Below are 72,089 nucleotides of genomic sequence, written 5' to 3' on the forward strand. Positions count from 1 at the left end.
CCTGCTTTCATAGTTAATGTTTCAATGCCTTCTTAGATTAATTTGATTCAAGTAATTTAGATTAGATTAGATTAGTTCCACTTCAGTCCTGCATATATAGTGCATGTGTCTCGTAAGTCTATGGACCTCGGATTGACAAATTAAATAGTTGGGCAAGTACTACAACATAATTAAACGAACATAGTTTCACCCAACAACCATGGTGTGATGGGATTAATTCTTGGTTGATCTTTGAATTTTTGGAAGGTTTTTGAACTGGGTGAGGTGGTCTCAGAAAAATCCCAAGGGTTGGGGGTGGAGATGGTTTTCTCTGGGAAGCTCTCGACAAGTGGGTCGAGACAGGAAAATTCCTCAAGGTATGATGAAGGAATTCTGAGACATCCAAGCTTCGTCTGGTTTTGTGATCTCGGGACCAGTATAGGTGAGATCATGTTAGCTTGAGGGTGGAGGTGGTTTAACCTTTGGATTCTTTGTTTGATTGTGTATTGGTTTATCCTATGAGATCCCATATTCATTCTTGGAATATGGCATGGGGGTGATTGGCTAAAAGAAAGATTTGGTTTAGCTCAATCTATGGTCGAGTGGTACTTGGAAGTCCCTGACTTGATTTGCTTTTGCATATGTTAATACAAGTTATTTTCCTCATTATGATTATGAGCACATGTATTGCTTATTAAGTGATCTTATGGCTAATTTTTCATGGTTTCTATTATGGTTATATGTTGGTTAAATACCTGGTTATATGATGTTCTCTAGCTATGGATATCTTTCATGATTTGATAGTTTATTGAATGGTTGAAGAATTTATAGGACAACAAGTGTTGTTGCAATAACTTGAGAGGGAATTAGACCTTCTTGGTAATTCTCAAATTAAGTTTAGAAGTTTATGATCAGATATGCATTCATGACATGTAACTTATGTTTACCATATATTAGACGAAATGTTAGTTGTGTACAAGGAAGGTCTAGGTCAAGATCTTGTTCAAGTTTTGAATGGTTAGTAACGTAGGAATCTTATTTATGATTCTGGAAAGTTACAGGAAGTTATGGGAAGTGGTCTAGAGGCTAGCCTAGAAAGGTGGCTTAGATATTGGGATAGTTGGCATTGAAGTAAGGAAATTAGGTCATAATCACATGGAGGTGGGCCTATGCGTGCAGTTAGGACCTCATAACCACACGGATGTTGTGTTGTGCATGCAATTGGGGATTTTCCGCTATGAAAAGAGCTCAAACTTATGGATTTACCATATGTGGTGGTGTGAAAGATCCTTAGTGGTATGTAGTCCATGAGGGATTTCAGTAAGATGTTTTTGTGTCAACCCCACTTCCATAACTAGATATTAGATTTTAGGTCATATCATAGTGACACTCATCTCGTTTTTACCCTAGGGATCTTGTAAAAGTTAGTAAATGTGGGAGGAGGTGTTTACATAGATGATCATCCACACAGATAACTGATCTCTTCAGTTTATACAGACACAAGGGAATTTGCAAAATGATCGCCATCAGAAATGCTCCACATATTTGTAACAATTTCATTTGAAAATTAAATTCAAGAAGGGTGGCACCAATAACATTACATATTACTTTAATCAGCCCCCGGTCGTGGCACTGACCACTGTTCTCAACTCTTGTGGGAACGAGACTTCTAGATTGTCGTAGTTGTACAAAAATGATCCAAAATTTTCCACCAAGTACCAGATGTTGATGGAAGGAAATAAAGTACCATACTTCCACCTCCAGGATGCATTGTTATGCTACCTAAGGCACATTTGTGTTCTTTCAAGCGAGTGTGCCAAGATGATTTGGGAGGCACACTACAATTGAATCGAAAGACATTTTGGTCTGGAAAAAATAGTGGAAATACTGCAGAAGTATTTGTATTGGCCAAAAATCTAATAAGATGTTGGAAAATATATCATATCTTGCACTGTCTATGTCATCACCAAGCCAACCATTAAGAAGCAAGGCCTGTACACTCCTATACTTACTCATAGCCGGCCTTGGGAATACATATCCATGGATTATATGTTTGGAATTACTTCTACCAAGCATGGTAATGACTGTGTATTTATGTTCATTGATAGATTTTCTAAGATGGTTGTATTGACTACTTGTAAGAATAATATCACAACAGAGGACACTTCCAAACTTTTCTTTGAATGAGTGGGGGTGAATTTTGGGATCCCATAGGCCATCATATAAGATCAATATAGGAGGTTCCTCAACACATTTTGGTTGAGCCTTCGGTTTTTGTTGGACACCAAGCTCACCAAGTTAATGGAATTCGACCCACAAACTGATGGCCAAACATAGGTTGTCAACAAGATGTTAATGCACATACTATGCATATAAAGCTCCAAGCATCCATGGACAAGGAATGACAGTATTCCCTATATGAAACGCAGCTATAATAGAGCTCTCCATAGCTCTACTGGCCACAACCCATTTCAAGTGGGTTTTGGATTTCAACCATTGTGCGTGATTGATGTTGCCATGCATGTTGTGACTACACAAGTAGTATTTTCACATGTATAGTCTCAAGCTAATAAATCCACCAGGTTTATTGAACATATCCAGCACATCCACTAGTAGGTTCATGATATCTTGGATAAGTCCAATGCCAAGGATAAACAACAACATGATCAGCATTAGGTGCCACATAAGTTTCAAGTGGGCGACAAAGTGTGGTTGCATCTTCATAAGGAATGCCTTACTAGAGCCCATAGGAAGCTTTGACCACTTCGAGCCTTACACCATCACTAAGGTCATGGGTAATAATGTCTTTGAGCTAAGTATCCCTTCATGCCTTGGCCTACACACTATATTCAATGTGGACTGCCTTCAACCATACTTCCCACCAGTGTTGGACACATCAGACATTACTAAGCAACTAACACCAACAGAGCTCAATCCAGATTGCATCGAACATGCCACAATTGATCTAACCATGGACACACATGTTAAAAGAACTATCCAACAAAGTATCCATTTGTATTAGTTTTTCAAGTCTCGCCAACTCCTGCACCAAGGTAAGTGGCTCACTAGCGACCAAATTCAGTAGAAGTTTCCCCATCTCATGGAGGCACTCAATGAAATGGGGGACATTGCTTCCTAAGGGACGAGGATTGATCCATGTGTATATTTATGGAAAACTTCCTATTCCACTTGGACCCCCAACAGTGTTTCCTTTTAGTTTCATAATTTCCAACACAATTTCCTATTTCGACAGTTTTCTATTTTTGTTGTTTTTCGGGTCTTGAACCTTCGAAGCCTTGTTGAGGCCCTAAATGACGTTTTTTGGGGAAACGCGAAAATGTGTATGTCTCGAAAGATGTCTATAATAATAAAAAGTTTCCTTGGATATGCCTTTCTTTGTAGCTATCATGTGTGCCAAAAGGAGATTGTTTGCCAAAGTTACGACCCCGAGAAGTTGACGTTCCAGCTGACCCCAATGGAGCCCAGAAGATTTCGGCACTTCATCACCTAGGGTTAGTTTTTTGGATGTTTATGGTTTTCCATTGTTTATTGATGATAAAAAAGGCCTGAGAGACTCATTGTAACTTAGTTCAGAAGGCATGTAGTCATCACATCTCTTCTTAAAGATAAGGTACCATCACTCGAGCTAGTTTATTACCTTCTTGCATGTAAAAAATTCTAGAAGTTGAAATTTATTAATTGAAGTTCTATTTTATTATATCTTTGTGTTTTTGTTCAAAATTTCATTTAATTATATTCCTTAATAAATCTGGATCATTGGTATCGGAGCAGTCATCTCTTTATATTTTCTTTTGTGCATGTCCCCAACGAGGTCGAGGTATAAAGATTTAGGACTTGAACTGGTTGAACCCTTGCAATATCGGCCTCCCTGACCCCAATGGCCTCCCATGGGGGAAGAAAAGAAAGAAGATGGAGTAGGAGATCCTTTCAAACTATTGCTCAAAGAGGCCCTCGGGTGACAAAGGAACAAGATGATCGATAATTTTTCCTAGATACTTTAATGGGTATCAGCGAGAAAACCATATTCATCCAACAGTCACTTCAGAGGTGTCTCCCCCATTAAGGTAAAATTTAAATTTGACATTCCTATATTCGAACACCATATAGAATTAGATGCTCTAGATAAATGGTTAAATCTGCTGGAAGGATATTATACGGTCATTGATTTTTCAAATAGAGAAAATATTACTTTTACACTCCTCAAAGTTACCCCCCACGTCAAGGACTGGTCGAAAACTTACTATAAGTAGAGGGACGAGGAGGAACCCTCACTACTTTCAGTCGCACCCTCTTGGAAATATTTTTGAGATTTCATTAAGGAAAAATATTACCCTTTCAGGAGCTATGAATATAAGTACATAAAATGGACCATACTATAGTAGGAAATAGACCAAGACATGCCAGATTTCATGAATAATTTTCATACCCTATGGATGAAGTCCAGTATCAAGGATTTTGAGAAGGCATCTCATACTCAAGTACTGTGGTTTTTTGCACAAATACATCTAGGCATAAATTTAGTTCCTGAACATCTCCTCACTTGGTGCAACATATCGATATGTTGACAAGATCAAGCAGAAATTTAAGTAGAAGGAGCGAGATTTTGGATCTGTGAATCTGAAGTAGGGAAAAGGCACCTCTAAACTGTAGAAAAAAAGACATATCCAAGGTAGAGTGGCCCAAGACATCCCATCAAATCCACAAGAAAATAATAACACCATGAAGACAAAGAAAGACACAGGAAAGTGGTGTGAGTTCCGCGAGATCCCCACCCACAACACAAATGAGTGTCATGCCAAGCAGTCACTAGTGGTCAAGCTAAAATCTTGGGAGTCAAATGCATGTTCCAAATCTGGGCTAGAACCTGACAAGTTTAATGAAAAGGGGGATCACATTATTGATGTAGAACCTAGGGCTATCATTACCAACAAAAAGGTCCAGAAAATTGAGCCTGAAGATCTAGAGGAGTGGGAGCGTCTCTTCCACTCAAACATGTGTGAAGAGTTCTCTAGTATAGTTCATTTTCGACATTGGGAGCCAAAATCACCTCATCTCAGCAGAGATCATTAAGTGGTTGGGCCTACTGAAAAAACCATACATGCAGTCATACAACATTTAGTGGCTCCACCAAGGATGAGATCTACACATCATCCAACAGTGTCGATTTCCCTATAACATCAATCCCTTGACAAATGAGGTACTGTGTGATGTTTCTCCTCTTGAAATTTGTGATGTTTTATTATGCCAACCATACCTGTGGAAGTGTCATGTTGTGTATGAGTCCATATCTCACACTGTTATTATTTCTTTGGGTAGAAAACAATATAGGATACTACAGGTAGCCCAGCCTACCACCATTTCTTTGATATTTGTTAATCAATGCAATAAAGACCTAGAAAATTGTTTTCTTTTTTATTCACTCTCAAAGTAGGGCAAGGATCATGGCCACATCCATGGCCCCCCAAAATGGTTCCTCCATGCAGCAGAGATAAGTTGATAAGGTCATGGAAGAGTACAAGGACATCTTCTCCTCACCCATAGAGGTACCTTTGCACTGTCATGTTAAACATTCAATCGATCTAACTCTTGGAGCACCGCTACCCAATGGGAAAATATATCACTGCACTCTTTTAGAAAATAATGAAATCAAGTGGCAGATCCAAGATTTGCTACAAAATGGCACATACAACCAAGTTCCTCACCTTGTGGGAGCCCAATTGTACTAAACAAAATCATCATCAAGAAGAGGTATCTAACCCCACATATTGATGACCTTCTTGGCCAGTTCAAGTGGTCCAATTACTTTAGCAAGATTGATTTGAATTTTGGCTATCACCAATTACCAATAGAATCCATATATGTATGGAAGATTGCCTTTAAATCCAACGAGGGAATTTTTGAGTGGTTGGTCATGCCCTTCAAGTTGAAAAATGCCCCTGCAACTTTTATGAGGTTGATGGATGACATATTTCGGCCTTTCACCAACTTGTTCATGGTTGTATATATATAAGACATCCTTATCTTTAGCAAGAGTTGGGAAGAGAATTTGCAACATATTGGTAGGTCCTTCAAAAACTGCGACATCACAAACTATGTGCCAACTTGGAGAAATTCTCCTTTGGCATGAACCAGGTCCAATATCTACGCTACATAATTGATGATCAAGGTGTGCATGTGGATCCGGATAAGATCCAAGTGATTTAGGATTAACCAGCTCCAACAATTCTAACAGAGCTTCACAACTTTTTGGCACTTGCCAATATCTATCGAAGGTTCATGTTGGGATTCTCTCATATCACTTGGCCTTTGAGTCAAGTTACCAAGGGTGGAGTGAAATAATTTTTTTTGGGTGTGAGTCCCAATAGACTCTCATTCATTGAGATAAAACACTACCTTTACTCTATACTACTAATCGCATTATCTGACCTGCAACAACCATTTGAAATTGAGATAGATGCCTCTGACTATGCTATTGGTGTTGTTCTTACCCAACAATGGCATTCGATGGCCTATCACAGTGATACACACTCTGATATGATTCAAAAATACCCCACATATAATAATAATATGTATCCCATCATGCAAGCTTACTGATATTGGAAATATTACTTTATGGGGAAGGAGACAATCATCCACAAAGATCATCGGCCTCTTCAATTTATACAGAGACAAGGGAAGTTTTAGAACGATTGCCATAAAAAATTCTCCACATATCCACAACAATTTCATTTGAACATTAAATACTGGAACAAAAGCACTAACAACGTAACAATTTGCCTCAATCGGCCCCCGGTTTGGAACTGACCACTATTCTCAACTCTTGTGAGCATAAAACTTCTGGATGAGCACAATTGTACAAAAATGATCCAAAATTTTCCACCACATATCATATGTTTATGGATGTCAAGAAAGTACCAAACTTCCACCTACAAGATGCATTTTTATGCTACTTGGGGCACCTTTGTGTTCCTTCAGGTGAGCATGCCAAGCTAACTTGGGAGGAACACTACAGTCAGGTCATAGGACATTTTGGCCAGGAAACAATAGTGCAGTCCTACAGAAGTATTTTTATTAGCCAAAACATTGACAGGATGTTGGAAAATATATCAAATCCTACCTTTCATGTGCCATTGCGAAGCCAACTATCAAGAAGAAAGGCATGTACACTCCTCTACCTACTCCTAGCCAACCTTGGGAATCCATCTTCATGGATTATATGTCTAGCCTCCCTTCTACCAAGCATGGTAATGACTGTTTATTTTTGGTCGTTCATAGATTTTTGAAGATAGCTATATTGGTTTCTTGCAAGAAGAACTTCACAACAAAAGACACTGCCAAACTCTTCTTCAAACAAGTGTGGGTGCATTTTGGGATATCGTAGACCATTATATCAGATAGGTAAACATGTTCCTGAGTTCATTTTGGTTGAGCCTTTGTTCATTGTTGGACACCAAGCTCACCAAGTCGATGGAATTCCACCCCAGACTAATGGCTAGAGAGAGGTCTAAACAGGGTGATAGTGCACATACTATGCATGTACAATTCTGTTGACCCAACATACAGGGGGTCTCCCCGATGTGAAGTCCCAATTATACCTCACACAATCTGGAGTAGGAGCTCCATTCATAGGATCGGCCTGACCACCGTAATTGTAAGGTTCGTCTTGGTTTCAACAGATAACATAAGAGATTATATACATAAATCTTGAGTAAGCAAGTGAATTGACTTTGTGAAACACTGATTGCAATGTGTAAAAGTATACTTTCATGAGGGGGAGATAAAAATTAAGCCTTTAGAAGGAATTTATAGTACCAACCTAAGAGAGACACATGAGAGCATAAAAATATTTCACATAAGGATTATTAAGTGAATACAACACATTCAACAAGATGAGTACCAAATCCAATGAAATAGTTCAATTCTTCAGTACATGTGAACACAACATATATTGTAAACATCCCAAGAATAGTCCTAAAACATTTGCGATACATGCATGAAAATGTGTTGGCTCATAGAGCATCAATATTAGGTGAAATATCCAAGTACACAGTTATAATAGTGAGGCACTAGTTCCAATAGTGGCACATTAATTCACTTCTTGCTTCTCCAAAGAATAGTTTTCTCTCCCATGGCAAGTAGAGAAGCCAAGACTAGCTCTCCAAAGCTTAAGCCTCCAATATCCATTTCCTTGAGTTATGAGTGTTCTTTTATAACAAGGGGATGACATTTCATATCCTTATGACTCTTGAATTATCCTCATGACTCATGGACTTCTAATGACTTTTGGACTTCTTCATGTGACTCGTGTCCATATATGACTATGTGACTATTCATATTCCACATATGACTCTTGGACTTCCACACATTATATTTTGTCCTTTTCTTGAGAATACATCATTACATTCCATACGATGACATGTCATGACACATGAACACACATTGACTATTATTATGACATGTATATAAGTTACAACTTTACAATGATGGCATGGACTTCATGATGAGCTAGCAATGCCAAGTTGTCTTCCTTGTTGCTTCATCTTCCTTTCTTGATGATAAATATGATTTATGCTTCATATTCATGGGAGATCCACTTTTTTTCTCATCTTCACCCTTCAAAGGGTCTTTGATTAATATCATAATCATCTGAGTCATCATGTAATGTCTTCTTGTTGTCTTGGTCCATGATTTGCTTCATGTTTTCATGATAGCTCTCTTAGTGCTTCCTCTCTGCAGGTGTTCTTTGTTCATCTTCTTTACTATATTCCTTGAGCATCACCTTATAATGTTGAGATAGTACTCCTGCTAATGAATATCATTCACGGCAAGGAAAAATGAATCTTAAAAGATCTATTTTATCACTACCTAGCTCACGGAATTATCTGCTCATGATAGGCCTGTGAGGGGGTCAAAAGAAGAAGGATTGATCAAGAAGTTGCAATCAAACTCATCAATGGATTAGGAGGGCTCCATTGTTCATTTTTATTGTTCCAATAATTATGATTAAGATATCTCCTTGGTCCAACGTAGTAAGGGAAGCCGAATGGACAAGGTGGAAAGCTTCAGGCTTCACGGTTGTACCATGCACTCCAAAGAATAGAGAGGAAAGCTTCAAAGCGCAGTTTGACTAGTTAAGCATGAGGGGAGGCATTATTCAGCCTTCCCTACTACACCATGTGTTTAAAGGAAGGGTCAAAAGAATACTAGGGTGCATGAGCACATTTTCAAGGAGGGAAGGTGAAAGTTTCAACCTTCAGGACTGCACTATGCGCTCAAAGGGAAAGGAGCCTTAAAGGAGAGCGCAGTTTGATTGGTCAAAGGTAGAGAGGACGCTTCCTTTAGCCTTCCCTATTATTCCATGCACTCAAAGGAAGGGTAAAAGTATTATTAAGGTGCATGAGTGCATTGGGAAGGAAGGAAGGTGAAAGGTTCAACCTTCAGGACTACGTTATGCGCTCAAAGGAAAATGAGACTTCAAGGAGGGTGCAATTTGACTGGTAAAAGGTGGAGAGGAGGCTTCCTTCATCCTTCCCAACTATGCCATGCTCTCTAGAGGAAGATGTTAAGCAGAACTTGGGCACATCTCACATTGAGGAAGGGGAATGGATGAGGCTTTAGCCTTCGGGAGTGAGCCATGCGGTCAAAGGAAGAGGAGCCTAAAGAAAAACCACAGTTTTCTTCAACAAAGGGCCATTGTTGCCTTTTAATGAACTTTTCATCCTTGGCTAGCGGATTTTGACCCAACAGTGGTTTCTTTACCATTTGGATTGTGCTTTTCATTGAGGGATGACATAGGGGTGAAGCCACTTTTCCTAGGAGGTTTATCACTGCACTGGGAGGATAGGAGGATCATTGCATTACATGTTTTGCCTATACAAAAGGGTGAAAGAGGTATATGCTTCTATCTAGGAGTGTTATATGTGTCATATAAGGAAGAGGTGACCAAAACTCAATGAAGTGGGTCATTATGACAAGAAAGGTCAAGTGACTTCCCTTAGGAGGATCATAATGTTCAACAGATTTGTGGTAATCTTAAGAGGGACTTATTGCACCAATATTTGGAAGTAGGATTGCATCATTGAGACCTATGGGTAGGTTTAGATCTGCACTCAATAAGATTGATAAAGGCTTCACAACTTGCACTTTGCTAAAGGATGAAGAAAGGCTCTGAAATGGCTAAGTGTGGGACCAACAAACTAAGACAAAGAAATGCATCCTAAAATGACTCAAACATAGCTCACAGACATAAATTCCTTCAATACAAGACAATGGAATGAACATGACTCGCACACCTCAAAACAACATGAAAGTGACACCTATTGCTAAGTGCAATAGTTGAAACGACACATTACAACACTTAGTAACCAAGTTACGACAATTGTGGCCACTACAACAAAATGGTTTGCTAATTTGTAGGATTGTGTATGGAACATGTTCCAATTATATGTAAGACTATCTAATGCAGAAAAGTGTGCCAAAGCTAAATTTTGCTGATGTGCAAAGGGAAACATAAGACAACACTTGAAAAATGTGAACAGTTGTGAAAGTGACACATGCCAGAGAGAAGATAACATGAAAATTAAATTTATTAAAGTAAAATCAAGTCAAAAAAACAACCATGAATGTGAAAGCAACACTTGTGAAAGTGAAAATGCATAAAATATGACAGTTGAGAAAATTCACCAAAATAGAAGTATAAATATAAAAAAGTGAGGGGAACTGTCAATAAAAGTGTACACTTACTGTCGACGTGAGTTGAACATCACACAAACACTATCTTGATGGATGATGTTATGCATTTACAAGCTTGCATAAAGGAAGTGTGTTCATGAACCCATGAGAGAATGAGCATGTGCATGAAAGTGACTTGATAGTTTGAAATGAGGAAGAAGACTTAAAAACTTTTCCAAAACATCAAATTTCCATGGAGTAACCATAGAACAACAGATCTTAACATCCTCAATAGGCTCCACAATTCAAGTGTGAGAAATGTTTTGGTGTGTTGATCGCAGTGACAACAAACTCCAAGCATCCACAAACATGGGATGAGATTTTTCCTTATGTGCAACACAACTATAATAGAGCTCTCCATGTATCATCTAGCCACATCCTCTTTCAAGTGTGCCTGGGATTCCAACAATTGTGCTTAATTGATGTTTCCATGCCTCTTATGACTACACCAGCTGAATTTGCACATGTACAGTCTGAAGTTTATAAAGCCACTATATTTATTTAATGAATCTAGCAAATCCACTAGAAGGTTTATGATATCCTAGATAAAGCTAATTCAAAGTACAAAAAAATTCATGATTAGCATCAGGTGCCACATAAGTTTCAAGTGGGTGGCAAGATGTGGTTGCATCTACAAAAGAAATTCCTTACTAAAGCTGATAGGAAGTTTTCACCACTTTAATATGGGCCTTACACCATCAATACATTTGTGGGTAACAATGATTTCAATCTAAGTATCCCTCCATTCCTTGGCTTGCACCCCGTATTGAATGTGGACCCTCCTTCGTCCATACTTCCCACGATTGTTGGACACATCAGACATTATTGGGCAGTTAACACCAATAGAGCTCAATCTAAATTACATCGAACAATCCAATATTGATCGAATCATGGACACATGGGTTAAGAACACTAATCAAAGAAGGATCCATCTATATCAGGTTGTCAAAGTTGGCTAGATCCTACACCAAGGAAAGTGGCTCATTAGGGACCAAATTCACAAGAAGATTCCCCATCTTATGGAGGCACTCAATGCAATGGGGATCATTTCTTCCTAAGGGGGGAGGACTGATCCAGGTGGATATTGGTGGCCACCCACCCATTCAACTTGGACCCCCAACATTATCTCCTTTAATTTTCCTAATTTCCATCACAGTTTCCTATTTTTACACTTTTTTATTTTGGCATTTTTTTAGGTCTTGAACCTCTAGAGTTGTTTTGAGGCCATTAAAAGCATTTTTTAGAGAAATATGAAAATGTGTAGCTAATGGCAGATGTTTGTAATCAAAATTTGTTGTCCTTGAATATACCTTTCTAACGGGCTATCATCCGATAGTATTCCAAAGTTACAATCTCGAGAAGTTGACATTCCAACTAACCCCAACGAGGCCCATAAGTTTTTCGTGCTTCATCTCCTAGGGTTAGGTTTTTGGATGTTTAGGGTTTTCCATTGTTTCTTGATGATAAAAAAGACTCGATAGCCTCATTGTAACTCAATTCAGAAGGCATGTAGTTGTCACATCTCTTCTCAGAGATAATCTACCATCGCCTGAGCTAGTTTGTTTCCTTCCTGCATGTAAATAGCTTTCAGTCATTGTTATTTATTAATTGAAGTTTTGTTTTTTTGTACCTCTATTTTTTGTTTCAATTTTTATTTCATTTCATTCCTTCATAAATCCAGATCAGTGGTATCATAGCAGACTTCTCTTTCTCTATTTTTCTATGCATGTCCCCAACGAGGTCGAGTTATAAAGAGTTGGGACTTGAAATGGTTGAACCCTTGCAAGACTAGTCTTGTTTCCCCTTATGGCCTCCCAGGGCGAAAAAAAGGAAAGATGAGGGAGCAGGATATCCTTAAAAATTATTGCGGGAAGAGGCCCATGAGCAACAAATGAACGAGATGATGGATAATTTTTTTTCCAGATCCTTCATCAGTATCATCAAGCAAATCATATTCATCCAACAATCACTTTTTGGGCGCTACCCCCTTTAAGGTACAAGTTGACTTTGATATTCCTATATTTGAAAAGAAGATAGACGTAAATTCTCTAGATAAATGGTTAAATCTGTTAGAATGATATTTTTCAATCCATAATTTTTCCGATAGGGAAAAGATTACTTTTGCACTCCTCAAAGTCGCCCCCCATGTCAAGGATTGGTGGGAACTTACTATGAGAAAAGGGACAAGGAGGAACCCTCACTATTTTCAATCGTGCCCTCTTGGAATTATTTCTAATATGTCGTCAAGGAACAATATGACCCTATTGGGAGCTATGAAGATAAGTACATAAAATGGACCACACTACGGCAAGAAATATACCAAGACGTGTCAGAGTTCAGGAATATTTTTTCGTACCCTACGCATGAAGTTGGGAATCAAGGATTCAAAGCAACATGTGGTACTCAAGTACTATGGCTGCCTGCAGAAATGCATCTAAGAAAAAATGGAGCTTCTAGATATCTCCTCACTTGGCGCAACATATTGATATGTTGTCAAGATCGAGAAGAAATATAAACAAAATAAATGAGACTTTGGATCTGCAAATCTAAAGCAGGGAAAAGGCACCTCCAAACCATATAATAAAGGAACAATCCAAGGTGGAATGACCCAGGTATACCCATCAGAGCCACAAGCAAATAATAACACCATGAAGATGAAGCAGGACATAGGAAAGTGGTTTGACTTCCACAAGAGCCCCACCCACAACACAAATGAGTGTTGCGCCAAGTTGTCACGGCCGAGCTAAAAGCTTCAAAGTCAGATGAATTTTCTAACTCTCAATTAAAACCTAACAAGGGGAATGATAAGGGAAAGTAGATTATCAATGCATAACCCAGTGCCATAGTTTCCACCACAAAAGTCTAGAAGATTGAGCCCAAAGATCCAGATAAGGGGGGGCATCTCTTCCACTCACAAATGTGGGTGAAGGTTTCTCTGTTACAGTTCATTGTCGATAGTGGGATCCAAAAGAACCTCATCACAAAAAATGTCATTAAGTATTTGGGCCTACCGCCCACACCACACCTATAGCCATACACTATCAAGTGGCTCCACCAAGGACAAGATCTACGTGTCAGCCAGCAATGTCGTCATCCCTACAACATCAAGCCCTTGATGGACAAGGTACTATGTGATGTTTCTCCTCTTGAAATTTGTGATGCTTTATGAGGCCAACCATACTTGTGGAAGTGTCATGTTATGTATTATTCCAAACCTCGCATTGTTATTATTACTTTGAGTAGAAAATTATACAAGATATCGTAGGTAGCCCCACCTGCAACCATTTATTTTATCTATGCTAAGAATTGTTGTAAGATCATCTCCCAGACTGGGAAATTTGTTTTATTTTTTATTCGCTCACAAAGTAAGGGGAATATCATGGCCACATCCGTGTCCCTTAGATAGGGTTCCTCCGTGTAGCAATGGCAAGTTGATAAGGTCATGGAAGAGTATAGGGACATCTTCTCCTCACCCATAGGGGTACCTTAGCGCTGTCAGCCCAAACATTCAATCATTATGACTCCCATAGCACCTCTACCAAATGGGCTAATATATCGTTGTTGTATTCTATAAAATGAGGAAATCAAGCAGTTGATCTAGGAGTTGCTACAAAAAGGGCACGTTTGACCAAGTTCCTCACCTTGTGGGTGACCAATTGTACTCTATAGAAGAAGGATGGGACCTGGAGAGTCTGCATTGATTATTGGGCACTGAATAAAATCACCGTCAGGAATAGGTATCCAATCCCATGGATTAATGACCTTCTTGACTAGCTCAAGGATGCCAAGTACTTCAACAAGATTTATTTGAAGTTTAGTTATCACCAAGTTCCAATAGAACCCACAAATGTATGGAACACTACCTTCAAATACAAGGAGGAACTTTTTGAGTGGTTGGTCATGCCATTTGAGTTGAAAATTTCCCATGCAACTTTTATGAGGCTGATGGATGACATCTTGTGGCCTTTAACCAAATTTTTCTTCGTTGTATATATGGACTACAACCTCATCTTCAACAAGAGTTGGGACGAGCACTTGCAACATATTCGGTAAGTCCTTTAAACCTTGTGATAGCACAAACTATGTGCCAACTTGGATAAATGATCCTTTGGTATGAACTAGGCCCAATATTTGGGCTACATCAATGATGAGCAATGCATGGATGGGGATCCAGCTAATAACCAAGTCATTCGATATTGGCCATCACTGATAATTCTAATATAGCTTCACAACTTTTTGAGCCTTTCCAGTTTCTATCAAAGGTGCATGTTAGGATTCTCTCATATCACTTGGCCTTTGTGTCAAGTTTCCAAGGGTGAAGTGAAAGCAAAGTTCTTTTGGTCTAAGTCCCAACAGAAGGAATTTCTTGAGCTGAAACACCGCCATTTCTCTACACTAGTACTCATATTGATAGACCTTCAACAACCATTTGAACTCTTGAATGGGGGTCGAGTTGACAAGTTTGGAGCCAAAAATTCAAAATTCAAAATTTTCTCTTTTGAAATCGGCATGACAAACATGTCTTATATTAATCTTTATGTACAGTTCAAGGGCTAAAATATTAATTATGATGACTAACCATAGTTACAAAATTCAATAGTACAGATATCTAGATGTTAATAACATTTAGATTCCGTGTTTCATCACTTGAGAGATCCCAAACCTTTTTGCCTTTAGTTCTCAATAGAATTTGTGTCTTAACACATCTTAAATCTTATCACTTAACAAATCCTATACCTTTCCATCTCTGGCTCTTAATAGAATCCATAACTCGACAAACCTTGAATCCTCAGTCACATCACTTGACAAATCTTACACCTTTCCATCTTTATCTCTTAACATAATCCATATCTCAATAGATCTTGGACTTTATGTCTCTATTAATGTTCTATTAATTGGGCCACCAGCTATCGAGATAACTAAAAATGGTTTCAATGAATTTTTCCCAATCTAATTGATGGTCATTGACTAATGAGAAAATCCATGTCCAAAGAAAAATCCATTAATTTACCACTAGGCCATGAAGATTGGTCTAGTGTAAGAACATACTAAGTCATCAAGCCATCGATCCAATAGGAGAACTATAAGAAAGTTTTACAAAGAGACTTATGGTTTATGTGGATTGTAGATCCCACACTTAATCCTTCTTGTGGAAATCTCTCAGCCATAGCTCCCTTCCAACCCAAGTGACTAGGGGCTAGGGCTAAAATCCCCCAATCCCCAAATTTCTAAATCAACTTGGAACCAAGGGAACCAACCATAAATTTCAAAACTTCCACTGTGTTCCTATGTCTATTTCAAGGGATTTAAATTCACTCTTATAAGGACAAAGACTACTTTTGAAGATACAGGGGCCTTCTTCAGCATATGAAGACATGCAAAGCGTTGCCTGCAACTTCGCATTTCCCAAAAGAAAGAAATAATATGGCCAATGGACAGTTCCTCCTCTTAACCCCAACTGAGTTGATATTTTCACACTCTTAGGGACTACAATTACAAATATCATGCTCCAAAATGTTCAAATATGGAAGCCAACATTATGGCATACCACTTGAGGAAAAATGGTTCCCTAAGACTCCTTTACAATAGATATACAACTATCACTTTAGGCCTTAAGCACCCCTTTTAAGGTCTCCACTCAAGGGAAACCTCCTAATATACTTAGTTCAATTCACCTAGATGGCCTACTAAGGGTCATTCACATAACATAATGCTTGGGAGGAATCTTGAAAATAAATTCAACTTAAACATTATACTTATAGTAATACACCTCTCATATGTGTTACAAGGAAAAGTGTCTATATAGAACAGCTCTATCCCACTAAGGTGTGACAGCTACCTTAGAAACAAACAGAGAAAAGCTACTTTTGTTTTTCCTTTACGAATTATAGATAGAGAGGAACAAAAAGACCAACCTCTGTCTTGCGCTAATCTCCTGATTTGATCCCTCTCTTCTTTGATAGTCCTCAGCTACCTGCTCCCTTGCACGCCTAGCTTCACAAAGTGCCTGTAAGATCACATAAGCATAGCACTATACAAAGACATGGATCTATAATCATAAACAATCTAGGATCAGATGTAAATTGACCATACAAATGTAACAAGCATCAATGACACAAAAGCATGGAGGAAAACTCAAATAGCTTTTATTGATAAACAAGAAAAGAGCCAAGAGGAGTTACAACCAGTTGTTCTGACCCAGCATCAACCTCCCAGCAAAGAAGCCCCTCTTCACCTCAAACAAAGCTTAGATCACACAACAATCTGATGTTTGTCTCAAGAAACCAACAGCAATTCCTTACAATATGCAAAATTCCAGCCTCTGGATCTCTATGAGGGATCCATATATAGATAGTTGTAAGGGGGATGAGTCAGCTTGTGATTTGATTAGTGTCTTCTCTCTGATAGTTCTTGCTTCCACTTGGAGACTGATGGCCTCTTACTCATCCTTGGTCGAATTCAGTGAGGCAAGTGTCACAGGAGAAGATTCTGGAAGCTTCCATTGCCTCTCCACCTCGCGGAATGACACTGCCATTTGTCATTGCTTGCCCATCGCACCCCACAAAAGGGACTTTTGAAATGCAACGCACCCTCACAATGTATTTAGGTGAGATGCAACGCACTTAGCCAGTGGAGCAGCTGCAATGATCCTGTTTTGACCAATTCCGAGCAGTTTCTCATGGAGAACTTCTGGGAGAAGCTGTAATCTGTTGACCTTGTTCCTTTAGGGGTTAGAACAACACTTTTAGGGACTTAGGAGCCCTTGGTTTATGGACATTTCATGCTTGGGGTTGTAGGGCCCAAAAATGTCTATAACAGTTGCCCCCTAAAGCATGAGGCCGTTAATCTTTTGATGTCGGGTGAAATGCTTTATTGTGAGGATCCGAAGTTATTTCAATGTTGGGAGGAGACCTGTAATAAGATACAATACAATACATTATCTTCATAATATTTTCATGATCTGGTTGATGCGGGCATTTGCATGCTCAGCTTTATAAATTCATTTTCATGTACATAGGACAGACAATCGTTTGAGTGTAGACTGATGATTCTGATAGAGCCATCATCCTTTTGAGTGGATGATTATCTGTGCAGCAATGATGTACATTTAATGTCTTTATTTCCCTGAATATATATCGCAGCCCGGATGGATGAAACTAGATCCGGGCTCTTCAATCTCGTCCAATCTTCGCTCGAAGTACAAGTTGATCCATGTGAGAAATGTTCTGAAGTCGAACATGGAAAGACATCGCTTGATTACCAGTCAATGATGTAACTGTTAACAAGCGCGAGAGGAATCACCGATAATGATAATGACCCTCAAGGTACTACAGTACAATTCACGTGGTGTGAATAAAGGACTTGGCGTCGAACACCACGCAAAATCTTTCGGTCGAAGACCATTGATGTAAACTTGTCGCCAGAAGTGAGAAACTTGCCATTGAGGCATGCAAGCTTCAAAGTACTGAATGGGGTGTTCCTAGATCAACTTCTTGGATAATGAGCTGATGTCGACAAGAAGTGATCTTTCACAGGAGGGCCTTAATGAATCCCACATCAATGACACGGAACGGAGCAAATGATTTTCATGGAGGTGAAAATGATCTGGTGATATAAGGTTCAGGGTGGCGGTCATGAAAGAATGGAGTATAATGTATGGTAGTGGGTGAGACACAGGTGAATTTACTGAATGACTTCTCTTGAACATATCGGCGACACTGATGTGATGGATTGGTAGCATTAACCCCAAATGTGGATGGTATGGCGTGACCATGGTGATGTGGCAGGTGAATTAAACAACCCAACCCAACTCGGACACAGAGTGGAAGTGTCATGTTCAAAAGCGACTTGCTACCAACAAAGTTTCTTCAAGTTTTCTTCCCAATTTTCCCCAGTCATTGCTAACCAGTACCTCTTTATTTTTGTCAAGCTTGAGGAGGATAACATATGCTTGTTCTATAATTTTCCCTTCGGGCAAACCCATCACTATGTTTTAACGAGCCTAGCGATAGTGAAACTCGTTCTCATCTATAGACAAGTTTGTCACTGTTAATCTTTTTAACGAGTTTAACGACAAAGATAGCTCGGTCCTTTTCAATTTTAGAGAGTCTCAAAAGGAATGTAAAGGTAACTCCAAAAAAAAAAATTCGTCATCTAATCCCTTAAGTTCGAAAAAGTATAAAACAATTAAAAAGGGATGAATTTTCGATACTTTTAACGAGCCGAACAAAACAAGCGCTCGATCTTTTTGTGTAATAATCCCTCAGGTCCAAAAGATTAAAATCTAGAGGAGGGATAGCACTTCCTGTCCCTTTAACGAGCTGGAGAGGCCAATGGCTCAACAATCTTTTCATATTTTACGAGTCAGTTGAAAAGAGCTTAAAGGAGACTCGTCTTTTGAGGAATGAGTGATAAAATGGGTAGCAGCTGATTCCAGGTAAGGTTTGGAATTTTCCAATCACGGCAATGTTACAAGGATGGCTAGTGAAATCACTCTGCACAGTTGTTCCTCAAAATGGGTAAACAATCAAATGGGGGTGAATGATCGGCCAATGAAAAAGTGGAGGTGACGGTGCAAACACGACCAAGGCTTTAATGGCTGAAGTACTACATTCACGATGGTTATTTACTGGGGAATAGTTCATTTTTTAACGAGCTTAAACGTGGGGGGAAACATTTGCTCATGGCTTATGTTTATTTTTTAACGAGCTTGAACTATGTGCTAAAACTGCTCGATTAATCCATTCGTGTGATAAGAATGTCTCATATAAAAACGGAAATTTTTAGAGTTTTGCCCCACATCCTTTCTTTATGCAAGCTAGGAAACGACCAATCCTAAAACAGATAAATGATCACTCTTTGCTTGCACTCCAAAAGGTTTGCATGCCCCCAGGTATAAAACAGAGTTTCAAGGTTACCTTTTATTCGAGCTGACAAAACATTTGTTTTATCAGGAAAGGTATACCTCTTTCAGGCTACCCAAAGATTGTTCTATTTAGCGCGTAAACTAAACACTTCTTCGGCGATGTCTAACGAAATAAACAAAGGTGAGCGGCAATGCCCGCCAACCCACATAACTTTGACAAGAGGATCTTATTCCAGTCCAACTCCCTCTTCCAATCACAGACGGGAGTACGGAGGTCATATTCTCTCACAGAAACCCACCCTATACCTGAAGTTTTCCTGCCAAAGCAGACCAGGGTGCATGCCCCCTGGGATTCAGTCATGTCCCCCCGAATCACTCACGCTCATCGGGTGGACGGACAGGAGATTGAGACATTTCTTGCATGAAAAGACCATTTAGGGATGGTATATGACTATTTGCTTTGTATGATCCGGGAAATGAAAGCTGGTCTACAAGCTTGACCACTCTTCCTTCATGCGGAAAACACATTACTCTAAAGAGTGAGGAGACAATTGCTCCCATGCAATAAATATAGTCTCGTCCAAGGAGTAGATTGTAATCCAGGGGTCCTTGAACTACCATCACGTTCATGTGAACGGTTTTCCCTCTCAATGTTATGGGCACATCGGGAAGGATCCCTAAGGGTCGACTGGTTCCTTTATCAAAACCTGTTAGATTTCTCATCTCAGGCAAAAGCGATGGCGAACCAAGCGCTTTCCAAGCAGTTGAGGAAAGGATACTCACAGAAGCCCCCTCATCTACGATGGTACCAGCCATAACCATTCTATATATTTGAACAATGATTCAGAATGGTATACTAGCTGGTAAACGGGGTCTACCTAGTTGATTCTAGTCGAAGGAGACAACTAGGTTGCTTGGAGGTGGGACCGAATAGACAGCCGGGTATGACTCTGACGAACTTCCTTCCTGCGGTAAAGGAACGGGTAAATTGCCCCCATGTTTGTTGGAGTCTGTGCTTATGAAAAGAATTTGGACGGTGTCATCCTTGTTCTCTTCAGTGATTGTATCATCTGAAGATGGAACCTCCGAAGACAAGACCGGGTCAACTACCACCTCGACCTTTTGACTTTCATCTGGTATGGGTTTAGATGGTTTATCTCCAATTATAGATGCTTCGGCTAACCACCTGAGTGGGTTAGCCGGATTTTCAACTAGTGACGGACTCGGCAAGAGTTTTTTATACCCAGGAGGAAGTCGTAACGGTGAAACCGGACGATCGTCCAAAACTCTTTTAGCTTCGTCTAAGAAGGGACAACGGTGGACGACATGATCGCCTTCGCATAGTTTACAAGGAAATCTATATTTTCCTTTTTGTCCTAGGGCTTCACTTTCACTAGTTGATGGTGTGTTTTCAACATGACTATCAGAGGTTGACGACACCGGGTTGTGCAAACGAGGAGACAAGTCCCTTAAGATCCGAGGGATGCAAGGACAATCTCTGTGATAGTGGTCTTCTTTGCAAATGACACATGGCTATTTAGGTCTGGTCGGTGTACTGTGTGGATTTTCGCTAGACGACACTCGTTTGCCCCCATTCGCTTTTGGCTCCTTCTTCTTCTTCTCTTTCTTCTTCTTTTCCTTCTTCTCCTTAGGTACTTGACTTTTGGCTTTACCAGCCCTATCAAGCGAAGAGGAAGGAGGAGAGGAAGAATTAGAGGAAGTAGAAGGTTGGTGGGTAACTCTGGACTCGTCTAATTGCTGATTCGATTGTTCAGGAATTGTGGTGTTCTAAACGATAGAGGTTGAGAAGAGCCATACAGGCAAACCAATTGTCAGTCCTGGAAGCGACAATGTGGCCATATGGGGTGCACCAACATCTCCCCAAGAGGAGAAGGGACTAGGATTTCCTCCAAGGGGAATTCCTTGGTTGGTGGACTCCATTTTCTCAACCCAAGATCGACGTAAGAAAGGGTAATGAATATTTCGTTTAAAATAAATTTTAGACGCTTTGACACAACTTGTTTTTTCAATTTTTAAGAGTCGAGAAAAAACAAAAGATGACTCTAGTCTCCTTCTATTTTTAATGAGCCTGAAGTGACAAGTGCTCAGATGGACCTTTTCCGTTAAGGAGTATGAAAAGGAACGAAAGGGACTGCTCTGGAAATCTAGGTAGAGGGATAAACAAACCAATCGCAAAACTGCAGAATACTTTTTACGGTACGGCAGTCAATCTTCCCGAATATTGTATTTAGTGCATTGCGATCAATAGGGCGGAAGACACGGCTTCCTATGGATAAAGAATTAAGCCTATTGGGGTCTCCCAAAATATACTTGACGGTACGTGGGAGCACAAGTCCGTACTGGCACTTATCGTCTCAAAATGGAAGAATCACCCAACCATCAGTGAGAACAACAGTTACCAGGCTTTACGATGCCGGAATACGTCTCTAGCCTAGACTTCTAAATGTTGTGCATTAAGTTCCAAAGCGTTGTTAGATTCATTGAATTTATTTTAAGTTGATCTTGTTTATGAAGTTTGCCTTTCGGGTTCACCACGAGATGTAGATGTAATTCCTAAAATGCAATCTAAGATGATAAACAAACTTTTTATCTCCTTTATGCAATGAAAATCCTAGCTACTAGGGAAAAGAAAGACAGCATCTTTTCACAAAGAGCAAAGAGCACACACTAAATGCACTTTCCTAAATCAAGCCAATCAGACAGTCTATATGCAAATGCACATGCATGTATTCGTTTTTCGACTTTCTTAGTATATGAATGCTAAAAAGAAATTTGATGCACAAATCTGAATTTATTTTCAAGCGACAAATATCAACAGGTTTCTTTTCGAAATAAAAAATGGAGACAATCACAACACCTTACGATTTTGAAATGAATACTTGTTCCAGACACTAGAAAATTACAAATTCAGACCAAAAGCAATAGTAACAGGATAATCGACCATCGACAGCAATCAAACTCTTTCCTAAGATTGAAATCGACACTTGTGACAGTTTCAAATCAAAGGAAGACAATATGATTACGCTACTTTTTCAAAGGAGAACTGTAAATGACTCAACAAACACACAAAAACATCTACAATTCTTTTGTACAAAGGAGGCGGAATAACAGCAAGGAAAAGGGGTTTCAAACAGACATATACTGATCACAGGCAGCAAAATTCAGGAATAGAACTGGAAAGAATGAACCACAGAAGCCACAACTGCACAGAGCTAGTCTAATCAGCGCACCTGTAACACAGAGAATCTGAAATGCAGTGCAGGTTGTCCACTCGAGAAGTGCGCTGAAATTCAGAATCTCTGAACAGTACCTACTCTGGGCCAGAAACGAGACTTTGTTCAGGTTCCGGGTCACAGTTTGCAGTTCAGTTCTTGGGTTTTGGCCGAGCAAAAAGCAATCAGTAATGCAACAATCAGGGTTAGATCTAAGAAGGATTTAAGAGCTATCACAAGGGCAATCAGATAGTTTGTGAATCAGTTGTTTAAATCATAAACAGATCCTGTAGATGGATTGAAGTAGCAGTTGTCTACTTTGCATTTTTTATGGCAAATGCATTTCGAATGCTACTTGTAAGTTTATGAAACCAACAACAAGGAATGATAAACAAACAAACTAATTAGCTCCCCAGTGGAGTCGCCATTTTGTTACAGGGAAAAGTGTCTATATAGAACTGCTCTATCCCACTAAGGTGTGACAGCTGCCTTAGAAACAAACAGAGAAAAGCTACTTTTGTTTTTCCTTAATGAATTATAGATAGAGAGGAACAAAAAGACCAACCTCTGTCTTGTGCTAATCTCCTGATTTGATCCCTCTCTTCTTTGATAGTCCTCAGCTACCTGCTCCCTTGCACGCCTAGCTTCACAAAGTGCCTGTAAGATCACATAAGCATAGCACTATACAAAGACGTGGATCTATAATCATAAACAATCTAGGATCATATGTAAATTGACCATACAAATGTAACAAGCATCAATGACACAAAAGCATGGAGGAAAACTCAAATAGCTTTTATTGATAAACAAGAAAAGAGCCAAGAGGAGTTACAACCAGTTGTTCTAACCCAGCATCAACCTCCCAGCAAAGAAGCCCCTCTTCACCTCAAACAAAGCTTAGATCACCCAACAATCTGATGTTTGTCTCAAGAAACCAACAGTAATTCCTTATAATATGCAAAATTCCAGCCTCTCGATCTCTATGAGGGATCCATATATAGATATCTGTAAGGGGGATGAGTCAGCTTGTGATTTGATTAATGTCTTCTCTATGATAGTTCTTGCTTCCACTTAGAGACTGATGGCCTCTTACTCATCCTTGGTCGAATTCAGTGAGGCAAGTGTCACAGGAGAAGATTCTGGGAGCTTCCATTGCCTCTCCACCTCGCGGAATGACACTGCCATTTGTCATTTCTCGCCCATCGCACCCCACAGAAGGGACTTTTGAAATGCAACGCACCCTCACAATGTATTTGGGTGAGATGCAACGCACTTAGCCAGTGGAGCAGCTGCAATGATCATGTTTTGACTAATTCCGAGCAGTTTCTCATGGAGAACTTATGGGAGAAGTTGTAATCTGTTGACCTTGTTCCTTTAGGGGTTAGAACAACACTTTTAGGGACTTAGGAGCCCTTGGTTTATGGACATTTCATGCTTGGCGTTGTAGGGCCCAAAAATGTCTATAACAATATGCAACACAAGAAATATATTTCAAAGGGTATATTTGTACACAAAGTTCATGCATAAAAGAAACAAGAGCTAGTAACCAAGTACATATACACATCGTTTAGCTCATCACTACAAGATTTCTCAGTAAACCAACACAATAACTTTCATAAGAACTTGAAATAGTATTTTTGTTTAATTAAAAGAGAGAATAGTTACACTTACCTTAGTTACTTGTGCTTTGTTTGAAGCTAAAGAAGGAAGAGCCACTCTTCACCCAATCATAGGCATAACTACGCTGCTGATTTTTTAAAACTAACTATGCCCAAGCTAGATTTGATGCCTTAAGAGGAAAACTCACTCAAGTAATATCATGAATTCAAACAAGGTAGAGAACATAAAGACTTATCTCCTCCATACCCAAGAATTTGGTGTGTTTCCTTGCATCGATAGAGCAAGATCTCTTATCATTCACAATGTTGCCTCACTTGACCTAAAAATCACAAAGAGAGTCCTTCTTTGATCCAGCAATCCCTCGATACTTCCCATTTCTTAGTGTTTTTCACACATAGATCCAATAAACTTTCTTTAAAATTCCTTATGGCCCTCTAGCTTTAACTAGAGGCTTCAACACTGACTTCCCAAACAAATTAGGAAAATCACAACTCCACACAAGTTTTTGTGTCTCAGAAGGATTTTTTTCTCTCCCCTTCTATTTAGAGATGCATTCCTCGAAACAATGTGTGGTTTTGGTTCATTCCACATCATACTTAAGTTCTCACACACACCTATGTACAAGTTGCACAACATCCAATCTCTCTCTCATTCCCTTCTTTGACCAACCACCATCCCCTATTTGTGAATTTGGGGTCTCCTCTTCGCTGCATCATCATTTTTGAAGGTTCAAGATGAGTATGTCACCCATACCTCTGGGGCAACTTCATACCTCTCTCATTCTTCCTCATAACTATTGATAGTTGGGCAGTTCAACTACCAAAGCATAAATTTAAACATTAAATTCAAGACAAGATAGAAAACTTCCCCATTCCACCTCACAATGTCTCCCAAGCATCAAGATCATTAAGATCTACGTTGGTTGCTTTATTCTTCAGTTTTTTGCAATATATTAAATAAATGCATCACATTAATTAGTTTTTTTGAATATATTAAGGAAATGCATATTACATTAATCAGGGTTTTGCAATATATTAAATAAATGCATATTACATTAATTAACGTTTGTCAAGATGTTCACTGTAGAAATTCCCACTGTAGATCAACAGATTATGCAATATACTAAAACACAATACAAGATCTACTTCTACAACACTTTGTGGAAGCTTAATCGAATTGAGCAAGATCAAGAGAACACATATAACTGAGAATGAGAAATCAACCACACATAACATAGAAGAAATAACCCGGGGAAAGCCTCAACCTACAACCCCAATTCTGTATTATCATAAAAGTGGAAAATATGTTCAGATTACAAAAAGAATCAACTCACAAGCTATCCTTCTCTCTCTGCAATCAAACAATACAGCTCACAGATTGAATAGATATGGTATATGTCCTCCTCAAGCCCTCCAAGCCTCATATTTCCTTGCACAGTTTTTCTTGGGGTCCAGTGAAGACACATGTGTGAATTGGCCTCATCACACTCACTAAACCTAAAGAAGTAACTACGCAATCCTCAAGGAAAGAATTCCTTCTGCATGCAAGGAATATTCATAATGGAATATTCTAGCAACTGATAATACACTGCCCCTCCATCTGATCTCAACTGGGTCTCTATCTGAACTGACATGCATGAGTTATTTATGAGAGAACACTCAGTTATTTGAAGTGAAGTAGTTACATGCATGCAAGCATTAACTAACTGAACTTACATTAATTCAACAAACTGTTTGAATTAATCTAACTAGACTTGACTCAGTTAACTAAGCCAACTAATTACAACTCATCCTTATCTCTTTAACTGATGGATAAATTCCTCAATTAATGGAGAAATTGTTGCATGTCCCCACATAGACTTCATGTTTGATTTTCCTTAACTAATTAACTCAAGATGAATTAATTAATTATTTTACAAACAACTGCTAAGATCAAATTCGAATTTTACTTCACTATTTTAGTTTAGGGACTGACTAAAATAGGAAGGTATCCCGAAATTCTATTTATAGAATGTTATTTTTAGCACTTCCATTTTTCCATCCATTGTTGTTAAGATCAACATTGGCTGAACTGTTATTTATAGCAGTGCTATTTTTAGCAATTCTATTTTTAGCATTTCTTGTTGCTATTTTCAACACTCCCTCTCAACAAGAAATGGATTATCAGTAACCCCAATCCTGTCTCTGTGGAACTCGAACTTGCATTTTGACAATGCCTTAGTCAAAATATCTGCATCATGTTCCTCAGTCGAAACATACAGCAACAACATGATCCTCTTGACCACACAGTCTCGAAGATGGTGATACCAGATATCAATGTGCTTGGACCTATCATGAAAAACTGGATTCTCAGAGAGTTTGATACAACTCTGGTTATCGCAGTAGATCATTGTAGGATCCATCCTCTGACCAAACAATCCCACTAGAATCTTCCACATCCAAATGGCCTCACATGCAGCCTGACTAGCAGCCATGTATTCAGCCTCTGTTGAGCTAAGTGCAACTGATCTCTATTTCCTGTTGTACCAGGAAACTGCAACTGAACCAAGGTTGAATATTCCTCCAGAAGTGCTCTTCCGGTCTAATGGACTCCCTGCCCAATCCACATCTGTGAAGCCTTGAAGCTTCACTCCCTCTGTCCGTCTGTACCACAATCCGAAATGAGATGTGCCTCTGAGGTATCTCAGCACATGCTTCGCTACCTTCCAAAACATCTTGGTAGGCTGAACCATAGCTTGACTCGGCTGGTTCACCGCAAAGCATAAGTCGAGTCGTGTGTTCACTAGATACATAAGTGAACCCACCAGCTACCACTAAACAGTAGCAGCTACTACCTCACCTGAAGTAGCATCCTCCTTCCTCCAGTTCCCAGCTAGAGGAGTCTGCATGGGCTTGCACTTCTCCATGTGAAAGCGGTTGAGTATCTCATTGGCATACTTGACTTGAGACACAAATACTTCCCCATCTTTCTGCCACACCTCCATGCCTAGAAAGTAGTGCATAAGGCCCATGTCCTTCATCGCAAGGTCCTCCTTGCAAGACTGTATCAGCTGATCATCACCTGTCAAAATCAAATAATCGACATATAGAACAATGATCAATGCTTTACCTTCTACCATGATGTGGTAAAGGTTCGCATCTGCTTCACTCTTGGTGAACCCCAAACTGGTGAAATAGATGTCGATCCCGATGTGCCAAGCACGAGGTGCTTGCTTCAGCCCATACAAAGCCCTCTTGAGTCTGCACACATGTGACTCATGATCGAAGGTCTCGAAACCCTCTGGCTGCTCAATGTACACCTCCTCCTCAATCTTCCCATTGAGGAATGTTGTCTTCACATCCATCTGGTGGATCTTCCACCCCATCTGAGCTAATAGTGCCAATATCGATCTAATCAATGAGTACCTTGCTACAGGAGCAAAAGTCTCATCGTAGTCGATCCCCTCGACCTGTGAGAAACCCCGGGCAACAAACCTTGCCTTATGTTTCTCAACACTGCCATCAGCTGCCTGCTTTACCTTGTAAAGCCATCTGGAACTCACCACTAACTTTCCCTGAGGTCTTGGGACAACATCCCACACATTGTTCTGAATGATAGAGTCATACTCCTCTACCATTGCATCAACCCAGACTGGTTGTTGCACTGCCTCCTCGAATGAAGAAGGTTCGGTATCTACACACTCCCCAACCAGGGCCATGTACCCAGTGTACCGCTCGGGTGACCTCCTCTATCTGTGCTGAGAAGATGGTTGTCCCACATTCTCCCACGCATCCAGCATCAACTTGTCAGCTTCCCTTGAGCATTTCCGCCCATCTCTGGAAGTATCAGCATGAGTGGATGTCTCCACTCCCGGATCCTTTGCATGCGGCTGCTCCACATCAATCTGAGGCTCCTCCTCCTTAGGAACTGAAGGTTCCTCCTCTGCATGCAACTTGAGCTCCCTCTCAAGTGACACTTGCATGGCTTTCTGCTCGTCGAACTTCAGATCCCTGCGTACCACAGTCCTTTGAGTGGAAGGCAGGTACACCCGATAGTTGTGGGGTGTATCCGTGTACCCCACAAGTATTCCCAACTCAGCTGTTGGGTCTAGCTTCTTCCTGGCATCTTTGGTCACATGACAGTAAACTGATGATCCAAAGATTTGGAAGTGACTTACATCAGGTCGCTTCCCGGAATAGGCCTCCATAGGTGTCTTCATTCCCAGTATACAGTGTGGGCTTCTGTTCTGCAAGTATATTGTTGTATTGCATGCCTCAGCCCACAAATGCAGTGGTAGGCTTTGGTCATGCAACATCGCTCGAGCTACTCCCACAATCAATCTGTTCTTCCTTTTTGCCACCCCATTTTGCTTTGGGTTATGGGGTGCCGTCAATTCATGTTTAATACCTTCTTCAACGTAGAAGTCTTTAAACTGTTGGGAGACATACTCTCCACCATTATTGTTATGCAAGGCTTTTATTTTCTTTTCAAATTCTTTATCTACCAAGGCTTTAAACTCACAAAACCTCAAGAATCTTTGATCCTTCTTTTGCATGAAGTAGATCCAGCATCTACGAGAAAAAGCATCAATAAAAATAACATAGTACCTTTGTTTAGCGGTGGAGGTTGTAGAGAAAGGTCCACAAACATCTGAGTGAACTCGCTCCAGGATTGCTCCAGCTCTACTGTCTCGATCCGGAAAGGAAGATTTCGCATACTTACCTAAGGTACAACCTTTGCATGTAGTCGTCTGCTCAAGTTTTCCCTTGGGTAATCTGATAGAAATCTGTTGCATGATCTTCAAGGCTCCATGGTGCAAGTGGCCCAGTCTTCTATGCCATAGCTCGCCAATACCTTAGCTCTCCACCATCTCAGCTTTGAAACTCAATGCAGCACAGTCGTCTACCTCCAGCTTGTAGAGATTCTTGACTTGAATCCCTATTCGCTTTGTCTGTCGAGTACTGATATGCCTCAAGAATACCTTTCCTTTACTAAAGACTACATCATAGCCTTTATCTTCTAGCATAGCGACAGACACAAGATTTTTCTTCAGACCTGGTACATACTTTACATCGGTCAGGGTGAGGGGAGCTCCATGCTCCCTCTGAAACACAATCGTACCTTCACCTAAAACACGATACTTTCCATCATCGCGCATCTCAATCCGCATTTGGAGATCATTCTCCTCCAAGGTACTGAAAAGATTCTTGTCACCTGACATGTGGAATGAAGCTCCACTGTCTAGGTACCACACACATCCCACCATGGATGAAACCATGCATGCGATAAGCGATAAATCCAGCTTAAATTGTGAGGCTAGTGCCTGACCATCAGATCCCTTCGAGGAACCCTTCTTGGATTTATTCTGTGGACAATTTGTAGCATAATGGCCCACTTCATGACAATGAAAGCATCACACTTTCGATTTGTCAATCTTCTTCCCACCATGGGAAGAACCAGATTTGGGATGGGACGCCTTCCCTTTCCCTTTCCTCGTCTTACTCGCTAAGGCTAGATTTTCCTCATCATCTTGCTTTGATGAGGATCCATCTCTGGTGCTTCTTCTTATTTCCTCCTGCATCAAATCCGACCAAAGTCGTTCCTAATTTGGCAGTTTTTCTCTTCCATTAACCGAGTCTTGGTAGCTATGCCAGCTCTTAGGAAGACCGAGGAGTGCAAGACTCACCATGTCATCATCGGCGGTCGTGATCCCTACACTTCCAAGCTCATCCCTGCAGGTGGTGAGCTTTTTCAGATATGTAGAGATCGTGTCGCCCTTTTCACACTTGATCTTACGAAGCTTTTCTTTCAACGCCAGCTTCCTCTGATCGTTGTTGTTCTGATATAGATCTTTCAATGTTTTCCACATCGAAAATGGTGTCTCCTTCCCATGGAGGTTCGAGACAATGTGGTCTCGCACTCCCTCCATGAAGATTCTCCTTGCTCTAGCCACACATTTCTTCCATTCCGCCATTTGAGTAGCATCAGTCGGCTTGGGGACTTCTTGATCAATGAAGTCCTTTAGACCGTTATCCTCTAATACTGCCTCCATGTGATCCTTCCAGGCTATATAATTCGAGCTGCCATCAAGGGCATACTCGAGTCTTAAATCGTTGAACACCATTGGTGAAATTGAGATGTGATAAGAACTCGATTTCTATATTTAGGAACACAAACTTTGAACTTCTCCTTCTTGTATATTGTTCTTTGCCTTGATCACCTTTGCTCCGATACCATCTAGAAATTCCCACTGTAGATCAATAGATTATGCAATATACTAAAACACAATACAATGTCTACTTTTACAACACTTTGTGGAAGCTTAATCGAATTGAGCAAGATCAAGAAAACACATATAACTGAGAATGAGAAATTAATCACACATAACACAAAAAATAACCCGGGGAAAGCCTCAGCCTAAAATCCCATCTCTGTATTATCATACAAGTAGAAAATATGTTCAGATTACAAAAAGAATCAACTCACAAGCTATCATGCTCTCTCTGCAATCAAACAATACAGCTCACAGACTAAATAGACATAGTATATATCCTCCTCAAGCCCTCCAAGCCACCTATTTCCTTGCGCAGATTTTCTTGGGGTCCAGTGAAGCCACATGTGTGAATTGGCTTCATCACACTCACTAAACTTAAAGAAGTAACTGTGCAGTCCTCAAGGAAAGAATTTATTTTGCATGCAAGGAATATTCACAATGGAATATTCTAGCAACTGATAGTACATTGCCCCTCCATCTGATCTCAACTAGGTCTCTGTCTGAACTGACATGCATGAGTTATTTATGAGAGAATACTCAGTTATTTGAAGTGCAGTAGTTACATGCATGCAAGCATTAACTAACTGAACTTACATTAATTCAACAAACTGTTTGAATTAATCTAACTGGACTTGACTCAGTTAACTGAGCCAACTAATTACAACTCATCCTTATCTCTTTAACTGATGGATAAATTCCTCAATTAATGGAGAAACTGTTGCATGTCCCCATATAGACCTCATGTTTGATTTTCCTTAACTAATTAACTCAAGATGAATTAATTAATTATTTTACAAACAACTGCTAAGATCAAATTCGAAATTTACTTCACTATTTTAGTTTAGGGACTGACTAAAATAGGAAGGTATCCCAAAATGCTATTTATAGAGACTGACTAAAATAGGAAGGTATCCCAAAATGCTATTTATAGAATGCTATTTTTAGCACTTCCATTTTTCCATCCATTGTTGCTAAGATCAACATTGGATGAACTGCTATTTATAGTTGTGCTATTTTTAGTAATTCTATTTTTAGCATTTCTTGTTGCTATTTTCAACATTCACGTTACTCAATTCTAATATCATAAGTCTTAATTGCAATCACAAAACTCGAGATTTAAGATTTTAAATGTTGTGGGAATCACCTTGTACTGCAATCTTGTTTGAACTCGTCAAGAATCATTTGTTTCATTTGCATTGTAATTGTTTAAACGAAAGGTACATTTTTGCCTATATAGCTATTAGAACTAGTTACTCCAATAGTTGCCCCCCTATTGAACGTTGCACATTGACCTTTCCTTTAATTAAAATCTTTATCTTATGGTGAGATCTGGCATATTCTTGTCATCTCCTGTATATCAACAGATGGAATTTCAAATATTAATTAGCTTGCATCTCTAAATCTATGTTTACCTTTTTCATATTGACCTAATACAATTATGAAATTACTAGGCAAATTATCAAATAACAAATGACATTATGTGAATGCATGGGTTTATAAAATGAATGGTTGTGCTAAAGCCATTAATTTAAAAAAAAAAATGTCTCAAGTATATCAACCATATTTATTAATGTAATTATACTTATTAATATTGATTTCTAACCATATAGAAATTTCAAAGTTATCATAAAATAATTAATAACCCTAAAACATTTGTAGTTCAATTTTTTGAATTTGAATTTGTAATTTTGTAGGCATACTAAGAAAAGTCAATAGCTATTTCTTTATATTTTTATTTCATTAAAATTAATAAAATGAATGATAGTCCTTTTTTATTAGAATGACCAAAACCGCTTTGGTTTGTTTGTTACTTTGTTACTTATGTTGTTAATAGTTAATCATAGGTATTACTATTCCATTATAAAAAATAAAAATAAAAATTACTCTTTTGCTTCTATATCTGTGTAAAGGGGTTGGATTGAATTATAAAAAGCTAAGAGTTTTTCCAGTCATTGGATAAGGTTAAATATGACATGTTTCTTATTTGGAGGGATTAGATTGGATAGTGAAAAGCTAGGATTTTTTTATCATTGGATAAGGCTTAATTTTGTTAAGGCTGGGAAGTTGTGAGATGCCCCCAATGCTCTTATAAAATGAGTGAAGTCCAGTTACAGCTATTGAATTATAAAATGAGTGAAGTCCAGTTACAGCTATTGAAAGGTAAGGTGGTCTAGATTCGAAACTCAAAGTAGTATTAATCAAATATTTAGAAAAAAAACCGCTTAGGGTTTTTATTCTATAAAGCACGTAAGATGGTAAGCTCAATGTAATTCACCAAAAACAAACCAAATCACGTAAGATTGTAAACTCAATGTAATTAGGAGGAGACACCAAAAACAAACCAAATTTTTACTGTAAACTAAAAACATCGAGAAAAAACGAAATCATATTAAAAAAAACGAAAAAAAATATATTAATAATAATTAAATTTAATCTCAAAATAATTTTGACAAATAAATTTAGGAGTTGTCTTTGGTGCGACTTTTTGAAAGCTTTATTGGTGGATTTCCAATGGATTTTTTAGTTTAATTTTTCTAAAATCTAGCCTGAATTCATTGAAATCACAAGATTGATGGGTAAATCCTGCACAATAAAAGTGCCCTAAGGGTTTTTTATGGTGCTGAATACACAAATCAAGGTTTTACCTCAAATTTTTCCACAAGATGGATTTTTTAGTTTAATTTTTCTAAAATCTAGCCTGAATTCATTGAATTCACAGGATTGATGGGTAAATCCACAATAAAAGTGCCCTAAGGGTTTTTCATGGTGCTGAATAAACAAATCAAGATTTTACCTCAAATTTTTCCACAAGATGGATTTTTTAGTTTAATTTTTCTAAAATCTAACCTGAATTCATTGAAATCACAAGATTGATGGGTAAATCCTGCACAATAAAAGTTTTTCATGGCCCTGAATACACAAATCAAGATTTTACCTCAGATTTTTTCACAAGATGGATTTTTTAGTTTAATTTTTCTAAAATCTAGCCTGAATTCATTGAAATCACAAGATTGATGGGTAAATCCTGCACAATAAAAGTGCCCTAAAAATTTTTCATGGTGCTGAATACACAAATCAAAATTTTACCTCAAATTTTTCCACAAGATTCCAGTACCGCAAGAAACTCCAAAAAATCGCACTATAGACAACTCCATAAATTTATGTGAATCTTATTTCATACAACAAATATTACTCTCATAAATGACATAAGTCACAGATACACATAAACTGTGTAGGGTCAATAACGTATGCAGATGCATTCTTTATGTTCCTTTAAATTTACCGACATTGTTTCTGTAGGATCTCTCGTCCCTAAATCTTTGTAATAAATTGAGTGCAGGTTGCGAGTTGAATTATTTCCGTTTCTCGCATTTGGCTAACTTGACATGCCCCGCTTAGGGGCTGAACTGAATTTGGGAGTCCGGGCCTTGTTCCTTAATCATACCCTTTATATGCTTTTTCAGGGATATCCCTGATGTCCTCGCTCCTCCTCAATTAACTCCAGGGTATTAGCTTCACTAAGTCCCACACTTGGACCTTTAAATCCCTTAAAGTCTCATAAAGTTCTGGGCAATGATGCTGGGGACCTGCAGCGAGTACTCACCTTCACTTCCCGTGCTCTAGCTGACCGCCCACGAAAGGCTTTCCCTGTGTCACCTGATCAACGGGATGTTCAGCATGATAGAAGCCATGAAAATGGAGCATCTTAGTACCCCACAGCCACAGATTAATAGTGGCAAGGTCCGCTAGAGCCTTCTCGGCGCAGACACGACGACTGTAATCGATTTAGAGTGGAAACAAGCAACCATGGTGTGCCGTTTTGGTTTTAGCAACTGAACTCTCGGGCAACACTAGGCCGATTCGTGGGAAATGTGCGTACCAGGCTTGATAATGTGGCTGTATGAGCCATGGACGCTGCGCGGTGATCGGAAAACATCCAAGCACCATTTATCCCACATGACAAACACTATTTTATTCCGAAATCTATATGATTGCATTGGGTGTGCGTTAGATATATCAACACGTGGCACATATGGCACTCATTTGAATTAGCCTAGACCTGTAAACTTATTGGCACAACAATTTTCACTCCTCTATTGGCCCAGATCTAGCCAATCTTCATCTGCCACTTGTCGCTAATCTGTTGGCCCCGAACCGGCCACTCAAGAGGCCCCACTACGCATGGTAATAGCCAATCTTGTACCGCCACTTGTCACGCATCTGTTGGACCATATCTCGCCACTCAGTGGGCACTACTTGTCACTAATCTGTTGGGCCAGATATGGCCAATTCGTGGGCAGCACTTGTCACTAATCCATTGACCCAGATATGGCCACTCAAGAAGCGCCACTTGTCACCCATCTGGCGAATCTCTTGCTGCCACTTTTCACTCATCCGTCGGCTGAGATCTGGCGAATCAGGAAGCGCCATTTGCCGGCCATCTGCCTGCCCAGATGTGCCCAATCAGGAAGCGCCATTTGTCAGCCATCCGCTGCCCAGGTCTGCCCAATCAGGAAACGCCACTTGTCACTCATCTGTCGGCCCAGATCTGGCCAATCTCGTGCCGCCACTTGTCACTCATCTGTCGGCCCAGATCTGGCCAATCTCGTGCCGCCACTTCTCAATCATCTGTCGGATCAGATCTCTGGCCAATCTCGTGCCGCCACTTCTCACTCATCTGTCGGCCCAGATCTGGCCAATCTCATGCCGCCACTTCTCACTCATCTGTCGGCCCAGATCTGGCTAATCACATGCCGCCAGTTCTCATCATCTGTTGACACAGATCTGGGCAATCTCATGCCGCCACTTTTCACTCATCTGTTGGCCCAGAGCTGGTCAATCTCATGCCGCCTCATGCCGCCACTTTTCACTCATCTGATGGCCCAGAGCTGGTCAATCTCATGCCGCCTCATTCCGCCACTTATCACGCATCTGTCGGCCCAGATCTGGCCAATCTCGTGCCGCCACATGTCACGCATCTGTCGGCCCAGATCTGGCCAATCTCAGGCCGCCACATGTCACTCATCTGGCGGCCCAGAACTGACCAATCTCATGCGGCCACTTGTTACTCATCTGTTGGCCCAGAACTAAGTAATCTCATGCGGCCACTTGTCACTCATCTGTTGGCCCAGACCTGGGCAATCTCACGCCCCCACTTGTCACTCCACTGTCGGCCCAGATCCTAACAATCACATGCCGCCACTTTCCGCTCACCTGTTGACCCGGATACTCTCATGCCGCCACTTTCCGCTCACCTGTTGACCCGGATACTCTCATGCCGCCACTTGTGTTATGTTGTTTTTTTATTCCGTTAGTGTGATCGCGTCCGCCTATAATGATATGGCATTGTCCACGGCTCATACAGCCACATTCCCAAGCCTCTGCACAGATAGGGCAGCGTGATATGCACATTTCCCACGAGTCCGACCGGCGATGGTTTTAAATATTGCTAGAGAGTTCAGTGCCAGAGCTGATAAAACCAAAGCTGCACACCATGATTGTAGTCGTCGTGTCTGCGAAGGGAAGGCTCTGGGGGGCCTTGCCACTGTTAACCTGTGGCTGTGGGTGGCTAAGATGCTCCATCATTTTCAATGGCTTCTATCGTGTTCCCTGTTGACCAGTCTGACGTCCTTCAACTGTCATGCGAAATGGCCAATCCTCTCCGTTCTGTTCCCATCACACGGGTGCCCAGTGGGATGATGGATCGGCTCCGGTCTGAAAGACCTTCGCCGCAGGCGCCTTACCTTTGGCAGGAAAGAGAAGAAGCCCTAGGTTGGTCAAATAGGGGCTAATGGCATGATAGAGGTATTTAACAAGATTCTGCAGTGTGGGCTCACAAAATTAAATAGTGCATTCCGTTGGCTGGGAGTGAAGGAAAACAGGGCAAGGATTTACCAAGGCCCTTACACGTGACAGGAATGCCAGATCTGGGCCAACAGATGAGTAACGAGTGGCAGCACAAGATTGACCAGATCTGGGCCAACCGATGAGTGACAAGTGGCAGCACAAGATTGGCCAGATCTGGGCCAACCAAAGAGTAACAAGTGGTGGCACGCGATTGGCCAAATCTGGGCCAACCGATGAGTGACAAGTGGTGGCATGAGATTGGCCAGATCTGGGCCAACTGATGAGTGACAAGATCTTTGTGGATGGATCAATGTGACGGTCATTTCAGGTTTGAATCGGTGTGAACTGTATGTATACTGCACATTAAGCTTCTTCTTTTTTTCAGAGAGAAATCCTTATATATGGCCGAAGCCCTCAGATTACAATATGGCCGAAGCCAGTCAGAGCAAAGCCCTCACAATATCGCCGAAGCGAGGGGTCCTCCGCAGGGATCCACCATATTTTGTCTCATTGATTTTTATTTTTGTTTTGTTTAAGTATACAATTAAATTACATTATGTACTACAATATTGATTAGGGCATCATGTTATTGTTTGAGTGGTTTGCATGAGTAAGCCTATTTTTTTGTCTCATAGATTTTTATAAATATATTTAAGAGTTAAAAAAAATTATTCAATTATAATCAGTGACTACGTGTTATTGAATTTTTATATTTTCTTATGCTTAACCTAAATAACTCTTCTCTTATGATTGAACAATGAAGCAGAAGAATCTAAATAACTCTTATCTATAGACAATTCAGGAAGTGTGCAAGCTAGCTTTGTCTCTCAATAGCCTCCACAAGTAAAGAACAACACATGCATCATGCTAAAGAACAACACATGCATCATGCTATTGTTTGAATGGTTTTCATGCACAAGAAGCCAATTTCTTTGTCTCATAGATTTTTATAAATGCATTAAGAAATAAAGTCTTTGATTTAATTACAATGCCTATTACTGAATTTTTATACTCTTATGCTTGAACAATAGAGTAGAAGAACCTAAATAACTCTATTTATAGACAATTCAAGAAGTGTAAGCCTCTATAATAAACCCATTAGACACATAGTAGAAAATTCAGGCAATTCAGGATCGATCCTCTATGATAAACCTATTAGAAATCAACAGTAGATACAGTAAGCAATTCAAGGTCTATCAAAGTGTAAGCCTCTATGATAAACCCAAGAGACATCAACATTAGATCATGTTGTATAATGAACCAATTTTGATGTGGATTAAAGCTTGTATTATGTGTTGTGACACTATTTTATTGCAGGTGGTATGTCCTTGCATAGAATTGATGAGGCCCTAAAAGGCTAAAAGGCCCTATCACAGACTATTATTCCACACCTTAATTTTACTACAGTTAACTTTCAACTTAGAAGTGAAGTTCTACTTCCACTTTCAATTTTCTACTTTCATTTTTCCAAAAAAAATAGTCAAATGGTTCCACACTTTCATGCAGGATTTGAACCATATTTTGATGTACAAGAAGTGTTATTTTCCACTTTCAATTTTCTACTTTCATTTTCCAAAAAAATTAGTCAAGTGGCTCCACACTTTCATGCAAGTTTTGAGCCATATTTTGATGTACAAGAAGTGTTATTTTCCACTTTCAATTTTATACTTTCATTTTTCCAAAAGTTTTAGTCAAGTGGTTCCACACCTTCATGCAGGTTTTGAGCCATATTTCGAGTCATATTTTGATTTACAAGAAGTGTTATTTTTTAGTCATATTTTGATGTACAAGAAGCGTTATTTTACTACACCAGGTTTTGAGCCATATTTAGAGTCATATTTTGATTTACAAGAAGTGTTATTTTTGAGTCATATTTTGATGTACCAAAAGTGTTATTTTACTACAGCTAACTTTCACCTTCGAAGTGAAGTTCTATTTTTTCAATTTTCTACTTTCATTTTTCCAAAAGTTTTAGTCAAGTGGTTGTTAGCTTCACTTAGCATTAAAATTACAGTTAGCTGTGTTTGACAGAAACGTAGAGAAGAGTGGGCTTGAATATAAGTTTCTGACATATTTTGTATATTGATCTATTATCTCGAAGTCAGTGCAGGTTGGATTGTCAATTGGATGTGACATTGGGCAGTCCAACCACATCCTCTCATTGTTTTGCTTGGTTTTGTTTTTGTTTCAATATTATAAACAAGTATTCATTTCAAATTTTTGTTAATTACCCTTGGTTAATAAATGTCAAAATAATTTGCGGGGATCATGAATTGATATGTACCAATACTTAAATAGGTTAAACCATAGAGTAAAACATCTTGAAACATATCAAAACATATCTAGTGAGTGTTAATCTAGGTTGTCATTGATGTCAATATAGCAGTGTTTGTGATGGCAAATTCTTTGATACATGATTGCCCATTGATGCCCATTGATCATAATGCTCATAATGATGAAAGTTTGATACATGATGATATGATGATATGGAGGACCCAAGTGGATTGAACAGCAGAAGGTCAATTGAACAGCGAATGACGCAGGAGGTCAATTGAACAACAGATGACGTAGGAGGTCAATTGAACAGCAAATGACGTAGGAGGTCAACTGATCAGCGATTGAACAACAAATGACGCAGTAGATCTAGTAAAGCAACAGGAGCAAGAAGCCAAAGAGTAAGATGAAGAGTTTATCGAAAGCCGTCAAAGAAACAAGTCATCGGAGCAAGAGAAGCAGGTTATCGCATACGCCCAAGGGTAAGCGTTATCGAAAGAACAAAGAGCAACAGCGATAACAGAGGAGTAAAGAAGAAAACTATTGGAAAAGCGGAAGAGTGAAGAGAAGTCACAGGAGCAACAGCTATCGGAAGAGCGGGGGTAGGAAAGTACGGACTTCCTTGATCGTGGCTGAAGTCTCGCACTCAATCCTAGTCGTCGATCTCATAGTCAACCCTTAGATCACGGTCAACTGTTGGAGTTAAGACCGCTTTTAATCCATGTGCCAGTCGAAGTCCCGCAAACCGTCGATTGCGATAACGTTGTGGACCCGATAGATTTATTAACCACTGCTTAAGATCATATCGCATCCGCTCCGTCGGCCGTAGGGGATCGACTATGTTATGAGAAGACCTCCGGAAGTTGCGATTGCAATTAAAGGTGATGACGTGGCATGTGGGACCTCCATATGGGTAACGTATCTCAAGCATCTATCACAGAGAAGAGGTAACAGTTCACAACTCGTGAACATGAAAGAACAGAGGAAGCCGGAGGGTCAAGCAAACGAAAGAACTCAAAAGGTCGAGAAGCCAAAGGTCTGATAGACGATGAAGGTAAAAAAGAAGTCGAAGATCGAGTGCGAGAGAAGTAAGCAGAAGGATAGAAGTAAGTCAGAGGTCCAACAGGACAGAAGGAAGTCGAAGGTCCAATAGGACAGAAGGAAGCCGAAGGTCCAACAGGACAGAAGGAAGTCGAAGGTCCAACAAGACAGAACTAAGCCGAAGGTCCCGCAGGACAGAAGGAAGCCGAAGGTCCAGCAAAACAAAAGGAAGTCGAAGGTCCAGCAGGGCAGAAGTAAGTCGTAGGTCCAACAGGACAGAAGGAAGCCAAAGGTCCAACAGGACAAAAGGAAGCCAAAGGTCCAACAGCACAGGAGGAAGCTGAAGGACGAAGCAATTTTGTTGATTGGGTTGATCTTTGAAAGGCTCAGACCTGTGATGAATTAATCAAGTACATAACACAACATGAAGAACAATTCTGTAAGGGGAAAAATAAAGTTTCATCTGACATCATTTGAAGGGAGCAGTAGCCAGCACTAGCATTGAAGCGTTTGTGAGTCTGGTTCTAGGAAGTAAGAGATCACGATAGCAAGAACAGTTAGAAGCAGTCATGCTTGAAACAGTTACCACAACAGTGAAGAACAGAGGCTTGAAAACAGAGAATTGCTTTTGTGCATACATTGAGGCTTAGCGCAGATATCTTGTTGGAAAGCTTCAACAAATCTTGGAAACATTCTTGGAGATCATGATGCCTATTTGAAATCATCATGAGGTAACTTTATAGACTCTATTAGGGCAATATGAAGAGTTGTAAAGACTCCTTCATATGAAGACAGGCTGTCATTGATGTAGCAGTGAAGGTGTAGATAGACAGAATTCAATGAAGAAGATGTTGGGAACAGAGAATAACTACCAAACATATCTAGACAATATATAGCAGAGGGTTGGAGCCCTTGGGGTTGGTGCCTCGGAATTGGAAGGATTGGTGTCCTTGGAGTCGATGCTCCTAAATCCAAGGTTGGTGCCTTGACAAGACATGGTTGGAGCCTCACAAAAAGTCCAAGTTGGTGCTTGGCAACTGGTTGGAGCCTTATATACATTGCACTTGGTTTATTGTAAAGATTATACTAATAAAATCATTTATTCTTGTTGTTCATTTTGTGTTCTAATTATAAATGATTTAACTAACAAGAATAACAATTGAAAAGGAATACTGATTCACCCCCCCCCTAGTGTTTCCAACAGCGGGAAGCTGCATTCATGGATTTTTGGAAGTGCCTGCATTGTATTCTTTAGATGATAATACTAGCGGTTGGAGCCAGGGAAGACACAACATGAAATTGGTTCCACACCTTCATGCAGGGTTTGAGCCATATTTCGAGTCATAAATTGATTTACAAGAAATGTTATTTTTGTCATATTTTGATGTACAAGAAGTGTTATTTTACTACACCTTCATGCAAGTTTTGAAGCATATTTCGAGTCATATTTTGATTTACAAGAAATGTTATTTTTGAGTCATACTTTGATGTAAAAGAAGTGTTATTTTACTAACAAGAAGTGTTATTTTTTAGTCATATTTTGATGTATAAGAAGTGTTATTTAAGGTACTAACAAGAAGTTTTATTTTTTAGTCATATTTTGATCTATAAGTGTTATTTTGCTACAGCTAACTTTCACCTTAGAAGTGAAGTTCTACTTTTTCAATTTTCTACTTTCATTTTTCCAAAAAAAATTGTCAAGTTGTTGTTAGCTTCACTTAGCATTAAAATTACAGTTAACGGAAAGGCAGAGAAGAGTGGGTTTGAATATTTTTCCAAACGTTTTTGTCAAATGGTTGTTAGCTTCACTTAGCATTAAAATTACAGAAGAGTGGGTTTGAATATTTTTCCAAAAAAATTTGTCAAATGGTTGTTAGCTTCACTTAGCATTAAAATTACAGTTAGTTGTGTTTAACAGAAAGGCAGAGAAGAGTGGGTTTGAATATAAGTTACTGGCTTATTTTGTGCATTGATCCATTATCTCGAAGTCAGTGCAGTTGGTTGGATTGTCAATTGGACATGACATCGGGCAGTCCAACCACATCCTCTCATTGTTTTGCTTGGTTTTGTTTTTGTTTCAATATTATAAACAAGTATTCATTTCAGATTTTTGCTAATTACCCCCTGGTTAATAAATGTCAAAGTAATTTGTGAGGATCATGAATTGATATCTACCAATACTTAAACAGGTTAAACCCTAGAGTAAAACATCTTGAAACATATCGAAACATATCTAGCGGGAAGCTGCATTCATGGTGTATTCTTTAGATGATAATACTAGTGTTTGGAGCCCAAGAAGACCCAGCATGAAATTAGTTCAAAAAAAGCATCATCTACTACTTTTAATCATCATCTATTTAACAAACTTTCTCACTTTTATCATCTAGCCTTCTAGCTCAGGCTAATGGCTTCAACACCGACTTCTCTTACCAATCCCTTACCAATCAAGTAGTCCACAACTCCACACAGGTTGGCTAATGGCTTCAGCTCTAACTTCCCTCACCAATCAAGTAGTCCACAACTCCACACAGGTTTGTTGTGACTTAGAGGGTTCTCTATCACCTTGCACATGGTTGCAGGGTCACACTCTCAGCGGAGTGGTTCTCTATCACCCTGCGCAAGGTCACACTCTCAGTGCCGCATGTGGTTCAATTTTTGGCTCACAAGCTGCATGTGGTTCAACCTTTTGCTCACAGGTTCTGCTAGTTCACTGGCATACCCTTCTCCATCTCTCTCACACATTCCCATTCCACTACTCACAGTTATCCATGGGCATACCCTTCTCTATCTCTCTCAAACATTCCCATTCCACTACTCACTGTTATCCACTGGCATACCCTTCTCTATCTCTCGCACATTCCCATTCCACTACTCCTTGTTATCCTTTGCTCTTCCCCTTTATTCACTCTGTTTGCACACACCACACATGCTGAGGGAGAATTGCTTCGGGTGCCTCCTCAGGAAAGTATCCAAAATGCTCTTCCTCTCTATTCACACTCTGTTCACACATACCACACATGCGGATAGAATTTCTTTAGGTCCCTCCTCAAGCTGTGTGATCAATCACTTTAGTATCCAAAATGCTCTTCCTCTCTATTCACACTCTGTTCGCACACACCACACATGCTGATAGAATTTCTTTGGGTCCCTCCTCAAGCTGTGTGATCAATCAAAAGTGGGGACATGGCCATACTCAGCATGAGAATTTCTTGGGAACCTCCTCAAGCTGTGTGATCAATCAAAAGTGGGTACATGGCCATACCCAGCATGAGAACTCAGCATGAGAATTTCTTTGGGTCCCTCCTCAAGCTGATGCTCTTCCTCTCTATTCACACTCTGTTCGCACACACCACACATGCTGATAGAATTTCAAAAGTGGGTACATGGCCATACTCAGCATGAGAATTTCTTGGGTCCCTCCTCAAGCTGTGTGATCAATCAAAAGTGGGTACATGGCCATACCCAGCATGAGAACTCAGCATGAGAATTTCTTTGGGTCCCTCCTCAAGCTGATGCTCTTCCTCTCTATTCACACTCTGTTCGCACACACCACACATGCTGATAGAATTTCTTTGGATCCCTCCTCAAGCTGTGTGGTCAATCAAAAGTGGGCACATGGCCATACTCAGCATGAGAATTTCTTTGTGTCCCTCCTCAAGCTGTATGGTCAATTGAAAGTGGGTACATGGCCATACGCAGTATGAGAATTTCTTTGGGTCTCTCAAGCTGTGGTCAATCAAAAGTGGGTACATGGCCATACACTCCTGCTAAACGATGATAATATCTTTTCTATGACATTTCCATGGATATTTTTATTGACATAAATTTAGACACTTTTAAGAATGTTTAATTCCATGGATATGTTTATGGAAATAAATTTAGACACTTTTAGGAATGTTTAAAATGACTGTATAGTATTCATCACTTACGTATATATTACTGATTGGAAATTCGATGGTGTTTTAGGTGGAGATATGTTTTGTATGTTGTATTACTGATTGGAAATTCAATGGTGTTTTAGGTGGAGATATGTTTTGTATGTTGTTTGAGTGGTAAATCATTTGAAGGCCTGAGGTGAACGAATTTTGTGTCTCAATTAAACAGTTAACTTGTCCAGAGATCTGCAAATATGAAAAAACAAATTTGGATTATCCTTTACTCCCTCATGCGCTAGAGAAAGAAAGATTTTATATAAAAACTCATGAATCTTGAGAAAATAAACATAGGTGAAAAACCCAGATATTGACAATTGGAGATTTTATATAAAAACCCATGAATCTTGGGAAAATAAACATAGGTGAAAAAACCAGTAATTGACAATAGGGTTGACTAAACACCGTTTTGCCAGGAACAGAAATCTGAAAGACCAATATGGCAGACTCCTTTCTCAATATAACTAATGCTAGATATATAAGTACTTTGCACTGAACTTATAAATATCAAACAGTAACAGAGCTGCGCTAGTATATATATAATAAGAATGAAGCAGTTCTGGGATATTTTAATTAAAACTGCACATAAGTTGCTAATTACAAGTATCAAAGATATGCCAGATAAGCAAGCAAACTGAAGTAACAGTTTGCAAATAGCAACACACAAAGAATTGGTGGTTGTATAAAGAAGAACTAAGAAACTGCTGTAATAGTACAATGAACTCTAGCTCTAATCCAGTTTGCCTTAACACAATGAACAAATCAGGTTTTAAAATCACAAAAGTTAAAAGAAAGCTACAAAGTACAAATAAAAGGGCCACAAGGACGCTGAAATGGGTAATGTACAGCAATAAAATTGTATTGTTCTTTGAATATATAAAGGAAATATGATAGGAAGCAGTTTCTACAGTAGAATCAATTCCAAAAACTGCTTGGTATCCTACTTATGCTATAGGGTATTTTAAAAAACATAAGAAAACTTATGTGTAAAGACCTTGAACCTTGATCCAGACCAGAAGGATATGCGAGGAATTGATGAAATTAACAATATAATTACATATTTTTGCTCTATTATTTTGTTCACAAATCTATAGACTTTTACATCTTGCAAGGATGTTTGGACAGTACAAGGAATTAATACCGATGTGGAAATTGTAAGACCCGCAACATGGAAATAGCCATCACTGAATATACATTTGGCTTGCTCTTAGCATTTGGATGATAGGATCTTCCATGTACCCAGACCACAATAGGGGATCATGGATGACAACTTTAACCTAAAGCCCAATATCCACAAATTGACTGACAAAACTTTACAGTACAATGTACAGCTCTATCTAGGAATAAATTCGATATCCTCCCTGCTTGTCCCCAAGGTGCCCAGGGCTCTTTTCCTTTGCTTTTGGTACCAACTGCAATCAGTTATTATTATTATTATTATTATTATTATGCATGCCAGGAGGAATGAGGATCTCTTCTCTGCTGTGCAGCATGGATAAAACTATAGAGAAAACCTGTAAGGTTTTCAATTGTGATTGAAAACAAACAGAATACAGACCGTCGGCAACTGCTGTCATTGTTAATGCGGGTGTATCTTCCCTTTCTCCCTGCAATTCCCGTTACAGAATGACAAAATTCCCGGTATTTTCAGAGGGAAAAAAGCAGGAGAAAAGGATATGGATGTTGAAAACCCATAACATAACACTGTGGCACTCTACATAATTGAAATCAAAATGGTTGGTTCCCAGATACAATACCTTAGAAAGCACATATGATGAATAGCAATCCTCTGCCTTTGAATTGGTCTCAATTAAGTCGCTGTTCCTTCTTTGTTTCCGATTGTGAAGTAAGGTGAGTGCACAACCCATATCCCATCCACCACAATCACACCTGCCACCGAGTCTCCACCTTTCAATCAGAGGTGAAGGTCCACTTGATTTAATTTTGGGCAAACCATGTATGTCTGCTGGCACTAGAGCCGTTATACTTGTCTTGCATTGCCTTTTACAATTTAAGTGACAGCTTCCAAGTCCTTCACCTGGAGACTGGTCATCAAAAGCACATCCTGCTGAACTTGGGGTAGGGCTCATTGCGGAATTATTGCTGCATTCTGACTTGCAAGAGTTATCTTGATCATGTGAATGTATTGACTTTGAATTATGAAGGCTTTTGTCAAGAAATTTCAGACCCCATCCCCCTGGATTCTTTGAAACAGTGTCTTTGCCAGTTCCACTGTTAACAGTTTGTGCCTGTGAACACTGTAGCTGTCAATTCCAGATGAGGAGAAAATGGCTGAGATAGACAAAGTTCGGCATCTGAGTCTTGAGATACCCCAACTACCCCAGTTCTCCACACAAACTGCATTTCCATCTACAGATAGAGACATCAGACTGGATTGAAAGAATTCACTGTATCTTTGTTGTGAAGGCTGACTCAACCTTAAGTCCGACGTTTGGTTCTTGATGGCCCGTTTAGTTGAGGCCACATAGCTTGGTACAAAACTAGTATTGTCAGCAATTGGACTAGAGGATGTTATTGATGTAGAGCATGAATCACCACAGTTTCTGTTTGGAATTCGCATATGGTCCGACTGATCAGGAACAAGAATGCTATTCTCTGTTGAACATGTTTGTCTTGCAAGTCTCTCTTTGATATGTTCCATGTCTACACTGAATTCAGTTTCCACAGCAGTTTGTAAGTTACCAAAACTGTTAATCTCATGACATAATGAACTGGTGACTCTCATGTGCCCAACAAGATCAAGAACATGCTCGTCTTTTGAGGCTACCCATTTATTTTTGTTTTTTATCAAAAGATTTAAAATTGTCTTATTATCAGGACCAGAATGGAGTGTGTACAACCAGTCAAAACCTTCATTGCCACGGTTGTTCCACTTTTTTGCTACAAAATCCTTTTCAGACTCATTCAAAGAAAACCTATAATATGGAAATCCATCCTTGCATGAACAGTGAAGAAGACCCTGTGAAATCAAAGGATGAGTAGGTGAAGCTGATGCACTTGGATGACTACACTCTGTCTCTGGTGTAGCAATAGGTAGCCTTTCAGGATCTCGTTCATGTTTCCAGGTAATAGAACTGCCACTTTTTTTGAGATTTGTGAGAGCAGATTTCTGAAGACCCCATTTTCTAAATCCATATTCAACGAATTTTTGCATGGCATTAATTCCTTATTTAATTTTGTTGACCTGGGCTGAACATATCCAGGAGATGACCATAGATTGTGATTTCTTTGAACTAATTTCATGCAGGCTCTTTCTGGGCACCAAACAATACAGGCACTTCCAAAGACGAGAGCAGCTTCTCACTAGATATGTTTCAGGATGTTTTATTGTAGGGTTTAACCACCCTACAAGGCTAACAGTCATGTTCCCACAAACTTTGCAGCCATAATTTGCAAAGGAAGATTCTCTACTTTGTATCGGACGATATGGCCAGCTACTGAAACTGAAACTCTAAGTTTTTCTATTCACATAGTTTCTTGGTGCATGAATTGAACTTCTTTTTATGATTGGTTTTCCACATTGTAGCTGGACAGCAGATGCCACTGATTTAACTGGTATAATAACATGCCTTTTACCACATTGAGGATCAATCAATGAGGCTGAGTTTGATTCAAGAAATGTTTCCTCAGTTGAAGAAAACTGTTGCCATTGATCATTTGAAATAATGCTCTCAAGCTTGAATTGATGACTCTTTGAAGACATGGTGTTTCGATGACTCTTTGAAGACACGGTGTTTCGAATAGCCATGGAAGGCACAGATGAAGTTTCATGAATACACTTATATGTCTACAAGTGAATACACTTATTATGATCTATGTCTACAAGTGATAAAGATCTGAACTTTCTCTCTGTATAGGCAAATCAAGAACAGAAAAATCCAGGAGGAAATAGTTAAGAACTTACTCTTAACTATGGAGGCACGCTGACCCACATTAATATAGGAATTATCCATATTTGTAACAGAAAAATCATTACAACCATTTGGATGTTTCCATTCTCTTCAAAAGCCTCTGTTAGAGGAGATCCTATATCCATTGAATCTTATGTTTTCAATATGAGCTGGGAAGCTGCATCATTTCCATCTTGTGCGATATCCGAATCTATCTCTAGAGTGGAATTTTTAGCTAATAATACTTCATTTGCAGCAAGACCTTCAGGACATTCTAGCTAATAATACTTCATTTGCAGCAAGACCTTCAGGACATTCTTCTGTAGAACGTAAAAATGTTGGACTAACATCTAGCTCATAAGGTGGCATGGAATTGTCCTTCTGAACAGTAACTCCTATCCCTGGAAAATGGCAAGATTCAGGACTTGTACGAGTTAAGGGTGAAATTCTCTGTATTTTAAAAGGGATGCAATTTCATTGATTTTGCGTACTTCTGAGCATTTCGTCATTACCATCATTCCCTCTGGAACATTTAAGTACTCATAAAGTTGAGATTGGTTGTATGACTTGGTTTGAGAATGTGCTGGAAATATTTATTTGTCATAATGACTTGAGATATCTGTAGATATAGCCTGTTTCTGTAAATGCGTGGCTGGAAAATATGACTTGCACATATGGTTGGGACTGAAAATGGAAGCATCTGTTGAACCCAGAGAACATTAAATGGAAGATGATGGCTCATTCTCCCTCCCAGAAAAGGAGCTAGCTTCACTCCTACGGGAGAAATTTGACAATTCCAAAGTTGACGAGGAGTGAAAGGTCATGTCACCTTCTGCATCTCCTTCACTGCTACACCACATAGGCAAATTAGACCAGTCCTCTTCCCCAAAATGCACATCACTTTCCTGAAATGTCTCTCCTGTTTCCATGCTTTTAGGACAATGATATGACTTTGAATCTAATTTTGTAGTGTCTTCTAACTCTTGTCCCTTCTCTGTTGTGCTACTTTGACAATTTTCAGAAGATTCTTCACCCATAATATTCTCAGCCACTTTTGGGAGGTTTTGTTTGACATGCACTACAGGTTTCACTTCACAGTTTGTTGCTTCCATATCCTTGTCCTCTTTAACATTGTTCCAGCTCCTTGACATCATTTTGTCTTGAAGTTCTTTGAAGTACATTGATAAGCAGAAACCTTTATCACTTCCAAAACATCTTCACCATGCACTTTCTGGGCAGAAATGTTAGGACGTCTTATTTTCAATGGCATATTACCATAAGAACGCTTGAGATGAGAGATACTTAGATTACGTCCTGAAAATATACAAATTGGTGGCTCTTTTAGTGACCTATCCCTATTCAGTTTCTCAACAATAGCTTTCACCTTTTTCTCAAGAAGACTAGTTTGAGAGGCTTCCATCTTTATATGAAACCCTCCTCTTTCTTTTTCATGAATAGAAGATTTTGATATCATTGGGCATGGACTATTTGTTGCAACAAGTCCCATCATAAGTCGTCAAAATGGTCATAGCTTTTGGGTATACTATGCCCACATGATGGAATTTGTTCAAAGCACAATGCCTGACCTGCACAACATAAACCCCATTTGTTAATAACATCTGTAGTATTAAAAACACATTTTCCTTCACAGTGAAGAACCATATAATAGTGGAAAGACTGAACTGTAAGGAATAAGTTGAAATTCAGTCCAATCATTCTTGGGAGGGCCATCATAATAGCATTTTTATCAACCAATGAACTATAATACTGTGATAGATGACTTAATAAGTATGGAGTAAACTTGCATGAGGACAACTCACAAGCAGGAGAGCCAACCATTCAGAGCACATTTTTATCGACCAATGAAGTATAATACCGTGATAGATGACTTAATAAGTATTGAGTAAATTTGCATGAGGACAACTCACAAGCAAGAGAACCAACCATTCAGATCACAGACAGTTACAACCATGACATGAGCTTTGCATGAATCTTCAGAGCATAGACAGTTACAACCATGACATGAGCTTTGTATGAATCTGCACAATGAGAACACAATGTCTTAAGAGCACCTTTTTGCAATTCAAGTTATATGAGAGGAATAAAAGGAATGTACAAGATTGAAAAATACAATCTCGCTCCATTAATTATTATCTACAAGTTAAAACATGGATCTGCTGATAGGGTTCAGATTTTCCCCAGACATCATGTAACCACAGGTACGTCACAGACATCATACAGATGAAGTTTGCACATTAATGTCAGTTACTTGCCCTTTTTGTCCAGTCACCAGCCACTGTAAGCCGACGCCTCCTGTCCTTTCCCTCACTCTCATTTGTTGGTCATCTTTCAACCATCAGCTCATCCCCCAACACTATGTTTTGCCCTTGTCTGCAATGACGTGGCATGATACTATTGAATGTTGTAGCTATGGTTGGTCTTCATATTTTTATTGTTAATGCACTTGTAACAATATATTTCTATGTAAGTTCTTCATGTTGAAAAGAAAACTTTACTATTTTTGTATTTGTCAAAAGAAAAATTAGAAGGCATGTCCTTCCAATGTTCCACCAACACTCAGGAATGGGGGAATGCAGGTGTGGGGAGATGCACAGGTGGGACGTATGGGAGTACCCTCAAATTTTAGGGAAATTTAGGGGGGATAGGGAGACGTCACAGTATATATATATATATATATAATGAAAGCATAAATATATTGATCCATACATAATTGAATTAAATAATGAAATACACTAATCCATATTCAATGTTCATACTGGTACATGCATCATTCATACTCATCATTCATCTATACACCATGAGATTCAATAATGAAATGCATTGATCATATTCATCATCCATCATTCTAGAATCTACATAGATATAAAATTAAATTTATCATTCATCATTATGGAATGTAAAGAGATAGAAAAAAAAAAAATTATCATTCATCATTCTAGAATCTAATTAGTACTAAGAAAAATAGACTTTGAACCGAGAACTGGTCGGCACTGGTAAAAAAACCGGACCAAAAAGCCAATTGACCAAAAACACCTAAAATATTCAAATTTTAAAGAAAAACATATATATATATATATATATATTCATGTGCATCCATATGAATCCAAACCATATATACACAAATAATTAAAGTAATTACTAAGGTTTAAGGGTGCATTAGGTGGCTTCTGCACACCCAAACCCAAACACTTAGGGTGTGTAGAAGTACCTACCCAAGCTACAAACATCAAAAAGGAGGAGATCACTTTATGTTAGAGGTCTTGGTGTATTCATGAAGGAGATGCTCCACCTTTGTTTCCTCATATTGACTTTTATCCAGGACATTGTTCTTGAATGAGAAGTTTTCTTAACACAACAAATATGAATCAACTTTTGCCTTCCTTCCTTTTTTTTAAAACCATTGAGGCAATCCTTTTCCATAAGAACACTTCTAAGCATAATTTGATACCATCGAAAATTATGAATGGAACAACAGGCATGGCAACTTATTTGTAAGGTTAATTCAAAATTGAACTCTAATTAAAAACAAGACTAAAAAAAAATGCAGAACAAATTCAGGAAAGCCAACCTGTGTAGGATAAATACCTCTCTGAGCAGAACAACCCTATTTATATAGTCATAACTTTAGGAATTTGGCCCTAAAGTGATGCTAGCAAAAATAATATCAAAAGGAGGAAGGGTTCATTTATAAATGCATTCATGTAGGTTCACCTATCTCTAAGTTTGAAAGGGGCACTGGATTGGTAAATCATTTATATAGGACAACCTGATGGCATCATTATTCTTCTTGATAGAGGCCTTTTTTCTGGTTCCTAGCTCAAATTTTAGTGTTGTTTTGGGAGTCATACTTACTATTCACAAACTTGCAAGTTGTTTCACCTTCAAATAGCAAATGGAAAAGATGAAATTCTATCCCTAATTACACACGGAACTCAAGGCAGTTGATTTTAGTAGCCAAGGTAATACCAATCTGCCACTATTTTAGGGCTGTAGACCTATCATTGTGGGTCTGTAATATTTCTCTAGATTTGCAATTTGGCCTTCCTTTCTAGCAAGATCAAACAAAAAAAAATGTTTTGCTCATGCGTCACCTTGGTGAAAGTTTTGGGTTGTTATGGAATTGGAATCTACAAAAATAACATAAAAAGGAAATCATAAGAAGGTTACAGTACCACAAACATCAAGATCTTGAGATATGTCACAATTGATAGTTGAGGAGCAGTGTTGTAAGGAACTTTCAAAAATTCTAAAGGTGTTGCCCCCAAACCCTACATCATCTCAAATGCCAAAATTTCAAGGCAAGAAAAAAGAATTGTTGCAAAACAAAAGCAAAATGCCAAAAAGCAAGCCATTTGCAGCAAAAAGACACCAGAAATTTATTTTGGCCCTGCTTGTATTCATAACTTTGAAAGGTCAAACATAATCTATTTTGAGGCCTAAAAATAAATGAAAGGTTAAGAGGGGCTTATTTGTGGTAAGCTTATGTTGAGGGCTTTTAGACAGTGAAAGCGCCCATGAACCTATTATAGTCATAACTCAAGAGATTTTATTTCAAAATGCCTACCTCTTGATATCAAACATCTAAGGCTGCTAGAGGATGCAACACTAATCTACAATCGTAACACCCTACAACAATATTATTTGTGCTATAGCTATCCCTTGAATTGGTTTAACGATTCCAATTTCAAATCTGCTTGTTCCAAGCCATCCCTACATGCATTAGGACTTGAAAGGGAGGTCCATCATTGATTGTGTATTGTTCACGATAAAAGGATTATTTACAAATGACCCTATGCATTCAGCTGAAGATTGTCCATTTGGGGGATTGAGTGACTTGCATATCCATGCATATGAAAGAGGGTTGACTTGCACATCTTCTCATGGGCTTGAGTAGTCCACATATCTCTTGTCTAATTTGATTGAATAACTTTTTTAGAGGGACACATTTGAGGATGCAGTTGTTACTATTATTTGGGATATTTGACTTGGTTTACCATCAAACCAAGGAGGCCATGCTCATAAATGCAAAAACAAATATCCACAGTAGTGGAAAAATAAAAACAAAAGAAGAAACTCACCCTCTATCTCATTGCCTCTACTTTGTTATGGTGCCCCACATTTCTCTCACATGGAGATATTCAATCGTTTCATTAGTGCTCCTCCACCTTCCTTAACCTACATTGCATTTAAATTTAAAGAAATGAGTTAAATTAAAGTAAGGATAAAATTATATACAAGTAAATTCCTTAATACATACATCCATTGTCTTTGCCCATTACACTTTTGGAACTAAACCAACAACATAGGTTGTAATGACTTGTTTAATTGCTCCACCTTCACCCCAAAACCAGAAAAAAAAAAAAAAAAAAAAAAAAACGGAATTAAGAAAAATAGAAGAGAGACCAAATAAGAAAAATATATATATATCAAACCACAAATTAACATGGCCATGCTCACAAATGTGTACGAATTCAGAAAATTATTACAAAAACAAAATAAATAAATAACATAAGAGTAGAAAAAAATCACAAAAAACAACAAACTAATAACAGGAAAACAAGAAAAGAGAAACAACAGATGGAAACATCAATCTGCAACCCCAAAATGCGTCGATGGCCAGCAAATGATACCCTGCACACCAAAAATATGAGTAACATTAAATATACACAAAATGTTGTAACATGGAAAGAATATCAAAAAATATTATGAAAATCTTAATTAGAGACCAACAATATTATGAGTAACCCTATGCACTAGAATTCAAACCTAAATCGATAAGAGGGAAGAAAATTGTTGTTTTCGAAATGAGAAGGATTTCATAACAAATCATGCATAGATTTTGCACCAAGAGAGAACTCACCTCCACCTTTGTCTTTATCTTTACACAATACTACAATCTCTCTCTCTCTCTCATTCCATTATCTATGCATTGCTCTCAATAATACATAATGAAAAATACTAAATACATACAAAATGTTGTGAGATATTACGAATAATTTTATGCACTAGAAAGTACATCTTATGTAAAGACTAAAAATTATAAACCCTAGTTAGATAAGGAGGAATGATCATATATAGGTAAATAGGTAAATAGTGGATAATAAATGAATACGTACACCAAAAGAAAACTCACATGTACCTTTTCCTCTGCCTTTGCAATCTACCGCAATCTCTTCCTCACAAATAGATTTCAACACTTTAGTTAGTGATTTTCCACATTACATTACCTACATTACAATGTGGTCAACAACTAGATAGATGTCAAATAATGTTAGATGCCTTGAATTTAAACACACACAAATGGAACCATACATATCACCTCAATCTTCGGCTTCACCCACTATGCTTGTGTAATCATGGGTTGTTAGAACTTAGAACCTACCTTAAATTCCCGCACAACATACCAAATAGACACTTAGATATATTATAAGAAATCATAAACCAAAAAAAAAAGTCTTATGAGCAATATTATGCAAAAACACATCTTAAGTAATGACCAAAAATCATAATTCTTCAACAAAGGGAAAGGATAACCATTTTATTGAAACTTAGATATATTATAAGAAATCATAAACCAAAACAAAATGTCTTATGAGTAATATTATGCAAAAACACATCTTAAGAAATGACCAAAAATCATAATTCTTCAACAAAGGGAAAGGAGAACCATTGTATTGAAACGAGAAGATATCCATGTCAAATCCAAAAGAGAACGCACTTTTTGCCTTCTTTGTCATGCACATTTGCAAGTGTCTCTCATACAAAAAAAATTCATAGCTTCCTCGATACTCCACCACCTTACTTAACCCACATTTGCATAACACTCATTAGATAAATAAATCTCAAATAATATAATATGCATCTAATTTCAACATGAGTTTTGCAACAAAATATAACTCACCCTCTATCTTTGCTTCTACCTTTGCTATGGTGAGTCACATCTCTCTCACACAAAGAGTTGTTACTAGTAATTTCATGAGCATTCCTTCACCTTTTTTAATATGTATTGCATCTACATTTCAACAAAGACACATGATGCAATGATGAAGCAACATAATGGTAAAATAGAATTGAACATAAAGCCATATAATTATGTAGTAACAAACAAGTTCCCCATACATACCTTGTTCACCTTTATAAATAAACAAGCAAATCCCCCATACATACCTCCTTTGTGTTTTCCCATTACACTTGTGGACTATGGATCATCCCTAAACCACACTATTCAACCCAAAAGAAAATGTGAACAAAAGAAAATTAGATAAAAATACAATAAAAAATATCAAATCATAAATTAGCATGGCCATGCTTGCAAGTGCAAAGATACAACAACCACAACATGGAAAAAAAACAATAAGATTAGAAAAAAAATATAACCAACCATACAAAAATAACAAAAAAAAAGACATAAAAATACATATAAGAAATAGACTATGCACTATAACTACAAAAAGCATCCATGGCCAACCAAGGGCGCCCTGCACATTAAAACATAAATAAGTATTAAATAAATACTAGAAAATATTTTGAGAAATGCTAAATATACATCAAATATTGTAACAAATGTGAAACAAAGATCAAAATATCTTATAAGGAATTTTAAATATTGAAACTCTTATAAACAATCTTATTTACTAGAAAATAAATCTTATGCAAACACCAAAAATCACATATACTAAATAAGTAAGGAGGGAGAAGCTGGAGGGAGAAGCTCTAGAGTATTTGCAATAAGAAAGATTACATAGCAAATCAGACATGGATTTTGCATCAAAAGAAAATTGACCTCAACCTTTGCCTCTGCACTCTACTACAATGTCTCTCTCATGAAAATATTTCAGTAGTTTCATCATGAATCCTCCACATTCCTTTACCTACATTGCATTGGATTCAATAAATAATCAAATGATTAATAATATATGATGGCTCAAATTTAAACAAAAACACATAGGGGACCATACATATACATTGCGGCAACATAGGTTTCCATACCAAAGCAAGCATGGGTTTTACACCAAATAGGAACCAACAATAGTAAAAAGCCAACAAAACCAACAAAAAGAAAATAAGAGAAACAATAGATAGTTTTCTTTAGTCTTTAGTATGACATGAACAAAAATTTCAAATAGGAGCTACAAAATGACAAACTTCCCAGTATTTTCAGAGGGAAAAAAGTAGGAGAAAAGGGTATGGATGTTAAGAACCATTACATTGTGGAACTCTACATAAATTGAAATCAAAATGGTCGGTTCCCAAGACCTAGATACAATACCTTAGAATGCACATAGAATGAATTACAATCCTATGCCTTTGAATTGGTCTCAATTATGTCGTTCTTCCTTCTTTGTTTCTGATTGTGAAGTAAACTAAGCACACAACCCATATCCCATCCAACACAATCACACGTAATGAATTACAAACCTTTGCCTTTGAATTGATCCAAATTGGGCCATTCTTCCTTCTTTGTTTTCGATTGTGAAGTAAAATTTAAAGTGAGCGCACAACCCATATCCCACCCAACGTAATCACACCTGCCACCAAGTCTCCACCTTTCAATTAGAGGTGAAGGTCCACTTGATTTAATTTTGGCAAAACCATGTATGTTTTTTGGCACTAGAATTGGTATACTTGCCTTGCATTGCCTTTTACAATTTAAGTAACAGCTTCCAAGTCCTTCACTTGGACACTGGCCATCAAAAGAACATCATGTTGAAATTGGGGTCGAGATCATTGCAAAATTATTGTTGCATTCTGACTTGCAGAAGTCATCTTGATCATGTGAATGTATTGATTTTGAATTATGAAGGCTTTTGTCAAGAAATTTAAGGCCTCATCCCACTAGATTCTTTGAAACAGTGTCTTTGCCAGTTCCATTGTTCACAATTTGTATCTATGATCACTGTAGTTGTCAATTCCGGGTGAGGAGAAAATGGTTGAGATAGACAAAGTTTGGCATCTACCCCAACTACCCCAATTTTCCACAAACTGCATTTCCATCTACAGATCGAGACATAAGACTGGAATGAAAGAATTCACTATGTCTTTGTTGTGCAGGTTGATACAACCTTAAGTCCGACATTTTGTTCTTCATGGCCTGTTTAGTTGAGGCCACATAGCTTGGGACAAAACTAACAAGTGTTGTCTGCAATTGGACTAGAGGATGTTATTGATGTAGAACAAGAATCACCGCAGTTTCTGTTTGGAATACTTGTATGGTCCAACTGGTCAGGAACAAGAATGTTATTCTTTGTTGAACATGTTTGTCTTGCAGGTCTCTCTTTGATATGTTCAATGTTTACACCAAACAAAAACAATTTAGTTTCCACTGCAATTTCTAAGCTACCAAAATTGTTAATCTCAAGGCATAATGAACTGGTGACTATCATGTGTCCCACAAGATCAAGAACATGCTCATCCTTTGAGGCCACCCATTTATTCTTATCTTTTTTTAAGATTTAAAATTGTCTTATTATCAGGACCAGAATGACGTGTACAACCAGTCAAAACCTTCTCTGCCACAATTGTTGACTTTCCACTTTTTGGCTACAAAAGCCTTTTCGGACTCATTCAAAGAAAAGCTACAATATGGAAATCCATCCTAGCATGAATAGTGAAGAAGACCCTGTGAAATCAAAGGATGAGTAGGTGAAGTTGATGCACTTGGATGACTACGCTTTGTCTCTGGTGTAGCAATAGGTGGTCTTTCAAGATCCGGTTCATGTTTCCATGTAATAGAACTGCCACTTCTTTTTGAGATTGGTGAGAGCAACTTTCTAAACACCCCATTTTCTAAATCCATATTCAACGAATGTTTGCATGGCATTAATTCCTTGTATAATTTTTTTGATCAGGGTTAAACTTATCTTGGAGATGACCATAGATGATCATTTTTTGAACTAATTTCATGTTGCCTCTCTCTGGGCACCAAACACTAGTATTTTCATCTAAAGAATGCAATCCAAGCACTTCCAAAGATCCATGAGAGCAGCTTCCTACTAGATATGTTCAAGATGTTTTATTGTAGGGTTTAACCACCCTACAGGGCTAACAGAATTATTGTTGCATTATGACTTGCAAAATTCATCTTAATCATGTGAACGTATTGACTTTGAATTATGAAGGATTTTGTCAAGAAATTTCAAGCCCCATCCCACTAGATTATTTGAAACAATGTCTTTTCCAGTTCCATTGTTCACAGTTTGTGTTTGTGATCACTGTAGTTGTCAATTCCAGGTGAAGATAAAGTGGTTGAGATAGACAAAGTTCAGCATCTAAGATAACCCAACTACCCTAGTTCTCCACACAAACTGCATTTCCATCTACAAATGGATTCATAAGACTGGAGTGAAAGAATTCAATATGTCTTTGTTGTGAAGGTTGATTCAACCTTAAGTCTGACATTTTGTTCTTGATGGCCTATTTAGTTGAGGCCAAATAGCTTGGGACAAAACTAACTAGTATTGTTGGCAATTGGAATAGAGGATGTTATTGATGTAGAGAAAGAATCACCACAGCTTCCGTTTGGAATACTCGTATGGTCCGAATGATCAGGAACAAGAATGCAATTCTCTGTTGAACATGTTTGTCATGCAGGTCTCTCTTTGATATGTTCAATGTTTACACCAAATAGAACAAATTCAGCTTCCATAGCAATTTCTAAGCTACCAAAATTGTTAATATCAAGGCATAATGAACTAGTAACTATCATGTGTCCCAAAAGATCAAGAACATGCTCATCCTTTGAGACCACCCATTTATTCTTTTTTTTAAGATTTAAATTAGTTTTATTATCAAGACCAGAATAAAATGTTTACAACCAATCAAAACCTTCTTTGCCACAGTTGTTGACTTTCCACTTTTTGGCTACAAAAGCCTCTTCGGACTCATTCAAAGAAAAGCTATAATATGGAAATTGATCCTTCCATGAATAGTGAAGAAGACCATGTGAAATCAAAGGGTGAGTAGGTGAACTTGACACACTTGGATGACTATGCTCGATCTCTAGTGTGGCAATAGGTAGCCTTTTAGGATCTGGTTCATGTTTCCAGGTAATAGAGCTGCCACTTCTTTTTGAGATTGGTGAGAGCAACTTTCTAAAGATCCCATTTTCTAAATCCATTTTCAACGGATGTTTGCATGCCATTAATTCCTTGTCTAATTTTTTTTATCTGGGGTGAACTTATCCAGGAGATGGCCATAGATGATGATTTTTTTGAACTAATTTCATGTTGGATCTTTCTAAGCACCAAACACTAGTATTTTCATATAAGGAATGAAAAATAGGCACTTCCAAAGATCTGTGAAAGCAGCTTCCCGCTATATATGTTTCAGGATGTTTTATTGTAGGATTTAACCACCCCACTGGGTTAATTGTCATGTTCTCACAATCTTTGTAGCCATAATTTGCAAAGGAAATTCTCCGGTTTGTATTGGACAATATGGCCAACTATTGAAACTGAAACTAGTTTTTCTATTCACATAGTTTCTTGGTGCATGCATTGGACTTCCTTTTATGATTGGTTTTTCACATTGTAGGTGGACAACAGATGCCACTGATTTAACTGGTACATTAACCTGGCATTTACTACATTGAGTATCAATCCATGCGGTTGAGTTTGATTCAAAAAAAGTTTCCTAAGTTAAAGAAAATTGTTGCCATTGATCATTTGAAATAATGCTTCGAAGCTCGAATTGAAGACTCTTTTAAGACATGGTGCTTTGAATATCCATGGAAGGCACAGAAGAAGTTTCATGAATACACTTACTATCATCTATGTCTACAACTGATAGGAAGGTACCCGCTGACATAGAAAGATCGAAACTCTCTCTCTCTAGGCAAATCAAGAATAGTACTCCTGACTATGGAGGCATGATCACCCACGTTAATATAGGAACTACCCATATTTGTAACAGAAAAATCATTAGAACCATCATCAATTTCGATGTTTCCATTCTCTTCAAAAGCCTCTGTTAGAGATCCTAAATCAATTGAATCTTTTGCATTCAATATGAGCTAGGAGGTTGCATCATTTCCATTTTGTTCGATACCTAAATTTATCTCCAGAGTGGATTTTTTAGTGAATAATACTTCATTTGCAACAAGACCTTCAGGAGATTCTTCTGTAGAACGTAAAACTACATCTAGTTCATTAGGTGGCATGGAATTGTCTTTCTAAACAATAACTCCTATCCCTAGAAAATGGCAAGATTCAAGATTTGTACGAGTTGTGGGTGAAATTTCTTTGTATTTTAAAAGTGATGCAATTTTATTGATTTTGTCTACTTCTGAGCATTTTGTCATTACTAGCATTCCCTCTGGAGCATTTAAGTACTCATAAAGTTGAGATTGGTTGTATGACTTGGTTTGAGGATGAGCTCGAAATATTTCTTTGTCATCATGACTTGAGATATTTGTAGATATAGCATGTTTTTGTAAATGCATGGCTGGAAAAGATGATTTGCACATAAGGTTGGGATTGAAAATGGAAGCATGTCCATAGTAGTTGAAAAACAAAAACAAAAGAAGAAACTCACCCTTTGTCACAAAAGATAACTCACCTTTTATGTCATTGCCTCTACCTTTGTTATAGCACCTCACATCTCTCTCACACAGAGATATTCAATCGTTTTATCGGTGCTCCTCCACCTTCCTTAACCTACATTGCATTTAAACTTAAACACGTGAAATAATTATGAAACAACAAATGTGTTAAATTAAAACAAGGATAAAATTATATACCAGTTATCAAGTAAATTCCTTAATACATACCTCCATTGCTTTTGCCCACTACACTTTTGGAACTAAACCAACATGGATTATAATGACTTGTTTAATTGCTCCACCCTCACCCCCAAACCCAGGAAAAAAAGAACGAAAGTAGGAAAAATACAAGAGAGACCAAATAAGAAAAAAAATATATCAAACCACAAATTAGCATGGCCATGCTCACAAATGTGAAAAAAAAAACGTATATAAAAAAAACACAACAATAGCAAAAAAACAACAAAATTGATAAAAAAAAAAAACAAGAAAAGAGAAACAACAAATGGAGACACCACTTTGCAACCCCAAAATGCATCGATGGCCAACAAAGGACACCCTGCACACTAAAAATATGAGTAATATTAAATACACAAAATGTTGTGAGTAACATGAAAAAATATCAAAATATCTTATGAGAAATCTTAATTAGAGACCAACAATATTATGAGTAACCTTCTACACTAGAAATCAAACCTAAATCATTAAGAGGGAAGAAAACTATTGTATTTGAAATGAGAAGGATTTCATAACAAATCATACACAAATTTTGCACCAAAAAAGATCTCACCTCTACCTTTGTCTTTACCTTTACACTCTACTACAATCTCTCTCTCATAAAGATATTTTAGTAGTTTCATTAGTGATTCTTCACATTCCATTATCTGCATTGCATTGCACTCAATAAGAGATTATGAAAAATACTAAATACACACAAAATGTTACGAGATATTATGAATAATTTTATGCACTAGAAAATACATCTTATGTAAAGACTAAAAAAGCATAAACTCTAAATAGATAAGTAAGGGTAACGATATAAAGGTAAATAAGTAAATAGTGGAACATCTGTACATTTGCACCAAAATAAAACTCACATGTACCTTTTCCTTTGCCTTTGCACTCTACTGCAGTCTCTTCCTCACAAATGATTTCAACATTTTATTTAGTGATTTTCCACATTACATTACCTACATTACAATGTGGGCAATAATTAGATAGATGAAAAATAATGTAAGATGCCTTGAATTTAAATACACACAAATGGAACCATACATATGACCTCAACCTTTGCCTTCACCCATTATGCTTGTGTAATCATGTATTGTTAGGACCAACCTTATGTTCCTGCACAACGTACCAAACAGACACTTATTGACTCAGATATATTATGAGAAATCATAAAGCAAAGCAAATTGTCTTATGTGTAATATTATTCAAAAGTACATCATATGTAATGACCAAAAATCAATAATTCCTCAACAAGGAAGGGGGAAGGCCAAATAGATAAGAAGTGGTGATCATAAACCCTAAATGATTTTGCAAAGAAAATCATAAACCCTAAATAGATAAGGAGTGGTGATCATATATAGGTAAATAGTGGATCATATATGGATATTTGCACCAAAAGAAAACTCACATGTACCTTTGTCTTCGCTTTTGCAGTCTATTGCAATCTCTTTCTCACAAATACATTTCAACAATTTAGCTAGTGATTCTCCACCTTACATTACCCGCATTACAATGTGGTCAATGATTAGATAGATGATAAATAATGTAAGATACCTTGAATTTAAATATACACAGATGGAACCATGCATATCACCTCAATCTTCGCCTTCACCCACTATGCTTGGATAAACATAGGTTGTTAGGACCTCCCGTAATTTCTCGCACAATCTACCAAACAAACACTTACATATATTATGAGAAACCATAAACCAAAACAAAAAGTCTTATCAATAATATTATGCAAAAGTACATCTTATGTAATGACCATAAATCATAATTTATGAGCAAAAAACGAGGAAGGAGAACCACTGTATCAAAACGAGAAGAAATCTTTGTCGAAACCAAAAGAGAATGTGTTTTTTGCCCTTGTTCTCCTACACAATAACAAGTCTCTCCCATACAAAAACATTTATGTAGTTTTCTCGATACTCCACCACCTTCCTCTACCCACATTTGCATTTCACACATCATATAAATAAATCTCAAATAATATAATATGCATATATTTAAACATGAATCTTGAAACAAAACATAACTCACCTTCTATCTTTACTTATACCTTTGCTATGGTGCCTCACATCTCTCTCATGCAAAGAAAATAGTAATTTTACCAGTGTTCCTTCACCTTCCTTAATCTACATTGCATCTACATTTCAACAAACACATGATATAATGATGAAGTAACAAATGAGTTAAATAATAAAAATGGACATAAAACCATATAATTATGTAGTAACAAAAAAGTAAAGCCCCCATACATACCTTGTTTGTCTTTATGCATAAAGAAGCAAATTCCCCATACATACCTCTTTTGTCTTTGCCCATTACACTTGTGGACTCTAGATCATCCCTAAATCCACACTATTGAACCCAAAAGAAAATGTGAACCAAAAAGAATTAGATAAAAAAATATTATAAAAAAAAAACACAATAAAAATGCCAAACCATAAATTAGCATGGTCATGCTCACAAATACAAAGATATAACAGCCCCAACATGAAAAAAATCAAAATAAAACAAGAATGGAAAAAATATATAACCAAAAATAACAAAAAATAAAATAAAAAGGCTAAAAGACAAATAAGAAATAGACTCTACACTAACTAGGAAAAGCGTCCATGGCCAACAAAGGGCACCCTGCACATCAAAAAATAAATAAGTACTAAAAAGAGATTAGAAAATATTATGAGAAAGGTTAAATACATATCAAGATTATATACATATCAAATATTGTGAGAAATATGAAACAAAGATCATAAGAAATCTTAATGGAAACTAAAAATCTTATGAGTAATCTCATTCACTAGAAAATACATCTTAATTAGAAACCAAAAATATTATGAATAGTCTTATGCACTAGAAAGTAAAACTTATGCAAACAGTAAAAATCATCAATCCCAAATAGATAAACAGCAAGGAGAATTATTGTATTTAAAATGAGAAAGATTTCTTAACAAATCATAAACAAATTTTGTACCAAAAAGGAACTCAACTCTACCTTTTTATTTACCTTTGCAATGTACAAAAGTCTCTCTCATAACAATATTTTAGTAGTTTCATTAGTGATCCTCCACATTCGATTATTTGCATCACATTGCACTCAATAAAACATTATGAAAAATATTAAATAACACTAAAAATCATAAATCCTAATTATATAAGCAAGGAGGATCATATATATGTAAATAGTGGAACATGTATGGATATTTTCACCAAAAGAAAACTCACCTCTACCTTTGCATCTGCCTTTGCACTCGGCTACAACCTCTCCCTCCCAAGTATATTTCAAAATTTTAGTTAGTGATTTCTCCATGTTATATTGTCTGCTTTACATTGTAGTCAATAATTAGATAAATGACAAATAATGTAAGACACCTCAAATTTAAACACACATATCACCTCAACCTTGTCTTTCACCCACGACACTATGAAATCATCTGTTGTTAGGACCTACCCTAATTTCCCTCTCAATGTAGCAAACAGAAAGAGGATTTAATATATTATGAGAAATCATAAACGAAAATAGGAATTCTTAGGAACGATATTATGATAAAGCACATTTTATGCAATGACCAAAAATTATAATCGAGGAAGAAGAACCATTGTATCGAAAGAAGAAGATATAATTCAGAACCAAAACAAAACACATTTTTCGCCTTTACACTCTCCTACACACCTGCAAGTATGTCACACAAAAATATTTTAGTACCTTTATCAATGCTCCTCCACCTTAAACTACATTTGCATAGAACTCATTATATACATAAATGCATCTAATTTTAAAATGAATCTTGCACCAAAAAATAACCCACCCTCATCTTTAAACATTTGCAAGTATGTCGCACAAAAATATTTCAATAGCTTTATCAATGCTTCTCCTCCTTAAACTACATTTGCATAACACTCATTATATAAATAAATGCATCTAATTTTAAAATGAATCTTGCACCAAAAGATAACCCATCCTCTATCTTTGCTTTTACCTTTGCTATGGTACCTTCTATCTCTCTCATACAAATATATTCAGTAGTTTCACTAGTGGTCCTTGAACTTTTTTAATCTACATTGCATCTAAATTTCAACAAAAGATGAAGCAACAAATGAGTTAAATAAAAATGGGCATGGAACCATATAATTATGTAGTAATAAACAAAATCTTCGCCATACATACCTCCTCCGTCTTTGCCCATAAATAAGTAAATTCCCACATGCATACCTCATTTTCCTTTGCCCATTAAATTAATGAGCTCCACATCAATGCTAAACCCACACTATGGGTTGCTAAGGTCTTCTTCAATTTCTCCACCCATTGAACCCAAAATAAAATGTGAATAAAAGAAAAATAGATCAAATGCCATACAAGCATAAAAAAAATAGATCAAATGACATACAAGGAAAAAATTTATCAAACCATAAATTAGCATGGCCATGCTCACAAATACAAATATATATCAACCTCAACATTAAAAAAAACAATAGAAAAATATATGACCAACAATAGAAAAATGCAACAAAAATAACAAAAAGAAAACATAAAAAGACAAATAAGAGGTAGACTCTGCACTGCAACTGCAAAAAGCATCCATGGCCAACCAAGGGCACCCTGCACATCAAAAAAAAAGTATTGAATAGAGACTAGAAAATATTAGGAGAAATATTAAATACACATTAAATATTGTGAGAAATATGCAACAAAGATCAATATATCTTATGAGAAATCTTAAATGGAGAATGAATAATCTTATGAATAATCTTTTTTACTAAAAAAATACATCTTAAGCAAAAACCAAAAATCATAATTCCTAATCAAGGGAGAAGAACTATATTTTTTGCAATAATAAAGATTAAATAGCATAACATACATGGATTTCACACTAATAGAAAACTGACCTAAGCCTTTGCCTTTGCACTCTACTACAATGTCTCTCATAAAATATTTGAATAGTTTCATCAATGATGCTCCACATTCCTTTACCACATAGCATTACATTCAATAATTAAACAAATGACTAATATTGTAAAATGGCTAAAATTTAAACAAAAACACTTATGAGACCATCCATACGTATCGCCACAACATAGGTTTCTATTGCAAAGTATACATGTGCTTAACACCAAATAGGAACCAACAATAAAACTCACAAGAAGAAAACAAGCAAAGAGAAATAATAGATACTGGCACTGATCTGCAACCCTAAAATGTATCAATGGCCCACCAAAGACACCCTGCACACCAAGAAAAATATCATGAGTAATATTAAATACACAATGTTTTGAAAAACATGAAACAAATATCACGACATCCTATGAATAATCTTAATTAGAGACCAACAATATTATTATTCTTATGCACTAAAAAGTACAACTTATGCAAACACTAAAAATCATCAAACCTAAAATAGGTAAGGAGGGAGGAGAATTGTGGTATTTGAAATGAGAAAGACTTCTTAACAAATAATACACAAATTTTGTACCAAAAAAGAGCACACTTTACCTTTCTATTTGCCTTTGAGTGTTTCACAACAATCTCTCTCGTAAAGAAATTTTAGTAGTTTCGTAAGTGATCCTCCACATTCCATTAACTACATTACGTTCAATAAAACATAATGAAAAATATTACATACACCAAAAAGGTTGTGAGATATTATTATGTATAATCATATGCACTAGAAAGTACATATTATGTACACATTAAAAATAATAAAACTTACATAGATAAGGAGGGAGAATCATATACAAGTAAATAACTAAATAGTGGATCATAAATGGACATTTGCACCAAAAGGGAACTCACCTCTACCTTTGTGTCTCCCATCATCTCTTCCAAACGGCTAGCCAGCAGCCCCTGACAAACACCACTAGCCGATGATGATGTGTCATTTCTATCTCCGCCACTTGCGTCAATCATGTGTTACTCACCCATCTAGCAAGAACACAAACCAAAGGTGGGCCTCCGATCAAAAGGTACTTTAATCATTTTGCAATCAATAATCTCTCTCTCATAAATAAATTTTGATTGTTTCGTTAGTGATTCTCCTCATTTTATTATCTACATTGTGTTCAATAAAAAATAATGAAAAATATTACATACACACAAAAGGTTGTGAGATATTATTATGAACATATATTATTATGAATAATCTTATGCACCAGAAAGTACATATTATGCAAACACTAAAAATAATAAAACCTAAATAGATAAGGAGGGAGAATCATATACAAGTAAATAACTAAATAGTGGGTCATATATGGACATTTGCACCAAAAGAGAACTCGCCTCTACCATTGTATCTCCCATCATCTCTTCCAGTCGACTAGCTAGCAACCCCTGACAGTCACCACTAGTTGACGATGGTGTGCCATTTGTATCTCCGCCACTTGCATTAGTCATGTGTTACTCACCCATCTAGCAAGAGCATATGACGGAAGGTGGACCTCCAATCAAAAGGTACTTTAATCATTTTGCAATCGGGTGCTTATGCTTGTTTGTATTTGAGGTTTTGACATGGATTATGCGATGAACTAGAAGGAAGAAGGGTTTTGACCATGACCTTGTTCCCTCACCTTAAATGGGGGGTTATTCTTCGATCCTAGTCGAGTGGGAACTCCCCTAATGACCCAATGGGTATAAGAGCGGCACTACTTGGGAAGCCTTGATTGAGATAATGTAGTCCCACCTATCCCTATTCCATACTTGCCACTTTGCATTTTACATTACAAGTCCTTATTCCACCTCTATTCTTCGAGTTCAACTGACCATTAGTTCTCTAAGATTGGCACCCATACATCCTCATACTTGAGTAGGGCCCGAAACTCTTCCCTGGGAGGTTGATGCAGCTAAAAGAAAAGGAAAGAGAAAATAATGGCCACAATGTAAAACAAAAGATTTCATCACTCAAAGCAAGCTCCAACCCTTTGATCTATGACCAGTAATACAAAGAAAAATCAAGAAAAAGTAAAAGGCACACAACAAGGGTGGAAAAACAAAGGCCGAGTTGATATCTCATACATCCACGATTGTTCCCTCCTCACAGCTATACACCCAGGATGAGGATACCGATAATGTTGGTCCATTTGACCATAGCAATTGGCCATGAAGTCTTCTTCCCTTCATTCCATCATTATTATTCACTGACACCTATTGATCGAAGGATGGACCAAGGAAATGTTACTTCCCTCAGGGGTTGTAAAGACCTAATAGGGTTGTTCATTATCCACTCCTACCTAGGGAGGTAACACCATTGTGATTTCAAAGCCCTAATTTTGGAAGGGAACTCTTATTTGAAGTGTTAAATAGCACTTTTCTTTCAAGTTTGGTTCACTTAGATGCAAAAATGATTATTGTACCTAACGATTGGTTGCTTTCACTAGAATTTATGTCGTGATTGACAGGTGGTTCAACAGTCCATGTCTTGGGCACCTTACCCAAAGCATTTGAGGAGCATGTTGACACCCACAGTTGAGGTGTTGAGAGCCTTGGGTCTTTGAGCATAGCAACATGACATTTGCACCCCTGGACACCTCCTGTACCAAGATATCTTTCCACTTTACACGCTATATGATGATTCTTCAGGATAACATACACTGGACCTAGCATGCCCATGGTCAGCCTCAACACTCTTAGAGATATGGCAGTTGATCCACAACCCAAATAAGGATGGTCCCACCTTCTGAGACATGGGAGGGCCAGTAGCACCTAGAAAGCCCTTAATGTTGGAGCAAAGATATGCGCTTTGCCTTGTTGTAAACCCAGGAGACCACATTCTAACCCTAAGGTGAAATTTGGGGCCCACAGAGAGATTTTGATAGAAATGTGAAAGCCCACCTTCACCCATGATTTTAGAGAGCTTCTATACAACTCATGGAGCTCTGAAGCCTCAATGCATGCCTCATATAGCCCTATGCATGGATGACATCAACATTTCGACTCACACATGTGGGCATTTCACTTGATTTTATGTTTTGGGTAATGGGTTGGTTTGTAACCCAATTCATTATTGTAATTTAACTTCAAATTTAGGGGATTTTTAGGCTAAGTGGAGATTGTTCCTCATATAAATAGAGGAGAGGATCATCTTGTTTATCATCATCACTTGGACTCGGATATTTTCGCCTCTTGAGATTTTCGGCCTCTTGTTCTAATAGGGAAAATGTGATCTATGGAGCGAGATTTGTCTTGAGCATTTGTTCTTGTCTTTGGAGAAGCCAGTTTGGATCAAGAATTGGATTGTACAGACATCTATTGCAAATTTCTGACTTCATGTCTAACGTATGGAATAAATTAGTGATCTAGTGTAAATTTGTGCCCTAATTTCGTTGAATATCAATTGAATGGTAGCTAGGTCATATTATTGCATGCATTACTCATAGTATGATATGTGAATGACAACCCTCTTGGTGAACTCGTTCTAGCTCTCCCAAGTGAAGTTTGATCCCTCACAAAGGTGATAGTTAGGGTTTTGATGCTAGGGCATCAAAATATTCTTACTCCTCTGTAACATCAAATCAATTTTAAGAACCCATAGACTCCATTATCCTAGGACTAGGCATTGGCCTTCCTTGTTGGTAATCAATCCAACTTTTTATCCATAGATTTTCTCTTTCTTTCTCTTGCCTTAATTCAACGACTTAAGGCCAAGTGGCCAAACTAGGGCTTGGTACAAAGGAATTTGTGGGAATAGAGAGTGTTAGAAATACGAATTTCTAATTTGTTGTTTAACTGTAAAAATACACCAGATTCCTGAATGTAATATATATATCATTAATTGATAAATTGAATGATGATTACAAGGCTGAGGCAGTGCTCCTTAAATAGGATTTGACTAGCCATGCCTAATTAGAGAGACATGTCCCTTGGGGACTATGTCTCTTCATTTAGCTAATTATTTGTTAATTAATTGATTATAATTAATAATTTATTTATTTAAATAATATTTTAATTAATTGTTATGAATTTAAGTTCATAACATTGCCTTCCCCTTAAGATGCTTTGTCCTCAAAGCATAGGTAGGCCTGGGTGTTGATGCAAGAAACGTTCTGATTCCCAAGACGAATCTTCCTCTGGTAACCTCTTCCATTTGATGAGGTATTCCTTTATTGTCTTGGATCGTAAAACCTTTTCTCAGGTAGCGAGTATACCTTCAGGTTCAAGGACTATTCTTCCTTCTTCATCGGTCTCTGGTATTTCTGTTTGTGCTATTTGGTTTTGCCCTAATACTCTTTTGAGACTTGATACGTGAAAGGTATTATGGATTCGGCAGTTGTCCAATAACTTTAACCCATAAGCTACACTACTTATCTTTTTGATTATCTGATACGGTCCATAATATTTAGGTGACAATTTATTCTTCCCTTGTTGTTTTAGTGATAATTGCTTATAAGGTTGGAGTCTAACAAAGACCCAATCTCCCTCCTCAAAGTCTCTTTCAAAGCAGTGTTGGTTGGCTTGTTGTTTCATTCTATTAAGAGCAATGGTTATATTTTTTTAGTAAGTTGATGATCCTTTGACTTTCTCATAGGTGGTCTTTAACTGCTGGTACCCTAGAATCAAGGAGTGCAAAGTCCTTCCACCTGGGTGGCTCATAACCATATAAGGCTTAGAAGGGTGTCATCTTAGCTGACGTGTGGTACGTGGTATTATACCACCATTCTGCCAGGTGTAGCCACTATGTCCATCTATTTTGTTTATCTGTAACGAAACAACGAAGATATGTTTCCAAGCATTTATTAACGATTTCGGTTTCCCATCTGTTTGGGGGTGATAGGTCGAACTCATGTTGAGGGATATTCCTGCTTGATGGCAGAATTCCTTCCAAAATTTTCCTTTAAACCCTACATCTCTATCGCCAATGATGACCTTAGGAAACCCGTGCAGTTTGTAAATATTTTTACAAAACACATCAACGATTAGTTTAGTTGTGTCAGTCTTTTGAATAGCCATAAAGTGGGCATATTTAGTGAGCCCGGCGACTACTACAAATATTTTATCCTTTCCGTCAAATGCAGGTAGTCCTTCAATAAAATCCATTGAAATCTCCTCCCACTTCTGATTTGGAATGTGTAATGGGTGTAGCAATCCTGGAGTTGGAACATTTTCGCTCTTGTTCCTTTGACAAATATCACATTTTGCAACATATTTCGAAATTTCCTTGCTCATACCCTTCCAATAGAATGACAGTCGGATGTTGTAGTAAGTCTTGCAGAATCCGACATGTCTGACTACTGGCGAATTATGAGACTTTTAGTATTTTCACCTTAAATTTGGATGCGGGTGTTAGGTAAATTCTACCCTTGTACCATAAGATGTCATTTTTCCACTCAAAGTTGGTATACTCACTAATATTGTTAATCATGGAGTCACAATCATTATCCTTGGCATATTCGGCTCGTATTTCGTCCAACCATTCCGGAACAACTATCATGGCAGCACATGTCGTGTGGTCATCATCCTTACCTGAGAGTGCATCAGCTACAACATTCACCTTTCCCTTCTTGTGTAATATTTCTATGTCGAAGGCTGACAACTTCTCAATCCACTTTTGTTGTTATGTTGATAATGTCTTTTGCTGAAGTAAGAACTGAAAAATGTTGTGGTTGGTTCGGATTGAAAATTTACTTCCAAGCAAATATTGGCACCACTTCGTCAAAGCGTGTATGATGGCAAGCATCTCCTTTTGGTATGTTGATTTTAATCCTTCTCATTTATTAAGTTTCCTGCTCTCAAATTCTATAGGGTGGTTGTCCTGCATTAATACAACGCCAATTCTGAACCCAGAAGCATCACATTCGACTACGAACGGTTTAGAGAAGTCAAGAGTTGCTAGTATTGGTGTGGTTGACATAACTTCCTTTAATTTCTCAAAACACTTGTCTGCTTGGCCATTCCACTGAAAAGCATTCTTCTTTAACAAATTGGTCAGGGATGCTGTCAGATGTGCATAATTTTTTATAAATCTTTTGTAATACCCTGTTAAACCTAAAAATCCCCTAAGCTTGAATACGTTCTTGAGTTTGGGCTATTCTTTGATTCCTTGATTTTGTTGGGATCCACTTGGACTCCTTCCCTTGATATAATATCTCCTAGGTATTCAACTTCCTTTTCCCCAAACGTACATTTTGATAGCTTGGCGTAAAACTAGTTCCTTTCCAAAAGGACAATACTTCTTCCAGATGTTTGAGATGTTCTTTCCACGTCTTACTGTATACTAGAATATCATCGAAGAAAACTAATACAAACTTTCGTAGATAAGGGTGAAAGAGTTCGTTCGCAGTTGCTTAGAAGGTGGTTGGCGCATTTGTTAATCCAAATGGCATGGCCTTGAACTCATAATGCCCTTCATGAGTCCTGAATGTTATCTTTTCGACGTCTTCTAACCTTACTCGTATTTGGTAGTAGCCTTATCTTAGATCTAACTTGGAAAAATATTTTGCACCATGTAGTTCATCTAGCATTTCATCAATGAACGGAATCGCAAACTTATGTTTAATAGTGATTTTGTTTAGACCTCTGTAATCTATACATAATCGGAAGGATCCATCCTCTTCCTGACCAATACTACGGGTGCAGCGTATGGACTTCTACTCTTCATAAT

General features: G+C 37.9%; 1 protein-coding gene and 1 long non-coding RNA gene across 3 annotated transcripts; both read right to left on the reverse strand.

Annotated features, from left to right (window-relative positions):
- Positions 1 to 45,210: 45,210 nt before the first annotated feature.
- On the reverse strand, positions 45,211 to 47,072 carry LOC149201900 (uncharacterized). The gene is made up of 2 exons (XM_089403034.1): positions 45,555 to 47,072; positions 45,211 to 45,404 (listed from the first exon to the last, which is right to left on the reverse strand). The coding sequence occupies exon 1, from the start codon at positions 46,970 to 46,972 to the stop codon at positions 45,980 to 45,982; it is 993 nt and encodes a 330-aa protein (XP_089259160.1). The 5' UTR covers positions 46,973 to 47,072; the 3' UTR covers positions 45,211 to 45,404; positions 45,555 to 45,979.
- A 1,685-nt stretch (positions 47,073 to 48,757) lies between these two features.
- On the reverse strand, positions 48,758 to 53,071 carry LOC149201901 (uncharacterized). 2 transcript variants are annotated; one of them, XR_016253483.1, is made up of 3 exons: positions 52,808 to 53,071; positions 49,653 to 49,747; positions 48,758 to 49,294 (listed from the first exon to the last, which is right to left on the reverse strand). It is a non-coding gene; the product is annotated as an uncharacterized LOC149201901 (long non-coding RNA). The 2 variants fall into 2 exon arrangements; XR_016253482.1 differs by having other exon boundaries at positions 49,637 to 49,747.
- Between the last annotated feature and the right edge of the window lie 19,018 nt (positions 53,072 to 72,089).

The sequence above is a fragment of the Pinus tabuliformis genome, chromosome 2_1 (assembly GCF_031772625.1).
Source record: "Pinus tabuliformis cultivar Carrire ecotype Pingquan chromosome 2_1, CPIR1, whole genome shotgun sequence".
NCBI classification, from domain to species: Eukaryota; Viridiplantae; Streptophyta; class Pinopsida; order Pinales; family Pinaceae; genus Pinus; species Pinus tabuliformis.

Excerpts from the sequence above, each read along its gene's own strand:
- LOC149201900 (XM_089403034.1), bottom strand. The coding sequence starts at position 46,972 with ATGCAAAAATTCGTTGAATATGGATTTAGAAAATGGGGTCTTCAGAAA.